This window comes from Amblyomma mixtum, chromosome 2 (genome assembly GCF_055824585.1).
Source record: "Amblyomma mixtum isolate Tamu chromosome 2, ASM5582458v1, whole genome shotgun sequence".
Taxonomy (NCBI): domain Eukaryota; kingdom Metazoa; phylum Arthropoda; class Arachnida; order Ixodida; family Ixodidae; genus Amblyomma; species Amblyomma mixtum.
In genome coordinates, this window is record NC_143013.1 from 224,623,485 (window position 1) to 224,695,573 (window position 72,089).

The following is a 72,089-nucleotide window of genomic DNA, read 5'->3' on the forward strand; positions in this document are numbered from 1 at the left end:
CTTCATTGTGTGTATGAAAAGCTGAAAGAAAATTTTAGTCATTGGTTATACAATTATCTGACAGAAATGTCAATGTCTAGGTAATTATCGTACTGAATAACCCTTTATGGCTACAACTTGTGGCACGGACATACATTAATATGTTGACACCGTTGTTAAGTACGCTAATTATGAAGGTTCCTGCTTCGCTTTTGCAAAAATAGAATGAAATATATGCCTGCTTTTGGATCTGTGTGGCGACACAATCATGATCATTTGTAGACCATACTGTTTCAGGAGCCAAAGAAGCGGCATAGCGATGACATCAAGACTAAAAACTATGGAAGATAGTGCGGGTGCATAGGGTGTCTCGCAGTGCCATTACAATAAAAAAACTTGTGTAGGGCTTGTTTTCCAGCTTCGTTGAATGCAACAGTCAATAATCTTAGCCACCAAAGTTTGTTAGAAATGATATCAAGTAAATATACAGAGAGAGCAATTTCTGTAAGCGCTCTGTCTCTCTCGCTACCTCTTTCTCTAGCTATTTTCAGCTCGTATTCTTATAATAGCTTATAAATAACACAGTTTATTGAAGTTAAAAGCAGCAATCAGTACTCGTAATAAAGAAAGGTTCAGTATGCGAAGGGAGAGCGAGAAGTATCAACGTCAAAAAACATTTTGTACTTGCCTAACGTGCCCGTTGAACGGACAGAAAAAGAGGGAAGGGTGCCGTATTCTGCCAAAAAGCGTGTTCGTGTGCAGCTCTGATGCAGAGGTGCACGTGAGAGATTTTACTAGACCAGAAAAAAGCGCAGAAAGTTGTAAACAGTGGCGTGTAACGTCCTGAAGAGACATAAGGACTGTTATGGACGCCGTAGTGAAGGGTTCGGGATTAGTTTCGACCACATGGGATTTTTAAACACGTGCTGACTTCGCAAATCACACAGCGCCTTTCGCGCTTCGCGTATGTGCAGACCACCGCGGCTGGGTCTGGACCCGGGTCGTCCAGCTCAGCAGCGGACAGCTCTAACCACTAAGCCACCGCGGCGTATGTAGAAAAAGTGCCGAAAGTCATCCGAAGATATGCGTGATATATGTTTTTTACTGACGTAGCCACTCTGCTGTAAAGAGCGCAGCAGTGCGATCGTACGTGATTCTAGGCTATGGTTGCTGACAGTCCAGATATTGAGCTCCTGATGGCGCTAGAAGAAATAAATATTCAGTCCAATGTATATCAGAGACAGCCGCACGCTATGAGTAAAAAGAGGCGAAATAATTAGGTAGTGAATTAAGAATAATAAGCTAGCGCGAACAGGCGACGCACGCCGAAACTCTCTTACTTGTATACCTCTTTTTGGCCTCTTATTCAAATACTAAAAGTTTAACGCGGATATAATAATGCGCGAAAAGCACCCGACCTTTTTTAAGACTTCATTCGCGCGTATTAACACATTAAGAGTCGAATTCAAGCTTGACAGAGAGGAAGTTAAAGCAGAATGCTTTACACGGGCATTTCGCCGAACGACCCGGAAGTCGTAGTAGCCAGCATGCCTGGCGGCTCGTTCGGACTGGACCCCAGCTATAGGGGATATTCAAAATTCCGCAAGTGCGCTTTCCCGCATAACAATGTTGCCCCCAACAAGATGGCGGACCATGCGTTTCCAGCTGAAACAAAGCAAGAAAGACTGGTTTTTTGTTTGATTCCTCTAAAATACGTTTCTTGCATTCTATCCACACCTTTAGCGCCTGTTCTGAAGTCTATGTAGTTCCTTTATAGCGAAGTCGGCCATCTTGTTAGGGGCAACATTGTTATGCGGGAAAGCGCACTTGCGGAATTGTGAATATCCCCTATTGCGTATCAGCTGCACTAGCTGTTCGGTTTTCTCTTCGGTTTCGGCATGGGGTCCAAGCTGTGTTTTCAAGGTCGAGCAGGCAAAATCGGTGGGCTGGGGCCATCGTAATAGCCCACTAAAATGGGAGGAGCACTTTTTCCGCCTTAAGTGTATGACCCAATATGACTAATGGGTTAATGGCGCCCGCAGTACAAAAGCAGTTTGTGTCGGAAAAACATAATTAAACTCATATGTCTTCAAGAATAAGGTATTTCTGCCACTTGTATTTGCTAAGGTTATGTATATCTATATTTTTATTTTGTAGGAAATTCAAATATGTAGGCATGTGGTACTGCAGCATGTGCCGACCCTGATTAGTGCGGGAAGAAGGTATAGACCAGTGTTCTCTGTTTCTGAATATGTAGGGCACTTCTAAAGGTCGATGTAAATTACATAAGTTGAGGAAAGCTTCGTTGTTAGTTTGAATACTGTGTTTGTACTTCATAACGAGGTTAAGTTTATGTATGTGGTGTATGGGGAGTACATTAAACGAAGCAAAAAGTTCTCTTGTATGGGCGTGATATGAGGCATTTGCTACATGACGAATTGCTTTCTTTTGTAATAGCATCAATTTGGTAAGGTTGGATTGAGTTGTGTCTGTCCATACAAGACTGCAGTAGTTAATATGGGGAGCGAAAATTGAATTATAAAGGATTAACTTAATTTTAGTCGGAAGCATCGTTCTAAACTTACACAGTACGCCACAAGCTCTTGCCAGGTTTCCCGCCACGCGTTCCACGTGGGCATTCCAGTTTAGATGTTGATTGAACGTCACACCCAATGTTTTTATTTCTTTAACGACTTTAATTTGTTCGGAACCGAGTTTTATGTCGATATCCCGACTGATAACCTTCTGTGCAGGAGTAAATAATATGGCTCTTGTTTTAGCAACGTTAATTTGTAAACTATTTATTTGAGTCCATTGAGAGAATTTTTCAAGTGTAACATTTGCGAAATCAGTGAGTTCTTCAATACTGGCTGACTGGAAAAAAATGCTTGTGTCGTCTGCATAAATGATGTAAGATGCAAGTGTGCTGGTGTTTACTATATCATTTATGTAAATATTAAATAAAACCGGTCCGAGTATACTGCCTTGCGGCACACCTGAAGTGAAATTTAATAGGGAAGAGTGAGCTTTGTTAATCACGACGCATTGTTTACGGTGGTTTAAATATGACTTGAGAATGTTACCAGAAACTCCTCGGAATCCATAATGCTCTAACTTTGTAGATAAAATTTTGTGGTCAATTCTGTCGAATGCTTTCGAGAAATCGATCAGAATACCTAGGGTCATTTTGTTATTTTCAAACCCTCTAAGTATTAATTCCTTCTGCGTCAACAAAGCTAATTCAGTGGACATACCTCGACGGAACCCGAATTGCTGTGGAGATAAAAGCTTGTGCTTATCACAGAAACCGGTGATTCGCTTGCATATTATTTTTTCTAGACCTTTGGAAAAAACGGGTAACACTGAGATTGGTCGATAATTTGAAAAGTTATTTTGATCGCCTGATTTATATATCACTCCTACTCTTGTACACTGCATAATATCTGGAAAGGTACCAGTATGTAAACACGTATTGTAAATGTGACAAAGAGCTGGAGTCAGCAGGTCTAAGACGTATTTAACGGGTTTAATTTCAAGATCATCAATGTCCCGGGCTTTACTATTCTTTAAGGACATAAAGGTAGAGTAAATTTCTTCATCAGTAGTCGGTTCAAAAAAGGCAGATTTAGGATTGGGTGCACCTAAATATTTTTTAATTTCAGCGCTGTCTTGTATAAGTGTTCCCGAGGAAAGATTTGTAAAGTATTTGTTAAACTCGTCCGCTAGGTCCTTCCCTTCTAGTGTTTTAGCATTTACTGTTAGTTGAAGTACTTGATTGTTACGTGTGCCAGTATTCAATAGTTTGTTAAGTTCGCGCCATAGAACATCAGTCTGACTAGTTGAATTGTTAAATAAGTTTTCAAAATATGCATTTTTTGTTTTACGCAAAGTGGTTGTGACAGAATTTCTGTATTTTTTGAAAGCTGAGAGGTCATCTAAGCTCCTTGTCTTCACGAACTTTGCGTATAGTTGTTCCTTTCTCTTAATCATTTTAAAGCACTCATCTGTCATCCAAGGCTTGCGTAACTTTTTAGATTTGTTTACAGTTTTCAGCCTAAACATGTGTGATAGCATGACTTAAATAATGAGAGAAATATTTCATATGCTTGCTGAGCAGTTTTGCACGCAAAAATCGGACTCCAGTTTAAACTGCTTATTTCATTCCTAAACACCTCTAGGGTCCTGGAACTTATATCTCTGACAGTGTACGAATCGGAGTGGCTAATCTTTCTCTTAAGAAATGTATTACATTTGTAGATCATGTATATAGGAAAGTGATCACTTAGTCCCGTAATTATTCGGCCCGACTTAACACAGTCACTCATATTATTAGTCACAAATACATCTAAAAGGCTCTCTGAATGATCGGTGATTCGTGTTGGCTCTTTTATAACATTGCCACAAGATAAAGAAGTAAGCAAAATTTGAAATTCACGCGAGGCAGCAGTGTTACCCAACAGATTAATGTTAAAGTCACCACCTATAATGATTTGCAGCTTATTTGTAATTGTGAAATTCAAGAGCGATTCTAAAAACTTAAAAAAGCGGTTTATGTTCCCATTAGGTGGTCGGTAAATGACAGCAAACAACTTATTTTCACTTTGAGTCGTTATAACCTCGTAATCAGCATTAATTTCAGAAAAGTCTGGCTGTACAGCACATGCAAACTGTTTTGATACCAGCTGTAGTACACCGCCACCACGTCGGTGGGACCTATTCAGAAAAAAACTCTCGTATCCTGGGAGATTCAAAACATCAGCTGTAGAAGAATACCACGTTTCGGTAACCATAATAACTTGAAACTTGAAACGGAATTCGGCAAGAAACATAACCAGTTCGTCGTTTTTCTTTCGCGCACTTTGGGCGTTGCAATGCAGAACACTGATATAACTGTTGCCAGAAGGACAGGTAACATCGTTAGGAGCAGCCATCAAAAATAATCAGACAAGTACAAAAGAGCAGGCCGTAGGCACTCAGGGAGAGGCGGTTGCATTGGGAGAGGGGGTTGCGCTGCGCATCTTATCCAGGTCGGACTCACAATCAATTCGGATAACTCGGGACGTTTCCGTTTTCCGTGCGTAAACCCTGCCGTTCTTTACCCATGCGTAACGCCAGCCCACCTCCCGTTTCCTGCCAATTGTCATCCCAAGCAACTTTTTCATTTTTGGGCACAGATGCTCATTAACAAAGACAGACTGTTTCTCTGAGAAACCTAGTTCATCTGCACCGAACCGAATTCTCCGTGCTTTCTGAAGAATGGCATCGCGCTTAGCGCGGTTGTTGAATGCTACTACAATGTTGCTGTTTCTATTCGTGTTTTGCTGCGGCCTTTCTTCGACAGTATCGTCGTCGCCGTCTTTCTGGTCAGCGGCAGTGTTTCGCACAGGCACCCGGTGGCAGATTTCAACATCTTCTTGCGTTATAGATTCGCCAAGTGCGTCACCAAGCCTGCCAAGAACATCAACCAAATTTTCGTTTTCGTCCTCAGGAATGCCTTTAATCTCAAGGTTTTTTTTCCTCGAGTACTGATCCTGTGCGGTGATCCGCACAGAGTTTTCATTTGCCATCTTTTTTAGTTGTTCAAGTTCTTTGATCAGCTCCTCATTTTTCACTTTGAGAGCGGCATTCTCTTTTTTCAGATCAGCACAGTCTCTACGAAAGTCCTCGACATCTTTGTTCATGTGCTCTAGACTAGCCTTCAGTTCCCTTATTTCTTTGCGCATTTCACGCTTGAAATCAGCTATCTCAGTTCCCATGGTGAACAACAAACACGTTTACACTGGTCGTAGGTAATAGCAACTGGCAATAGCAACTGGCAGCAGAAGCAACGGGAAAGACTTAGAAATAGTAATGCAACAATGTTGCGAGAATTCCAACCTGCGAAACAAGCAGAAAATGAGCGTGTGCTCGGTCCGTTGCGTCCGCTGCCAAGTGTCTCTCGAAGCCGCTGCGTCGTCCTTTTCACAGCCTCGGGTGAAGACGATGGTCACGTGGTCAGACGTAGGGGGCGTCTCCGGCGTCCAGCACAGTCGCACCAGTTCGTCAGTATCAGCTGTTTTGTTTCCCGCTGGCTTGCACTTGATATGAGGCGTATGTGTTCACGTGCGCCTGCGAAACAAGCAGAAAATGAGCGTGTGCTCGGTCCGTTGCGTCCGCTGCCAAGTGTCTCTCGAAGCCGCTGCGTCGTCCTTTTCACAGCCTCGGGTGAAGACGATGGTCACGTGGTCAGACGTAGGGGGCGTCTCCGGCGTCCAGCACAGTCGCACCAGTTCGTCAGTATCAGCTGTTTTGTTTCCCGCTGGCTTGCACTTGATATGAGGCGTATGTGTTCACGTGCGCCTGCGAAACAAGCAGAAAATGAGCGTGTGCTCGGTCCGTTGCGTCCGCTGCCTTTCTTTGGTGACTTTCTACTCTACATTCATAGATCCCTGGGTCTCCTTATATAACTCCTGGCGCAATGGTACAGCGGTTAAACGAGGCGTCACTAGCCTGCGATTGGTGTGCTGCCATCGGCGGGACTTCTGAGACCCATGTTTATCTTCCCTATAGTAGCTACGTCTCGCGACCAATCATTCATTGAATGAATAATGACTGCCACCTCTCACGGTGAGCAGTTTGCTCACAGGCTGCTGGGCAGGTTGTCGACACACCAGAGGGTGACGTGATCTAGGTAGATCACTTGCCACCCAGGCGGCTGACGCTCACTCAGCTCTTCGAGGTCGCAGAGGGAGAGCACAAACAACAGCGAAATCGGCGAGGGGGAGCTCTAGTGCAAGCGCGCTAAGGAACTTTAAAGAAAAGGATGACACTTTGGCCTACGTAAAGCGGAAGGTTGGGTTTAAAAAGGAATCGGTTCAATAAATAAGCGTAGTTGGTTCGTAATGGCAACTATATTCCCTTCGGCTTTGATTTAAGAAATACGGTGCATAAAAATTTCAATTTCAATATAATTAAAAGTTATTGCATAGTGCGATCTGTGATCGTGATCCGCAAGCGTGTGGGCGTCAGACGGGGGAACGTTAAGTCAGCGACACAAAATGCTCCATTCTTAATGCTGTAGAGCGCGCACAGCCAACTATTACATTTTACAATGAATTTTCCAGAAACAGTCCCCCACGGGGGGCGGAAAGATTTCCCACTTCTTGCTTGCGAACTCAAGACGTTGCAGTGTATCTGTTGTTTGTACGTAGTTGGGCAATGTACGTGGGGACGTAGTTCACACATTCGTTCAGTAAAGCAATTATTGTAAAGCTTGTAGGCAATGGTGCAAAGATAAGCGCTTTCCAAAAAAAAAACTTGGTGGAGGGCTGCCTAGTCACCCTACATCGGCTAATCACTGTTTTTGATCGTGGAAGAACTGCGGTATATTTGTGATTGAAAGGTCATGATCATTTCACATGATATTTTGAAGACCTTCCTTAAAATTCGCCTCTGCGTTTGTGGAGCGAATGACTCAATTCGGGCTTTGCAAATGGCTTTGTTAAGGCAGTTGTAGATAACGTAGGGCGGACACGTTTTGTGTGAAATGATAGGCGGACCTTAAAGTTCTTTCATACACCCATGAAACTGTAATTAGTGATGACACCCGGCCAACATTTATCGACATGCTCTTTTGCGACTCGATTACCTCTTAACCTTGCACATTTTGCCAATACCTACAATTGTCGATACGATGTTTGCTAAGAGGGTTCTCCTAACGATAGGGTGGCTTTTATGATTGAGTTTGAGTGATATTGAAGACCTGCAACATAAAAATATCAATTTTAAATACTGTGAGGGGTATAAGACGGGCAAGTGTACTAATTAGGTTCACCCATATTGAGAGCATTCAGGCAGGCAGGCACGTTTGTGCGCGCATAAATGTTCCTCCAAATTACGAAAGTCTAATGTCACCGACGCATATATATAGTACAGACGAAAATTAAACGATTAAAATATTTAGTGGCTCATTTTTGTTACATTCAGAGGATGCCAATTCTAAAAGAATAAATTTTTGTGACCACACAGTTGCAGACACGAAGAACATGAAGGAATCAATCTTGATCAATTGTTTGTGTTGAAGCTTCTCGCTAGTAAAGCGCGCTGAGCCTGGTTGCCAAATGCGCTGCGTCGGTCAACGTCTACGTAGTGCCCCAATGCCCCAAAAATTATTTTAGGTGCGCGAAGAGTTCCTTGAAGATTGTCTGCAGAAATGTAGGCCCCAACGCTGAAGGCGCTATTCTGAATATTACTATATTCTCACGTAGTGGTAGACTACGAAGTGATCATTGGTGCGGGTGGGAGCGCTCATGCCAGACCGTCCACCATTAAATCATGTCATAGCCATCTGTCATGTCGTACTGTAGTGTGAGGTGCGGGGAATAACTGCCATCCTGGTCCTGGAGCTTCCGCGTGTCTGCTGTCGTCGTCAGCTGTGTGTTCCTGGTCTGCACCGCCTGGCCTTGCCCCAGCACTCCTTAATATAACCGACCTCGCCGTTCGCTCCAGCCCCGACCCCCGCCAAAACCAGAAGAGACAACGAAGCGATGATGCCGCAATGGACAGTCCCTACGACCCTACCGATCCGGAGCATATGAGCACAAGCCCCTGCTCATGTCATTTGGTGCGTTCATGGACCTCAATCGTCGGTGGTTCCAGGTAACCTGTGGCTCGAACGCTTCGTGGGCCAGGGCTCATCCAATCATCTTCTCATCTATTGTGGCGGCGAGCCCTTCATCTTTTTCTCTTCTCTGTTCATCCCTTCCGCCATGCCCATCGTCACGTATTGCATTTCATCGTCAGTGCCATTCTTCTAGTTCGCGCGATCGGAACTTTCGCTTGGTGACTTCGGGTTGTGTGACGGACTGGAAGACGACAAAGTGGGCAGTGGCGATGGCGGGAGCGCTCGTGCCACACTGTCAGCCATTAAATTATGGTACAACCATATGTCATGTATTACTGTATGCATCGGCTTGCCGTCACGTAACAATATGTTTAATCGTGTTCGATGTAGTCTGCTTGAACGGGTTGAGCCTCCAATCAACTAAGGTTTTACTGTCCAGCGATGCCTGTGGTCGAACACGCCCAACCATTCTTATTCTTACACGTACTCTCCGTCGCATAAAGTTTTGGGACGTTATGGGCATTTAAACCTTCGCCATTTTCGGGTAGCAGTCACCTCAGTAATAATTCTGCGTGAAGTGGCGTTTGCCTCTAGTTCGTGATTGCGCGGTAAAGATACGGTTGGTAAAACCGGCGGTAAAACCTGAGGGTAGGATCTGCAGGGAGAACAGAGTGCAGACGACCATATGTGTTTGCCACTCCGAAGAGAAAACTCCACATGTGAATGAAGTACATTAGCACTGCATTTAACCTGCTGGTAATCAAGAAGAGCTTACCGCAGCAACTGAAGTCAAGGAAATCGCAATAAAACTGTGATGACGGGAATCTTTACATCGCTAGCAGTGTTTCTATGAGGAATGCCGTTTTCAAAGTGCAGGTTAAATCATGGATACACAAACTTGTTTTTTAATACCTACCAGCAACAATAAAGCGGGCCCCAAATTGTACGACCGCACCTGCCATGCCCAACAAATCTGGACAAAAGCATTTTAGAGCGGGAAATCTTATGTGAAGTAAATGTTTTCAATAATGGAAAATTTTACTATAACAATGAACATATCCGCAGACCACACGATAGCAATCTAGAAATTTGTTTTTCTATTAACGTCTTTGCTATTGTTACGTAAATGTAGGCACACAAGAAGTAGTCACTGAGGGATGCTGACAGCAGCTCACAGCAGCTCAATCGAACCACTGCCGGCCAACGGCGCACAGATCACACTTCGTCCTCTTCGCGCTCATTGCACGAGCACAGCACTGTCTTCTTCGTTGTCCACTGACACAACTCCCGGCGGCGAAAGCATCGTCCCGATGCTGAGTGGAAGACGGAGCAGGTGCACGGTATGGCTTGAGGCGAACCACGTGAACAACGTCAGTGGTAGGGGGGGTGGATGACGACGGAGGGTCGAGGGGGGCAATCTCATAAGTCACGTCGGTCACCTGACGGAGCACGCGATAAGGGCCCTTATACTGATGTAGGAGTTTTTCTGAAAGGCCGACACGGCGAGAGGGATACCAAACGAAGACGAGTGATCCTGGGGTGTAGTGGACTGGGCGATGTCGGCGGTCGTAAACTGATTTCTGGTAGGCCTGGGAGGCGGTGAGACGGTCGCGGGCGATTTCGCGGGCCGAGGTTGCTTGAGCGATGGCGTCACGTGCGTACTCCGTGGTCGAGGCCGAAGAAAGAGGCAGGAGTGTATCCAGTGGCTACGCAGGATGCCGGCCATGCCGTCATGCCGCGATGAATTGTAAGCAAATGTTACATAGGGCAAGGCAATGTCCCAATCACGGTGGTCGGGTGCGACGTACATGGATAGCATGTCAGTGAGGGTCCTATTCAGGCGCTCGGTAAGCCCGTTCGTTTGAGGATGGTACGCTGTAGTGAGTTTATGCTGCGTGGAACAGGACCGGAGTATGTCGTCAACTACCCGGGACAAAAAGTAGCGGCCGCGGTCCGTCAGCAATTGGCGTGGGGCACCGTGATGAAGGATGACATTTTGCAACAGGAAATCGGCGACATCGGTGGCGCAACTGGTTGGTAAGGCACGTGTGATAGCGTACCGAGTGGCGTAGTCAGTCGCGACGGCGATCCAACGGTTGCCGGAACTGGACGTAGGAAAAGGTCCGAGGAGGTCTAGTCCGACACGATGAAAGGGTTCCAGAGGTACGTCGATAGGCTGCAGAAGGCCGGCAGGCAAAGTGGAGGGCCGCTTCCTTCGTTGACAGAGGTCACAGCTGGCAACGTATCGGCGAACACTACGGTAAAGGCCGGGCCAAAAGAAGCGGCGTCGGACCCAATCGTACGTGCGGGAGACACCGAGGTGTCCCGCGGTGGGCAGGTCGTGTAGTTCCGCGAGGACAGACGAGCGGAGACGCTGAGGAACGACGAGCAGGAGCGGAGGGCCGTCAGGGCGAAGGTTGCGGCGGTAGAGGATGTCATCCTGAAGGACAAAGAGTTGGAGCGAAGGATCGAGGTTGGCACAGGTGAGGCGGTCAATAAGGGGACGCAAGGAGGAATCTTGCCGTTGCTCGGCCGCGATGTTAAGCAGATCAGAGATAGCGAATAAGCACGGGCCGAGGTCATTGTCTCCAGGATCTGGCGGCTCCACAGGGGGACGAGACAGGCAGTCAGCGTCTTGATGTAGGCGCCCGGACTTGTAAACAACGGTGTAAGAGTACTCTTGCAGGCGCAATGACCAACGACCAAGCCGGCCTGTGGGTTCCTTCAGCGAAGAAAGCCAGCAAAGAGCGTGGTGGTCCGTCACAACTGAGAAAAGGCGGCCAAACAGGTAGGGTCGAAATTTAGCGACCGCCCAAACAAGGGCGAGGCACTCGCGCTCTGTTATGGAGTAATTGCGCTCGGCGGTGGAAAGAAGACGGCTGGCGTACGCAATGACACGGTCTTGAGCTTGGTGACGTTGGGCGAGCACAGCGCCGATACCATATCCGCTGGCGTCTGTGCGAACTTCAGTTGGTGCCGACGGGTCGAAATGGGCCAATATAGGAGGGGAAGTGAGCAATTGGATTAAGGAAGAAAAGGCCTCTCCTTGGGCAGGGCCCCAGGTAAAAGGGCTGTCTTTCTTAAGGAGGTCGGTGAGGGGACGTGCGATGCCAGGAAAATTTTTGATGAAACGTCGGAAATAAGAGCACAGGCCTACAAACCTGCGTACGTCCCTGGACGATTGCGGAAGAGGGAAGTCTTTGACAGCTTGAACTTTAGCAGGGTCCGGGCGGACACCCGAGGCATCGACCAGATGTCCAAGGATGGTCAGTTGGCGACGAGCGAATTGGCATTTCGACGAGTTGAGCTGCAGCCCGGCTTTACGGAAAACAGAAAGAATGCTCGTCAGTCGTTCGAGGTGCGTGGAAAATGAGGGCGAAAAAACCACGACGTCGTCTAGGTAACACAGGCATGTAACCCATTTAAATCCTCGAAGCAAGGAGTCCATCATTCTCTCGAAGGTAGCTGGCGCATTGCAGAGACCGAACGGCATAACTTTGAACTGATATAAGCCGTCTGGTGTGACGAATGCAGTCTTTTCACGGTCTTGGTCATCCACAGCAATTTGCCAATAGCCGGATCGAAGGTCGATGGAAGAGAAAAATTTGGCTCCGTGAAGGCAGTCCAAGGCGTCGTCAATTCTGGGGAGAGGATACACGTCCTTTTTCGTGATGCGGTTAAGGTGCCGGTAATCAACGCAAAAGCGCCAGCTCCCGTCTTTCTTTTTAACTAGGACAACTGGTGAGGCCCAAGGACTCGACGAGGGCTCTATAATGTCTTTGGTAAGCATTTTGTCCACCTCCTGCTGAATGATGTTCCGTTCTGTATTGGAGACCCTATACGGACGTCTGTGGATAGGAGCGGCGTCACCGGTATTAATGCGATGGGTAACCACAGAGGTCCGAGCCAAAGGGCGGTTGTCGAAGTCAAAGATGTCGTGAAATGAGGAAAGAAGACACCTGAGGTCGTGAGTTTGTGCTGGTAAGAGGTCAGGGGCAATCATTTTTGCGTATTGGTCAGATGGTAGGACATCGGACTCGGGGCATTTCGGCAAGGGAGGTACACAGCCGGTGACAGCTGATACAACGCAGTCGGAAGCAGGGCACAGCGTGGCGAGCGACATGCCTTGGGGAAGCGGCTGAACGTGCGATGAAAAGTTGAGGATCGGAAGGGACGCTCGATTGGCAAACATAGTGACCACTGTATGTGCAAGGGCAACACTCCGTGTGAGAGGCACATCAAGGGCTGGAGTAGGAGGAGGAGGATATAGAAGAGGAAAGGCAGGGAGGTTAACCGAAATAATAATCGGTTTGCTACCCTACACGGGGGGAAGGGGGTGAGGGGATAAAAAAAAAGAGAAAGGAGAGTAACAGAAAATTGAAGTCACTATAAAACGTCACTGTTCGTTAAAGTCACAGCCTATCGTGCAGGCCAGAAGTTCTCAAGAAGCGGAGCAGTGCCTTGCAGGCCTTCTCCGCCGACGACCGCCGCGGCCAGGGGCCGAGAATCTTCATTTCCGTGAAAGGGCGTGTATCTAGGCGCTCCAGCGCACGGCTGAGAGACTGCCTTTCGGTGGTGTAGGCAGGGCAGTCACAAAGAATGTGGGTTATGGTCTCGTCTTGCCCGCAGATGGAACATGCAGGACTATCAGCCATACCGATTAAGAATGAGTAGTGATTGGTGAACGCTACACCAAGCCAGAGGCGACACAGCAAAGTTTCTTCTCGTCGTGGTAGGCCTGATGGTAGCCGGAGCTTCAGGTCTGGGTCCAAGGATTGTAAACGGGAATTGCAAAATTGGCCGGAATTCCACGCGGCAAGCGTGATGTCCCGCGCAAGTGCGCGAAGCCTGCTCGCTGCATCCGATCTCGAAATGGGGATCGATACAAAATCGCCGTCGTCGTGCGCAGTTCGCGCGACCTCATCCGCGCGGTGATTACCTGCTATGCCGCTGTGCCCCGGTATCCATTGGTAGATAATGTCATGCCCTTTGTTGATGGCAGAGTGATGTAGCTGTCGAATTTCTGCGACCAGTTGTTCATGGGCTCCACGGCGAAGAGCAGCTTGTAAGGCTTGGAGGGCAGCTTTCGAATCGGTGAAAATAGACCACCGCTGAGGGCGCTGCTGACTGATGCATTCAATGGCGACACGAAGAGCGGTGAGTTCTGCACCCGTCGAAGAAGTGCGGTGACCTGTCCTAACTCTAATTTCTGTAGTGCTTGCGGGTATGACGACGGAGCCAGAAGAAGATATAGGGTTCACTGAGCCGTCGGTGTAAACGTGCACCCGGTTTGCATGGTGCTCATGTAAATATTCAAGGGTGACTTGTTGTAGTTCTGTCGGCGATAAGTCCATCTTTTTCCTGATGCCATGTATCGAAAGAAGCACACGGGGATTATGCAAGCTCCAAAGTGGCGAGGACGGTCTAGAGGCAGGTGTAAACTGGGACGGCAGAATGGCGGGATGTGCGTCAATGACGTCTGTAAACGATGTGCGCGGCCTGGTAATAGGAAGACTGGCAAGATGGTGAGAGGGAACCCGGGAAATGTGCCGGAAATGTGCCCTCAGTGCGTCAACTGTTAAGTAGGTAGGGATTGGATGCTCCTGGGCGATAAGTACAGATGCGGCCGTAGAGGCACATTTTGGCAATCCTAGGCAAGTCCGGAGAGCTTGAGCTTGAGCGCTCTGCAGACTTCGTATGTTTGTTTTTCGAATATTTCCAAGTACAGGCAGGCTGTAGCGAAGAAATCCCATGAATAAGGCGTTGTAGAGCTGCATCATCGACCGCACCGACGCTCCCCACGACTTTCCCCCAAGAAAGGCGAGAACGTGAGAAATCGCTGTCAGTCTCTTTTTCATGTATGAGATATGAGGGGTCCATGATAGATTTCGGTCGATGATTACTCCCAGAAACCGATGGCTCTTTACGTAGGGTATTGCTGTGCCGTTTATGCATACGGTATAAGGAGACATGTTCTTTCGTGTAAAGGCAACCAGCGAGCACTTTTCGGTTGAAATCTGTAGGCCTTGCTGGCGAAGGTAGGCAGCAAGAATACTTGACGCCTTTTGAAGTCTCGCTCGAACTTGTGGGCGCGTAACTCCAGATGCCCAGATACAGATGTCATCCGCATATATTGAGAGTTGCGCCGACTGTGGTAGTATATCGACAAGCCCGACAAGTGTAAGGTTGAACAGCGTTGGGCTGAGCACTCCACCCTGCGGGACTCCACGGGAAGTGAAATGAGAAGATGTTGGGCCTTCCTCTGTCTGCACAAAGAGAGATCTGTTGGATAAATAACTACGTATCCAGCAGAATACGCGGCCACCAAGCTCGGCAGTTTCCAGAGCGTCCAAAATAGCCTGGTGGGTTACATTGTCGTATGCGCCCTTTACATCCAGGAACAACGCCGCGGTCAAGCGCTTCAAATGTTTTTGGCGCTGGACGGATGACACTAGGTCGACCACGCTGTCGATTGAAGAGCGTCCACGTCGAAACCCGGACATTATATCCGGATATATGCGGTAGCGCTCCAGGTACCACTCAATGCGTGTAAGTACCATCCTTTCCAGTACTTTGCCAACACAACTAGCCAGCGCAATTGGACGGTATGATGTCAGGTCAAGAGGCGATTTCCCTGGTTTCAGGAGCGGAACTAGACGACTGGACTTCCAATCGTCTGGGACTGTGCCCTCATTCCAAGATTTGTTGTAATGCTCCAGAAGGACACGCCTAGCTTCTTGTCCAAGGTTTGCAAGTGCAGTGTATGGCACACCGTCGGGTCCCGGCGATGATGATCGTCTGCAACAAGCCAGCGCAGAATCAAGTTCCTCCACGGAGAAGGGAAGGTCCATCCGAGAATCCCGAGAAGCAGGAACATGTATTGGCCATCGGGAACTGGTGGGACGGAAGAGAATGATACGTAAGTGACGGCTTCGGGGTTCAGGCGGAGAAAATCCACGGTACATAGGCGATGGACAACTGGAGCCGGTGGCTCCTCGTTAAAAGGTAGGGCGAGCTGAACGACACTTGTGGCGCAATCAATGAGGGCAGAATGTTCGGAAAGAAAGTCAAGGCCAAGGATGAGGTCATGAGGGCAGTGTTCGAGGACAGTGAAGAGAACCGAAGTATGGCGGCCGGCGATTGACACACGGGCTGTGCACATTCCAACGACAGCGGAAGTACCGCCATCGGCGAGACGAACAACAGCGGAGTGGGCAGGAGTGAGCACTTTCCTTAGGCGACGGCGTAGAGAGGCATTCATAACGGAGACGTGCGCTCCCGTGTCGATGAGAGCGGTAACAGGGATCCCGTCCACGTCTACGCTAAGTATATTCCGTCGGGCTTGTAGAGTCAGAGGAGGATTTCCAAGGTCGGTCGTCGGAGCAGCATCACCACCAGACGCTGCAGCCATCAGTTTTCCGAACGGGATCGAGCATACGGGCCAGGAGATGATGGGCGTCGAGTTTGGGGCGACGGAGATCGACGACGGTAAGGAGACGACGAGCGGTTAGTTGGAGGGGCCTGAGCGTCGGAGCTTGCGAGCTGTGGTTCATGGGGCGACGACGACCGGCGGGGATAGAAAGAATCAGGATAGCGGCGGTAGGTCGATGACGGATGGCTTCGGCAGTGTCGAGAGATGTGACCAACTCGGGAGCAGTTAAAACAGATGGGCCTGTCGTCAGGTGTTCTCCACTCATCCGGGTTGCGGCTGCTGCGGCGAGTGTGGTACGGATGTCGGGCACCGAGCACGGGAGACACATTGCGAGCATCTGGGCAACTAATGGAGCATACAGGTCGGATCCCGAGATTAGCGAATTCTTGTCGGACAACAGCCTGTATAAGGGATACTGCAGGGGCGCTGTCCGGTACCGATAATTGGGAAATTGTGGGAGACACTGCCTCTAGTTCTCGGCGTACAAGTCGTGTCAGGCTGTCGGATGTTGGCAGGGAGCACGGTTGGGATGAGTCTACGCAGGACGACGTTGCCGCCGTGTTCGGCAACCGCGTGAACTGAGGGGAAATACGGCGGCTTTTCGCTTGTTCAAAGCGGCGGCATTCTTTTAAGATGGCGTCAACCGTTCCACAGTACCAGCAAGTTGAAGGCGTCGTCTGCAATTCCTTTGAGAACGTGACCTACTTTGTCACTCTCTGACATGGCGGAATCAACTTTCATGCAGAGGGCTAAAATGTCCTGAATATAAGACACATATGACTCTGTTGAGGATTGTGCGCGGCATGCAAGCTCCTTCTTCGCAGCCAGGTGACGTCCGAATGGCTTACCGAACAATTCGGTAAGCTTCTGCTTGCACAGGTCCCTACTGGTCAGTTCTTCTTCGTGTGTCTCGAACCAGACCCTTGCAGTGCCCGTCAAGTAGAAAATGACGTTGGCCAACTTCATCGTGGGGTCCCACCGGTTGTGTGGGCTCACACGCTCGTACAGCGAGAGCCAGTCTTCGACGTCCACGCCATCGGTACCGCAGAATGTGCCCGGGTCTCGAGGGTGGGCTAGGACGACAGTTGGCGTGGCAGGCGCGTCGGTAGCTATCTCGACGGATCCGCTCGTCGGCTCGTCGGCTCGTCGGGTCAGCGGCATGGCGGCTCGTACCCAGCACCTCCACCAAGAGATGTTACGTAAATGTAGGCACACAAGAAGTAGTCACTGAGGGATGCCGACAGCAGCTCACAGCAGCTCAATCGAACCACTGCCGGCCAACGGCGCACAGATCACACTTCGTCCTCTCCGCGCTCAATGCACGAGCACAGCACTGTCTTCTTCGTTGTCCACTGACACTATCGTTACCTCTGGGAGGCTTAACTGTTCGATTGCGATGGATGGAAACACTTTATGAGCCTCAAACTCAGTGATGTAATAGAAGCTTGTGAAAAGCACATTAGAAGAGAGTCTTCAGTGCTGCTGGGTTAGATAACATCGCAGGTACCTCGTTAGGACTCTTTATCTGAAGGTTTTGCAGATTATCATTTTGCGAACCATAGACGGTTCGTTCGGACCGTAGTTTAATTTTAAGCGCTCAGTGTCAGCCGAAATTGCAAAAAATTTTTTTTTATTTTGGCAACCTGCTAAATTTTGTTGGTGGAGAAACAAAAAAAAAACTCTAAATGGGCTATGTTTTGGTTTCTGCGACCACAGGTGTAAATATGCGTCACAATGCACGGATAGTATAATCCCTCTCCTGTGCTCTTAGTTAGGACATGTCTTGTGAACGTGAAAAAAAAAGCAAATTGCAAGTCCACCTTTGTTGATGCAGATCGCCCATGCAAGATTGTCCACATTGCGCCTTTTGTAATTGTTACACTCGGTTTTAACGGTATAAGCATGCCAGAGCGTGTGAGAATGATATTTTCTCTTTGAAAGGGTTATGACGACTGCATTATGGTTTAAAAAATGTGCTGGCACGGACTTTGGAACATGGTTTCAGCACGTTTACGGGCCGCGTCCCGAAGGCTTTTGTCCTTTCTCCGGCCCGAGGAGAGTGGCACTGGTCTGCCATATACTTGCAGCGTTCAAAGCACGGCGCTCTGCCTCGGCTGCATTTAATGGCCTCAGTAACTGGCCTAAGCTTTGTCATAACTATAGCGGCACCTATTGCGCAAGCGTGCAGGATGTAACGAAAGAAAATACGGTGCTTTATTTCCTTTGCAAAGAAATAGTGCATGTTTCAGTAATTAATCGAAGTTTCAGATGCAGCACCAGTGGGAACCGACACAATAAGGAAGACTACATGAAAACCATATAGGTGCACATTGATGTCACATCCGCCTTCTCTTGGGCGCCGCCTATGCACTACGTTCCACGCAGTCGACCCTTCTGCAGGGTTCGGCACATGGTTAGGCCTGATGTCGATATCATTCCTGCGGTGATTTCGGAGTTGTTCTCAACAAATAACATGAAACATAGGACTAGCGAAACGCATGGAGGGCATTTTCGTCAAACCTATTCGCCGCGTTCTTCGAACGCCGCTCTCGGATGTCGAAAACATCAATTGACTCTGTTCACAATTCGCTCAAATTTGGTTTTCTATGTTGTACAGTGCACTGATAATGGCATCAGTAAAAGGAGATCAAGGCTCCAAAATAGCACTTGAGTGCTTCGCAGGAGCGCGTAATGTTAAGGCGGGGAATAATGTTGACACAATCTGCTTAATAGAACACACGATGGGTTGCTATATATTGTGTATAAAAGTCTTTGTTGTTACGCTGGTAGTAGGTAATGTAGCAGCGACGTGAAGCCGGCTTAACCTTTATGAATTACACAGAACGTACGTGTTAGAAGCAACTCTGCAAGAACTAGTCATCGTGTAACGGTATGATCGAAGATAAGTTTAAAATTTAACGAGCTTTGAGACCATTGAATTTAAGGAGTGACATAAGTAATACACCAAGGATGCGATAGTTCAGTGATCCAGCTTTATCTCGAACGCTTACGCATAATTGGAATCAGGGTTTCACGTACCCTAGCAGCGAACAAATGAGGAAGTTGCTGTTCTACTAAAATCAACGCGTTCGAGTAAAGTTGCGCTTTTAAGGCGAAAAGAAGCGTAATGTTTCTGTTCGCATGAGTGATCTTGAAATAGTGGTCGTTCGCGATAAAATAACTTGAGCAGAGATTTTAACTGAATCATATGTGGTACCAGCGAAGTCTATGAGGATCCGAGAATGAGAGCATGAGGGGCTCTATAGGAGTCACGCCTGTTGTTCCGGATAGTGCTTTCTCACACAGGGGTTTGCGTTAAAGTGACAAGGATGGTGCTGCTCACCGCTGCTAAGATGACTACTTCTTTGACGCAGTACACCGGGTCGACGATGGCGTAGCTTTCCTGCCAGCGGTGCTTATATAACGCGCCCTAAGGGGTCTTCCAATGGCCTGTTGGTAGTCCGCGGTAACTACAAAAAAAAAAAAGTTGCAAGAAACTAGCAAATCACACTCGTTTTCCTCTAAGCCAACAGCTCTTTGTAGCCGGTGCCGCCGTCGAAAGCAAACGTGCGAAAGATGACGAACTGTTAGGCCCCACAATCACAGCTGCGCGCAAACAAACATTTCTTTCCTCACAGCCTGCAAGGCCATCACGAGACCCATCAGGCTCGTCTGTGATTAACTGCGCCTCCGCATGTGTGATGTAATTTGTTTTTACCTGTGCTGCTCACGCATATTGGGCGCAGTCTCTTCCATGCCTCATCTCCAATTGGCTAATTTCCTAGGAAGTTTTGTAAAAACATTTTTCATAGAACTCACTGCGAAGAAGACGTCTGTTACGCGCACAATATTCTCGAGTAAGTAATGCTTCGGCACCTACGTTTTCCGCCGCTAATTTTAGGTACCGCTTTTTGAACACTTATCTATATTTTATTTCGTTATTTGTCACTACATATCACAAAATAACGATATTTTCGTGAAATAGGCCGTGTACATTAATTTTGGTTCTTGCATTAGTGCTTAGTAGGTTTTTTTAACTTACTTTATTAAGCCTACTAAGCTTTTGAGCTTAATAAGGAATAGGAAACTTTTGAACAAACACGACCTTATTTTTGCTGCCTCTGATGAAATGGCACATATCTAATTAGCTCTTTTTCTTTGTCAAATAATGCTGCAGCGTTCAAAATTGAGAAGTGGAGGTACCGCCACACAAGCCTACGCTTGAGTCCCGTGTCACCCGTTACCAGCCATTCTATTTACTACAATGGGATTTTCACTTCTCTCTGCAGAAGCCTAATACAGCACACTGCCGTATCGAAAAAGACAAGGAAATATTGTTCAGAACAGGTTTTGTTTGAATACATTTATACATATTTAGAGACATCAACTTGCAGTAAGAACAAAATTTTCTGCTGTACTTCCGTGATGAATGTTCTTGCGGCAGTTCTAGAGAGAAAAGCTACAAAAAAGAACTGAAGTATTACGGAAAAATTGAACAAATACTACACAAAAACCTCTTACGACAGGGCAAGGTATTTTGTCATACTTTGGGCTCTATGTCTTCTTCGTCTTTGACAGGGTGTATAAAACTCATTAGACGCACAAAAAGAAACTTTACAAAACGAGGCTGGGTTGATTCTTCAAAACAGACTCTGAAAAAATATGCCGTGCCTAATTGTGGAACGACAACCGTGCAGTAAAAAGGTTCCCAACCTCATTAAACGTGATGCACTGCAAGGCGCAACTGTGGATGACCTTTGAACAATTTTTGTGTTTTTTTAGCGGCATAATAACACTTCGACCACTTTTTGACAGTAGGCAGTTTGACAGAATGTTTAACGATGGCCTCGAATATGGCAGCATTGATGCCATAAGTATCATAAGAGGGTTCTCCCACAGTTTCCGCCCTCACCGTTCGACCACACTCCTGTGTGGCACTCCCGATAACACAGGATGTACTACATCCGTCGCTATGGACGAGAGAAGCGCTCGTGAACACTCTAAAGGTTCAGTTACACTAGACATCAATAGCATCCGAAAGCAGGAAATTAGACAGCCGTCGAGATAGCTCAGTTAATAGAGCACTGATACAGGAAATAAAAAAAGTAATAACAACAATAGTACTAACAATAATAATTAAAAATTAGCGCATATCCTGCTCCGTTCTTATGTTTGTCTCGGTTTTGCACTGCTGTTTTCTGTCCCAAATACTATGCACCATCTTCCCAAATTAACGTTGTTTGGTAGAGCAGCGGATGCGAAATTCTGAGGTCGTGAATTCGGATCCCACCGGCGGCATGTAGTTGTTTCTTCTTCTGCTTTTATTAGTCTCCCACTGATGAAAAATATAGCTAAAAAATGATCCCAAATGTTCCATGGTTTCAGTGACTTTTGGCTTCTGTCATGTACGTCATAACGAGCCCTCTTTCCATTCCCTTGCATGCTGAAAGTTTAACGAGGGCATTAAATCAGCATTCTTGATGCCGTAGGTATCATAAGGGGGCTCTCGCACAGTTTCCGCCCTCTGCATTCGACCACGTTCCAGCGTGGCAGTCGCGGAAACTCAGGACGTATTACGTCAGCCGTATTGACGAGGATGGTGCGGGTGGACACTCTCAGGGTTTGGTTACACTTGACATAAATACCCCTCAAAAGCAGAACAGTGAACAGCAGTCGCCGTACCTGGGTTGATAAAGCAGCGGCAGCGAAATTTCGAGTTCGTGGGTTCGGATCCCACCGGCGGCATGTGGCTTTTTCTTCTGCTGTCATCATCTGCCATCGATGGAAACTGCAAATTAAAAAAGACATCCCACAATGCACCACGGTTTCGGTGACTGTCGGCTTACGTCACGAAACCTTATTTGTAACACTTTTATGTTCTGAGAGTAGGGCTGCCTTGTTCGGGGAACGTTTGCATTTTACCCAAAGCCAATCTCGGTTAGATATTGCTAGCATAATATTAGAATGATTCGAAATATAGCTTTTTCTGGAAGTTTTCTTTCTGATAAATGTGCACGACCATTGGAACTGAGCCAGACGCTCACAAAAGCTTTCATACAATTGGTGCGGGGGTCCGCTGTGAAAGAGCACCATGGAATCATGAAATCAAAATTTTTGCTTGCATGTTGCGTTCAAACAAGTGACACGCTTGGGGCTACACTGCAAACGAAAAACTAATGAAGAGTTAATCTTCGAGAAATAGCGAATGATGATGCGCTCGAATTAGTATATAATCGGAGCAGGTCGTTACTAAACGGACGTTCAAAATTTCATCTGTTGTAGGGGCAACGACGGTTGTGATAAAACCAGAAGACGCCAAATCAGACAAATAATCTGATGCGACTGCATTTGTTGGGCATAGGTTTTCGGTTTTTAGTAGTTTAACGTCCCAACGCGACTCAGGGTACGAGGGACGCCGTAGTAAAGGGCTCCGGAAATTTCTACCACCTGGGCTTCTTTAACGTGCACTGACATCGCACAGTACACGAGCCTCTAGAATTTTTCGTCCATCAAAATTTGGTCTCCGTGGCTAGGATCGAACCCGCGTCTTTAGGGCCATAAGCCGAGCGCCATAACCACTCAGCCACCGCGGTGGCTTGTTGGATGTACACTGCAAACCGGAAAACTCCCAAAAAGGAGTAAATGGCTCATCGCGTACACTGCAAACCGAAAAACACCCGGATAGGAGTAAATGGCTCATCGCGTAGCGCACTCCCGAAAAGGGGTTTTTATACTCCTCAGAATAGGAGTATATCGTCTACTCCTCTGCTTGAAGGGATACTTTCGGAGTGCTAGAAGGAGTAAAGTGTTACCGCTCTGCAGACGGGAGTTTATTTAGGAGTAAAGTTGTGATCACAAAGAAGTTAGCATGGCAATTAATAGAAGTATTATATTCTCCTTTGCAGCTACTTTTATAGTACATTTCAGGAGTACGTGCCTGTTCCTTTTAAGTAGTTTTGACAGGAAATTTTTGGAGAAATTTTTCTTACTATGGGGTTACATTTATGATTCCCAGATCAGTATATTACTTCACTTGATGCGGAAGCCGATTTGAAATAAAGTATTCGTATGGAAGGCTCATTTTAGAGCTTGATATTCCAGGATAAATGCGTCGATGAACTTACAGTGATTTATTTCAAACAATATTTTATTGGGTACAAAACATTTGAGACATGTGTTCGGCAGCTTGCTTTCGACGGTTACAGAGAACCAACGTCTTGGCCCCTGTAGAAAAGAAGAGTGCCTTAACCCACGCTCTTTGGGTACATAATTTAAATACCCAAAGGAATGAAAATAGAGATGCCACACTTGAAAGCAAGGAGGGAACCTTGAAATGCTTCGCTGTCAACATACAGGCTCCTTCTGAAAGAAAGATTAGAAAAACAAATGCATCAGTGGAATTGCACCTCTAAGCTTGAAGTATGACGTGCTTCAAGTGTAGACGTCAACCGTTCAGGGTGCACTTTTCAATAAAGTAGGTATTATTGAAGTTTAAACGTTTTTCATGACAAAAGATTAGCTAGCAGAACATAGTAGGTAATCAACTAGCTAATACATACCTGTACCCTGTCGGATGACAGCGGCTAAACGCGGTTTTCAGGGAATCACAAATTCCAGAGAGCCGCTTTCGTAAACGTTAAGGCAATAAGGCGAATGGGAAGCAGCATCGATAGGGAACATTTTTTCCGCAAAGCATAAAACTGAAAAAAAAATAAAATGGTCTTACTGAGGCACTTGCACATTCGCCCTGCCTTTGGCTGCGTTCCTGCACCGAAAGAGGCCTCGAGATATAATTTTTTTTTACTTGTCAGAGGTTCCTCGTGCTTTTCAGGCACCATATCAGAACCAATTACTGAAATCAAAACATGCAAACAAAAGACAGCGCTTTGCATACACGCAGCGGAAGCTTACATGCAATTTCCTTGATGGGAGAGCCCGCAGCTACGCATTTTCAGGACGTCCTCATTCTGTGTATAGGCCAAAGGCAGGGCAAGGGTGACTGACATAGCAGGCATTGTTAGGAATAGAAAGCTACCACCAGACCCACCCTCCCGCCGCCACCTGTCTTCTGTTAAGCTTTGCCCTCACATTCGTGGCCAGGGTTCAAAAGAAAACATTCTACACAGGTCTATGGCTGGGAAAGGAATATACTTTCGGGAAAGAACGCCAACCAGAAAAAAAAACATGTTTGGGAATCTTCTTGGTTCTTTCAGCAGGTGTGACTGCGAGTGAGTCACAGCTTGCCTTTTTTAAGCCCTCGGTTAGTTATCCGCCGGGTCACTGATCGTAGACAGTTGATGCAAGGCTAGTTCCCTCGAAGTCAGTCTTGTCAACCCGCGCTTCCTTCCTTGTTCATTTGTTTGGCATCCGCTTTGTGCTGCTTCAGTTTTTCTGGGAAATGCTTGCTTTCGCCAATGTACTACGTCCAGCACGAGCAGGGGATCTCGTACACTGGCGTAAGCTTTATTCTTTTTCTTTCGCTGCCTTCCTGGGATCAGCAGTCTGAACCGGAACGCTTGCCTCCACGAGTTTCACATAATGGAATGTGTTCGGAAACTGCACGTGAAGTGGAAACTTCTTTTAACATTTTTCAAATGCGAAGAGCTTACAAGATACCACATTTTGGAACTAGACGTCTAACCATCCAGAAAAGGCAGCGTTCAGTATGGCTAAAACCTCATGTCCGCTGCCGAAAATCGCTGCAACGTTAAGATGCCACCAATTCGGAAAATGTAAAAGTTTAGCTAATCTCCGTGAGCGCTAAGGCGTCGCCATGTCCTGTGCTATGACTGAAAAGAATAAAATCGCTTGCATTGCTTGCATAACAAGGCCCTCTTAAAACACAGGAAAGGAAGCAACCGATTAGGGCACGGTTCTCAGCACTGTTCGTAATAACGTGGCAAAAATTCACAGACCCCAAGGCTGTGCATTTTCACCTGTCATTGCCTGTACAGCTTTTCCATATTCATGGGGCGTGAACGCATGAAGAAAATTTGGTCCCCAGAAGAACTGACCGTACTTCCAGCTGTACGTGTTAGCGTAACAGCCACGACTGCAGTGCCACACTCTTTTTTTCAGCCGCATGCAACAACAAATTTCTCAGATACTTACTTCATGCCTGCTGTGTGAGTTGGCTCCACCGGACCACAATGAAGCCTTTGCTGTTTGCTGTTCTCGTTAAGCCTTTCATCTCGGCGCACCCGTGGTTCACAGCAAGTCTACGCACACTGAAAAGGGAGCGGCGTTAAGTGCATGCGCGTCTATGGCATCAAAGGAGAGTTTAATACTGCTTACCAGAACACACGACAATGATAATCCGGTCTTTAGTATTCTTGCAATACAGCGAAAGAACGAGGGGCCGACGATGTCGAGAAAACTGGTGCGTCACACACACATCGCCATGTCGGCGCGGCGAAACGGCAGCAGCCAACACTTGTATGCTGCGTAGACAATGAATGACTAGCCGCTGCTTCTGCACATATTGCTGGCTTGAGTGAGACGTTCATTGCAGCACGTTGCTGCTAAGGTCGATGATGTCCAGTCTTACGTCACAAGAGCGCGCAAAGGAGCGGGTGGCAAACTGGCGGCTTCGGGGAGGTCGACGCGTCACACACCGCCATGTTGGCTCGGCTGAGCTCGGCTGGCTAAGCCTCTCGCAGACTGCCGTCGAAGGCGATGCAACACCAAGCGTTCTCCGAATACACTGGGGGCTTCACAGGCACTGTCTGTGGCGCACCTTGGTGCGCGAGGTTGCGGCGATCCGGTGTCTTGTAACATGACAAACGTGCGTGAAGCAGCAAAAGCACAGGCGAGCAGGCAGCGACGACAGAGCCGGCGTCGTCACCTGCAAGTGCAGCGAACCGGCAGCTGCCACTAGGCAGCGGGCAGACACTAAGGAGTGCATAAAGGGCCTGAAGGAGTATTGAAGCCGACATACTCCTTCTTGGAAAAGTAGTAAAATCATGTAAATGCTTTATTTTACTCCTCGATTTCGCGACGGAAGTAAAAAAGGAGGATTTCCTCTTTTTTACTACTTAAAGTCGATTGCGCAATTTTCAATAAGGAGTTTAAAAGCGGACACTAGCCATTTATATTCCTATTTGGGCTTATTTGTGTTTACAGTGTAGCGCACTCCCGAAAAGGGGTTTTGATGCTCCTCAGAATAGGAGTATATCGTCTACTCCTCTGTTTGAAGGGGTACTTTCGGAGTGCTGGAAGGAGTGAAGTGTTACCACTCTCTAGACGGGAGTTTATTTAGGAGTAAATTTGCGATCACAAAGGAGTTAGCATGACAATTAACAGAAGTATTATGTACTCCTTTGCAGCTACTTTTATAGTACATTTCAGGAGTACGTGCCTGTTCCTGTTAAGTAGTTTTGACAGGAAATTTTTTTAGCAATTTCCCTTACTATAAGGTAACATTCATGATGCCCAGACGAGTTTATTATTTCACTTGATGAGGAAGCCCATTTGAAATGAAGTATTCCTATGGAAGGCTCATTTTAAAGCCTTCCCAGGAAAAATGCGTCGATGAAATTGCAGTGATTTATTTCAAACAATATTTTATTGTGTACAAAACATTTGAACCAAGTGTTCGGCAGCTTGCTTTCGATGGTTACAGAGAACCAATGTCTTGGCCCCTGTAGAAAAGAAGAAGAGTGCCTTAACCCGCGCTGCGCTGTCTTTGGGTGCAGAGTTGAAATATCCCAAAGGAGTAAAAATAGAGATGCCACACTTGAAAGCAAGGAGGGAACCTTGAAATGCTTTGCTGTCAACATACGGGCATGTCATGCTATCGCTGGTTAAAAGGCACGACGTCAAAGGAGGCTCCTTCTGAAAGAAAGATTAGAAAAAAAAGTGCATCAGAGGAATTACACCTCTAAGCTTGAAGTATGATGTGCTTCAAGTGTAGAAGTCAAGTTCCCAAAGCAGTTCAGAGTGCACTTTTCAATAAAGTAGGTGTTGTTGAAGTTTAAACGTTTCTCGTGACAAAAGATTAGCTAGTAGAACATAGTAGGTAATCAACTAGCTATAATACGTATCTGTACCCTGTCGCATGACAGCGGCTAAACGCGTTTTTCAGGGAATCAAAAATTCCAGAGAGCCGCTTTCGTAAACGTTAAGGCAATACGGCGAATGGGAAGCAGCGTCGATGGGGAACATTTTTCCCGTAAAGAATAAAACTAAAAATATAAAATGGTCTTACTGAGGCACTTGCGCATTCGCGCTGCCTTTGTCTGCGTTCCGGCACTGCAAGAAGCATTGCGATATAATTTTCTTTTTCACTTGTCAGAAGGTTCCCCACACGTTCCAGGCACCATATCAGGACTAATTATTGAAATCAGAACATGCAAACAAAAGACTGCATGTGAGCTTCCACTGCGTGTATGCAAAGCGCTATTTCCTTGATGGGAGAACCCGCAGCCGTGCATTTTGAGGGCGTCGTCATTCTGTGTACAGGCACGGCCGCTTGATACAAAGCGCAAAGCTTGGTACAGGTCAAAGGCAGGGCAAGGGTGAATAACGTAGCAGGCACTGTTAGGAATAGAAAGCTACCACCAGACCCACCCTTCGCCGCCACCTGTCGTCTGTTATGCTTTGCTCTCACATTCGTTGCCAGGATTCAAAAGAAAACATTCTACACAGGTCTATCTGGCTGGGAAAGGAATTTAAGTAGGAAAGAACGCCAACCAAAAAAAAAGCGAAAAAAAACACGACGGAACCTTCTTGGTTCTTACCAGGTGTGACTGCGAGCGAGTCACAACGCGTTTTTTAAGCCTTCGATTAGTCATCCGCCGGGTCACTGCTCGTAGACAGTTGATGCAAGAGGGGGATAGGGTTTCTAGGGAGAGTATAAGATTTCCTTGCGTCTGCTGAATGCGCCGTGACTCAAGTAAGAGCGTCCTGCGCGGGTGCGGCTCAGTGTCCAGCACAAGAGTTCCCTTGAAGTCAGTCTTGTCAACCCGCGCTTCGTTCCTTCATTTGTTTGACATCCGCTTTGTGCTGCTTCAATTTTTCGGGGAAGTGCTTGGTTTCGCCAATGTACTATGTCCAGCTCGAGCAGGGGATCTTGTATTCTAGCGTATGCTTTATTTTTTTTTCTTTCGCTACCTTCCCGGGATCAGCAGTCCGAACCGGAACGCTTGCCTCCACGAGTTTCACATAATGGAATGTGTTCGGAAACTGCACGCGAAGAGGAAACTTTTCACATTTTTCAAATGCGAAGAGCTTACGAGATACCACATTTTGGAACTAGACGCCTAATGATCCAGAAAGGCAACGCTCAGTATGGTTGCCACCTCATGTCCGCTGCCGACAATCGCTGCTACGGTAAGACGCCACCAACTCGGAAAATGTAACAATTTAGGCAATCTGCTTGAGCGCTAAGGCTTCGCCGTGTCCTGTGCTATGACTGAAAAGAAAAAAAATCGCTTGCATTCTTTGCATAACAAGGCCCTCTTAAAACACAGGAAAGGAAGCAACACATTAGGGCAGGCAATGCTTTGTTCTCAGCACTGTTCGTAATAACGTGACAAAAATTTCCGGACCCCAAGGCTGTGCATTTTCACCTGCTCATTGCCTGTACAGCTTTTCCATATTCATGGGGCGTGAACGCATGGAGAAAATTTGGTCCCTAGAAGAATTGACCCTACTTCCAGTCGTACATATTAAAGACGTAAACAGCCACGACTGCAGTGCCACACTCTTTTTCAGCCGCATGCAACAACAAATTTCAAGATGCTTACTTAATGACCTCTGTGTGAGCTGGCGCCTCCGGACGACGATGAAGCCTTTCGTCTCCGTGCACCCGGGGTTCACAGCAAGCCTTCGCACACTGAAAAGGGAGCGGCATTAAGTGCATGCGCGTATGTGGCATCAAAGGAGAGTTTAATACTGCTTACCGCTATACACGACGATGATAATCCGGTCTTTTGTATTCTTGCTGTAATACAGCGAAATAACGAGGGGCCGTCGGTGTCGAGAAAACTGATGCGTCACACACACACCGCCATGTCGGTGCGGCGAAACGGCAGCAGACAACACTTGTACGCTGCGTAGACAATGAACGACCAGCCGCAGCTTCTGCACATATTGCTGGCTTGAGTGAGACGTTCATTGCAGCATCTTGCTGCTAAGGTCGATGATGTCCAGTCTCTTATGTCCCGACAAGCGCGCGAAAAGGAGCGGGCGGCAAGCTGGCGGCACCATGCTGGCGGCTGCGGGCTGGTCGACGCGTCACACACCGCCATGTTGGTTCGACTGAGCTAAGCTGGCTAAGCCTCTCGCGGACTGCGTCGTAGGCGATGCAACACCAAGCGTCCTCCGAACACACTGCAGACTTCACGGGCACTGTCTGTGCAGAGCACACTGCTGCGCAAGGCTGCGACGATCCGGTGTCTTGTAACATGACAAACGGGCTTGAAGCAGAAAAAGCAGAAGCGAGCAGGCAGCGACGAGCGAGCAGGCGTCGTCACCTGCAAGTGCAGCGAACCGGCAGCTGCCACTAGGCGGCGGGCAGACACTAAGGAGTGCATAAAGGGTCTGAAGGAGTATTGAAGCCGATATACTCCTGCTTGGAAAAGTAGTAAAATCATGTGAATACTTTATTATACTCCTCCATTTCGCGACAGCGGTAAAAAAGGAGGATTTCCTCATTTTTACTACTTAAAGTCGATTGCGCAATTTTCAATAAGGAGTTTAAAAGCGGACACAAGCTATTTATACTCCTATTTGGGCTTATTTGAGTTTGCAGTGTAGTTGACATTGAAATCTCCTACCAGGCAAACTTGTTGCGCTCTTGACCAGGATTTCAACACGTCATACAGTTCCAAGAAAAAGCGAGCAGCACTGTTGCCTGGTGGTGAATACGCAGCTATTAACAACTGCGCATAATTTATGAAATTTGTTTTGATAATAATAATATTATTAATTTCATTGCCAGTTTCCATGACACACTTTCAGTTGCAAGCCTGTAAAAGCCAAAAATGGCTTCAGGGACGAGGCCTAGCAAAACTGGTGAAAGTACATAAAGAAAACAGGGCGGAAGAATTTAATCCAGCAAGTGGATTGGAATGAAACATAAACTGGGAAAAATAGAAAACTGATAGACATGAATCTGGTCGTAAAAAAAATGAAGAAAAGATGAAAAACTAAAAACAAGGTTGCAGTAGAACAATGCAGTCATTGAACGTACCTGAAGTATCTTACGCACAATAGGCAGACGAAAGAATAATAGACAGGAAAATATTCGCACACAATGCACCTAAATTAAATTACTAACTTTTTCAGCTTATATTTAGTATATTCAACGGCCGAAATGCTACTGCAAATTTTTTGCTTGTAGAAACATCTCCTCGCCTGGCCAGACGTGGTATAGCTGCGCAGTTCAACGTAGAGTTTTGTGTTGCGTAGCAGTTTGGGAGCCGCGTATCTCGTTTTAAATTCTGAATTCTAAGAATGTCTTAAGGTTTGCTGAACATCATTTCGAAAGACAGTAAACATAAGGACGAAAATAAATTCTCACTAAGGGCTATAGAGTAACTATATGCAATGCTGTTTACCTTTTTATTATCCTGCCAAAGTGCAGGGCAGTGCGCGAAGAAAGGAATTCCATACCGCAGAAAACTGTAGGCTAGAGGATGCGCGATATTTTTTTCATACCTGCAGTGCAGTTAAGGATTCGACGTTAAATATAACCCCAGCCACACTTGTTAGTCGGCCCCAAAGGTAAGCTAAATAATATTTCCAGGTCAGACCACTGTCATAGAATACAAATGTATGTTATTATATCTACATACTCGACGCCAATGCACTGACACGCGGAAGAAAGACTGTTATGTAAGCTTAGCGGAATATTAGTTATTACATTTTTTCGGGGGTTTCTAAAGAGTGCAAAACTGGGCGAGTTGGTACGGATCCATGTTAGCGAGGCACCACAAGGACGGGGATGGAGACGTAGAAAGACAGAACAGGTGCTCACTATCAAATAACAAAAATTTATTGGGACATTCACGGTGTCTCTCACAGTCTTAAGAAGGTGGCTCGTCATTATGACGTGAGTATGGTGTTTACGGCATGAAACAAACTCGGCCGAATCTGTGGGGCCATTGAGAGGTACGACACACCGTATGAGAGGAGGAACGGGTGTGGTGTGAGTCAGTCTGATCCGTTAGTAGATTGTGTTTGCTGGGTGGTTTATACCATCCCTTTATCTTGTGGCCTGCATTATACCGGTCAGACAGAGCGCTGTCTAAACGTGCGCCTTCGTGAAGATGCAAGGTCACCTGATGGCGGTTCAGGGCCATTATTGACCATGCACGTTAAGAGTCACAAGTGCACTCCACTCTTTGAGTGCACTTGTGACTCTTAACGTGCATGGTCAATAGTGACCAGCACGTTCTAGGCCCGGGAGGTTACGGAGGCTTTTAGATTGAGAAAGTCAGGCGATACATTTGTGAGTGCTGCTGTTACTTGATTTAGAGTTTGAGTATCTGTAGAATGCACTCTTCTGGTCACACTGTTTGAATCACAGTCTTGCATCCCGTGCTCTTTTTCTGGCTGAATTTTGTAATCATGAACTGGACTGTGCATGTCATGTGCTTTTCTTTTCTTTTTTTCTTGTTTTCCGTTTCGTATATCTCGCGTGTCTAAATAAATTTTTGTCAGTTGTTAGTGAGCACCTGTTCTGTCTTTCTACGTATGCGTCCTAGTCCTTGTGAAATTCTAAAGGGATCACTAAAGCATATCATTTTAGTATTTTTTGCCTGTGTAGTCAAGCAGTCAAGCAAATTATTTAACTGGGGAGCATGTGTTTGCATGCAATAAATTTACTGCGGCCTTGTAGCACATGTGTTTTGTCAGTGAAACGGGGTCACCAGTCATTTGGAAGACCCGGCACTTTGTCGCAATTGAGGGGAAGTCATTCATGTACAAACGCTAAAAGGAAGAGAATGAGTCGAATCTTGTGGCACACCTGCCTTTTGATACAACTTATTACTTTTGCTATGTCACTGTCTATATCCTCTAGGTCTGCCCTAAGGGTGAGACAATTCTTCAGGAGAAAAATAAATTGGAAATAATAACAATTTTTAGTTACTCGTTAATGACAGGCAAGGAAGCGTCTGCTGCTTCTTAGGGCCACAACGGGGTTTTGACATTTCGCTGTTCGGTTCTTGCTCCATATTTGTCTGAAATCTTGACGCGCGGCGTGCATCTGTCCGAATTTGTACGAATGCACATTTTAGCAAGAGCCTCGCTGTACGGAAAGAAGTGCGACTACACAACTTCCCTAGCGCTTTAGCGTTGCTTGTGGTTTTCAACGTACGCAGACAGGCATTTCAATGCCAAAGATCACCCTGGGATTCCTATGTGTCTAAATACAGTTGCGCGTCACCTCACAGCTATGCGCGTCAGCTGTGAAGCGTTCCCTCTGCAGGTGCGGTGTATTTGCTGGCTTGGCTGTGAGAGGTTGGATGCACACTTAGTTGCCCATACCGTGCTTATTAAGTTGTGCTTTTTTTTTTTCTGGCGGATACTGCCAGCTTCAAGTGCAAATGTTAACGACACTGCGGCAAAAATACTTTCACGCACAGTACACCAAATCAAGTCCAGAGTAGGCAGTGGTCGCAGGTTGCGAGTGGGAAATCGTTGGCCAAGACGCACCACGGCAAACCGTTCAACGAAACCAGGTAGTACGTTTAATATGTATATGTTACATTCTGACAGGCTTAATATGGAACGGGGCTCGAACGTGCAACTAGAATATGTGCAAGTGTCCTATGTGAAACGGTATCCTGTCTGAAAGTAATTATTGTTATCAAAACGACAGAGCGTTCGGCGCGGATAGAAGAATTGGACGTGGTTAGGAATTTGCGTCGACTTCTGTGGAGTATTTTTTTTTCTTGTATTAAGCCTAGGTAAGTAAATAGTTGGGGCTATATGTGGAGTCTTTGAACTCTTATTCTGAGAAACTAAATGACAATGGGAAGCTCCTGGTAAGCAAAACAACGCAAGGCGGTAATCTGCACAACAAGGGGTGCATTACGTAGAGCCCTCATCAAAACTTTTTAACTCAAGTGTCTTGTTTCTGGGTCATATTTTGTGGCTGCTTATGCATCGTCAGCTTTTGCAATTTTATGAAGATGACAGCAACTTCCTCACATAGCCGAAAGTTGGGATTTCTACAGACGCTGAAAAAGCTGCACAATTGACTTAAAAGCAAATATTTAGTCTCCTTACTCTCGCAGAAAGTTGTGCCTTCTTTTTAACTCCTTTGATGAGCACCCAGTAAAAAGGAAATGGCCATCCTAGATCAGCATTACTACGCTGGCTGTAAGACAACACAATTTTCAATTTTATAACGCTGCTGGCGACGGCCTTGTAGTTCTCGTCAGCGCAAAGAGAGACACGCGTCACAGAAAACAAGCGCACATAACGCGTCCTTTTGGGGCCTTGTGGTTGAGGATGAAAATTAACTGTGTACTTTTAGCAACCACCATCGTTTAGCTGTGCAAGGAGTTCTTAGCTATAGGTATAGAAAATTCAACTCGTGAAGTAGCGGAGTATCTCGACGGCTCGAAAGAAATGTCACCACATTTTTTTTACATTGTGAGTTATGCTCCACTCAGGTTTTATTCAATACCAGAGAGAAAAACACGCTTAAACGGGAAAATGTTTTTTTCTTTGAAAAGGTGTGCAGCTCGCTATTAAAGCATTTTTGTGCTAGCCCAGCTTTACACAGAACATTTGAAAACAGTGGCTTTTAGAAAAAAAGGACTAAATCCAGCACGCAGAATGGGCATTTACTTGGAGAGGCCGTGTCTTTGCGGGACTTTCCTCTTATATTTTGTTTTTCTGGAGGCGGAATTAAGTGCTCGAGCACACCGAGTCACGCATGCAATATTTTACTTCGAAGGAACGCTTCATTATTGCGCGGTTTTCCCATTCGATGATGTGATTGGCTCTGCGTGGGCTCCCTTGGTTGAACGCAGTTTTGTCTTCCACCACTGCTGAATTTATTCTGAAGGTCAACTTAGCATAAGCATTCTAATCAGTGATGCAGTTGAATAATGCGGGGTAGTTTCTTAATTTGCGATATTCTCGTGTATTTGGATATTCGTGTTTTTTAGAAATGCCTTAGCCTCCTTTTTATGTACTATAACTATATTCAGTGATCTTCTTTTTATTATGGCTGCAGTTGAAACGACTTTCCCGACTTGACGTCTTTCCTGTCCACGGGCGCCCACGACCACTGTGCCACTCCCCACAGAAAAGCCGCAAATATGCCTGTGGTAGTTCTTCAAGACCGTTGCTGGACAATCCCATTCCTGGCAGCTTTTTCCGTATTTTTCATCATGTTCACTTCGTCAAGCTACGGACTTCTCTATATCCTCTTCATGGCGGAGTTCAACGTGAGCCACGAACAGGCAGCTTGGCCTCAGTCCATGTATGCGCCTGCATCACATGTCGTAGGTGAGAGGTGCGCAGTTTCTTTTCGAGAGAAACCACACCAAACCAATTTTTCCTAGCAGAGGGGTTAATCATAACTGCGGAGGTCAGAAGCCGTGAATAGCAGGTGAAGTTTGGTGTAAATTGAAAGAAACTACCAGATGGGCTTGAAGTGCGATTTCTATATAAAAAAAACTGCCACACTTTGGCAGAATGTCTGCTAGTTTGAAAAACAAGCTTGAAAACTGTGTCAGTTGTTGAAAAATAGTTGCCCAGGGTGGTTTTCAACTAGATGCAGTTCGCAGAACATTCATAAACGTGTTATACACGTAACAATGTTGACATCTGTAATTTATCGATGAAGTTGCATTCGAATAATTCTGGTCCGAGACGAGCCGAAACAGACAGGGTAACACCGGAATAGATATGCTGTTTTGTTTATTGTCATGGTCTCATGGTGGACGGATATTACGTACTCTGGTGGGGAAATACATGCGCCTTCGTATGAGAGGAAGTTAAAGTATTACTCAAGCTTCTTCATTTCCTTACGATGGTTTGGTGTCAGAAGAGGCTAGCATGAACATCGCTTTCATGGCCAGTCACTCACAAAACTCCAGTGCTACCATTCGGTGGGATGTAGGCCGAGTGGGTGATGGCTGAGTTCGCTTGTCCATAGCTGTGCGCCAAAAACTTGTTAGGCGCTTAATGAATGACTGCATGTGGTAATGCTAGAGCACAGAGCCACATTGTAGGATCTTCTACGTCGGGCCACTCCGAAGCACGCGACGAACCTGCCATCAGCGCATGCCTGTGGCGGACTTCTCAGGCTTACACCGACATGTTCAGCCCCGTCTGTGCACAACCAAGCGTATGTACCGAGTGACGGCGCGCCTGCCCAGGTATTCTGCGTTGCCAGGTGCAATCCCGGTGCTGACCTCGACACGTTGAGTGTAACGCCACGTCCGAGCCAGTCAATGCTCTTGCGCAGTTGCTCTTCCAGCGCAATGCTCTTCCTAAACACCACTTGCCTGTACCACCAATGGCCAGAGGTTTCGCAAGACGAACTTGGACTTTTGACGCCACAGCCGGTCTCGTAGGACTTGTGAAATCAAGGTTTGTCTTCCCGAGCTCTTCTCGCACGCCATCTGCCACGAGCGAATGTTGGAGGCTTTACACAGATGAGCCTGGTCGGTGACGTCACCCCCCTCCAGTCAACTGTGACATGGCTTTTTTTGGGACAGCACTCCATGTCGGGTGACGTCACTCATTGCATCCAGTGGAATTCATCGGCTGTGTTGACGCCATGAAAACGTCTCTGTCTGTCAGCCAAAATCGGCTGCCCGCCAGTGTGACGACGTAGGTTGCCGGGTTTCGCTCTAATGATGCTGCAATGCTATCTCGTAAAATATCGAGGCAGGCGATATTACAAGATGCACGGGACGATCGTTTCATCGATAAGACAAGCAATGTCGGCGGACGGCGAATTACGGCGAATGAAAACGCTGTGCAACCGAAACTACGCGCATGAAACGGCACAGCCGTACATTGTTAAGCTATTATAAAGCAGATAGCATTACATGCTTTATGGTTAGAAAACCTGGTGCAGGCGTGATGAATGATGCAAAGGAGTGATGCGCGAAAGTAGAAAAGTGCAAGGACCACAAAAGCGAAGACAAAAAGCTCAAAAGAGGAGTGAGGTCAAGGGTGTCCGTTCTCTGGAGGCAGGCGATGCGAGGGCGTGCGTAAAAGAACCGGAGTGGAGAAGGAGGAAATACGAGAGGGAGGAGCAAAATAGAAAGATGACGCAGTCGCCGGGCTTGGAGTGTGTGTCTTGCGCGGTGGGATAGGAATATTAGAGTAGCTCAGACGCAATCTTGACTAAGAAGGAGGCAATGCGGGGAGGCTGAAGGGGCAACGAGAGCGGCGCGTGGACTCTCGTCGCACTCTAAACATGTGGTGCAATGTTGTGTAAGGTTGTGAAGGAATCTGTGAGATCTTCAGCAGTGTGATAGAAGCGGAGTGGGTGAGGGGTACACGGACGCGTGGTGCCGACAACGTGTTGGCTGCCGTTCCTTCAAGGACCAGAATAAGATCCAGTGAAGAAACGAATTCAGGGAAAGCGGACAGATGTGTTAAAACCAGAAAGGGACCAGAAGAAGGAAGCCGTAACAATAATAATTTGTGGTTTAATAAAATGTGCGAAAGTAAGTGAAACGAAAGTCTGATAGTTGATTGCAAAGCGTAACCTAAGCTGCGGATGGTCAGCGATCATGGAAGCTATTCATGCTCTCACAATCCTGTTATATAGGCCATCGATCGCCATGTAATTTTTTCCCTAGGCGCGGTTCAAATTTTCCTGACAATCGGGGCACGCACAAGAGCATCGTTATGGCCTTGTCGACATTGGGGATATTGGCTGAGGGCGCCGCACCTAAAGTAGAGCGCATAACTTGCACTCGCCTACTAATAGTACGGAGAAATAACCTCGAATACAAGTGCGGATCGATGCGAAATGCAAAGCCATGTGTTTATATTTGGAACGCCTCGAGTATTGTGGGGTTCTTCGTCCCAAGTATGCGTTAGCACCTCTCCCAAAACTGCACTCTCCAAGTAGACTTCACAATGTTCCTCCTATCCTTCGCTCTGTAATGTTCTTAGTGTTTTTCCTGGCTGTAGTGGTTGGTTTGGTCTGGTTTATTGGGGTTTAACGTCCCAAAGCGACTCAGGCTATGAGGGATACCGTTGTGAAGGGATCCGGAAATTTCGACCGCCTGGGGTTCTCTAGCAAGCGCTGACATCGCACAGTACACGGGCCTCTAGAATTTCACCTCCATCGAAATTCGACCGCCGCGGCCCCCGTGTTTTTCGGAGCAGCAGAGAGCCATAACCACCGCGGCCGGGGGGCTGAGCTGTTTCAGTGCTTTCGCATAGGTTTTATTTTGGCCTTAGTAGAAGCATAGTCTTTCAATGCTATTATGGTCATGAAACTTTTCCGTAACGGTTTGGGAGAGCTTCATCTGCAGACCGCTCCTTCCACTAGGCGGCGCTAAATGTCCTGTGGGGTCAACGACTCGAGCAAGCGAGCGTCTGTATGGCCGCGAGACTACTGGCGGAATGGGACGCCGGTGGTGTGACAGCAGCTATTTTCTCTTCTGATTTTGCCTTCGTTCGCAAATAAGTACAGTGCACATGGCGCGCAAGCCTGCAATGCCGAATTCTTGCGGCGTGACGGGTTGGCGCTCAGGTTACAGGTAGGCAGGAAGAGGCCTCGCTGTTCTGCCTGCCGAGCGACGCCGAGCAGCGTAGAATATTGAAGCGAATGATACGCCGAGAGGAAAGCGATGGATATGGTTTCGACTGCATGCATGCCCGCATCAGCGAGAGGTGTTTGGTTCCACGGATTTTATTCGGCCTCACGAGTTTGTGGTCAAAGGAGCAGCAGTGTCGCTGCAAGGCGATAAGCTGGAACTCAGGCCCGGCGCCTTCCCACAGACATTCCAAGATCTACTAGCGTACTTGAACAAGAATCTATGATGATGTTGCATTTTATAAAGCTGTACTCTTCAATGTGCTTATGGCTTTTAATGCGAAAGCACTACTTAACGGGGTCAAACTCAGCCAAGAATCTTGTGGTATCCTTGATTTTGAGGGTGCAGAAATGAAATAAATATTGCCGCGACAGGGATTCGAACCTACGGCGGCACGAACAGATCAGCTTCGCTGGCCAATGCGTGAGAGTACTATTCTATCTCACTACACATCGTCGTCTTCATCAACTTCTACCTGAGGAACGGAGAGATTAGATGAGCTCAACCTCGATCAGAGCTTAAGCTGAGTCTTATATGGTCGCCAGACGTATCGATGACCTAGCAAAGCAAAACCGTGAGCCAACCAGGCTAAACACATGCGTTCGCACACGTCAACTCGGTTTACCTACGTTAAACCCCGATAGCTTTTTATTTTGTACATGTTGTTTCGTGCTTCCTATCATTGCTCATTTTTGGTTTATTGCGTTACCGCTCACAGCTTGTATCTTAATTTGGTAGCGCGAAGCCGGCACACGAGCAATGCGCAAAAATTTTAAAATTTCCTTGCACTCGTGTAGCGCCTCAGTCGTTACAGTGTGAATAAGTGCAAAAAAATGGTTGATGTAGCAAGTGTTCAGCAGCTGGCTTTGCCATCTCTGAAAGGGTCAGAAAAAAAAAACAGTTCAGATAGCACTATCAAACATCCGGTGCGCATTCGTCATGTGATCGTTTTTGTTCTTAATATGCCGCCATAACGTTTGGTTTTCAGCATTAGTGAGATTGCAGCATTTCTACAATGGTAAGCGCCAGCCGCAAGCAGTCTTATGCACTTCCACGAAAGCGAGGACTCGGCCTAGACAGCCGTAACCCAGACACATAAAAATATGTACTGACCGCTACTGTAGGTCTTCTAGAGTCACATTACAGGAAAGGTGCGGTGAAAATGAATGCGCAGACTAGACCAATGTACAAAAATCATTCATTTATAAAAAGCAACGAGAGAAAGTAAGCACGTTAATTGTTGGTCGGAAAACAGCCGCTAGCGAGATTTACTAGCGGCCGCCATTGATCGCACAGGCTTTTTAGTGTCTCGATGTTGCAGCCAAGCATTCAGGTAATAAAAGTAGCGTCCATGCTAAGATCAAATACTTATCCTCAGAAAGCACAAATACCAAGCGAATGTGAGCCTGTTCGCCGGTAAAACAGCCGCTGAGAACAGGGCTCGCATAGCCATTCGTGCCTCCTCTCCGACAGCAGCGCCACTAGCGGCGCGCGCTGTCCCTTTATGAAACTTTGGCTGGAGTTTCGTGACCAGAAAAAGCATTGAAGGACTATGGTAGAAGCAATCTTTAGGAGGCTGGACAAAGACCCCGCAATCCTCGAAGAACCTCCCAGGAGTAGTGGTCGCGTTTAAACAGCGCAGAAAAGGAGAGAGAACCAGGGAGATACACAATACCATGTTACTGTGGTGCGTCTCTCTGTCGTGTCCTTGTCCTGTGAGCGCTGTACTTTCCAGTCAAAACATGCATTACCGTCTAGTCGAGGCAACCCCGCATGCAAGGCGGATATCCAGTAACTACTTGCGCGATGTGCAAAGTAGTTGAGAAGGTGCATTTGTGCGATTGCAGGCATTGAGTAGGCGAAATCCAAATTTGCTGCGGAGACAGATGAAATTGTAATAAATAGGTATCAAATACAGCGCACAGCCGTAGTCTACTGCAGTACGTTTGGCGGACATTTTAGTCTAGTCGCTGATTTTTTAATGTATTCGGAGCTTTCAACAGCAGAATTTGAGCAACTCCTTCTGAATTGAGAAGATCTTCGTTAGTCCTGCTAGCCTGTCGCCAGTGCGCTTATGCCTTAATCGTACGAAATGCTTTTATAAACTATAATCAAGATTCATTCTTCTGAATTGACACCTTTCTATGCCTTGATATACAATGTTAGTATGGGAAGAAATGATAGGCTTGTTATCAAGGCACACCGCCTGTTATTACCTATATGGGCACATTATGGAGACGTTGGGTGTTGTTAAGGATTGTACTATGCACAACAGTAACCACGCTTCTTTGCGCAGGCCTGTTCACGGCTGTTCTGCAGCAGAAGATTTCCGTCTACCATATGGCCATTTTCGGCGCTCTCCTGGCTTGTGTCAGCATTGTTGCATCGGCGTTTTCTCCAAACATTGTGTGGATGAGCGTACTTATCGGCGGCACATACGGTAAGTGGTACTGTAAGCCCTTACGGTTGGTCGTAATTATATTCGGCTGCTTCATAGTTCCGAGTCGCTGAAGAACTCCTATTCCTGCAAGCGTGAGTTCTTTCACAAAAATTTCTCTCACAAAATTGTCTTCCTCCTTAACGACAAATACTGCGAACGTTTGAGGCCACCACTTCAGTAACCGAAGGCCGTCTTATAAGCTTGAAACTTCATCTAGGCAAAAGGCCTGTTTTTTGTATGCAAAGCTGATGCTCAGATTAAAACTTTTATATTCATTTAATATCTACAGCGCGATAAAGAGGACAAGATGAGAAGAAACAGGTAAAGGCAAACACAGCGCTGTACAAGTATTTACTTGTTTCCTCTCATCTTGTATCCTTTATCGCGCTGTAGATATGGAACATTGTAACAAACTCTCCCAACAACATACCGTGTATGTTTGTTATGACCATCTCTTTCTGCCCTTAAATACTGGGTTGCAAAATAGGTACATAACAAGCTCACATCGCCTGTTTGAGGGCAGCCCGGCAGCAAATTATCAAAAATCGTTTTTTTATTGAGGTGCAAAGATTACGGCACAGTAATGACAAATGCAGCAAACGCCAATGAACGACTGAATTTTGGTAGTTAGTGCGCTGCTTCAGTTATATCACATATTTAACTTTTAAACTGTTTCATGTAGGTGCTAGCTCTGATGAGAGATATATTTTTACAACCGTAACGTTGCAACTGAGACGTCTCAGCCAGTCCGACTGGCCAGGAACACACGGCGAGCTGGAAGCAACCCAGGTGCCGCAAGACAAAGGGCAAGAACGGGGCCAACACACTTCAACCTCCTCGTCCTTGCGTCCGCTTTTTTGCCCGTCATGGGAGTTCCACAAGACTGTAACAATATTATTAAGTAGTATTAACTTGCATATCAGTTTTTAAAGTTTTTAATGCTTTGAACGTCCGGCGCGTCATTCGAAATAGCGCGGATTTGAGGCGCACACACTCATACCCAGCAGCGCATTTACCGTGATGGCGAACGCGGCATATGCAACGTTTCTTGCCCCGTCTTTGCCACGGACCCTGCTCACCTTACGCTGCTGCAACTCTCGGAACCGACGAGGGGGGGGGGGGGGGCTGCAGCGCTTCTCTGAGAGACGTTTACCTGCGTGCGAGACAAACGCGATTCTCAGGCGTGCGTGGGTAGCCGAAATTTTTTGCCCTATGACAGAGATTCAGCTCTGGCAAAATTTCGAATTAAAAAATAGTCAGCGCTCCAACACATAAAGATGAAGAAAAAATGTGTTGGGCGTCAATAACAGCAAAACACACAAATATAATTCATAGCAGGCGCGTAACTGAGCGAATAAAAAGTTAATTATTGGTTCACCAGCGGCGATTTTACTATGAGCCGGCTGCTTTCTGATGCCGCCACCATTGGTAGTATTAAATCAAATCAAATCAAATCAAATCAAATGACGCAGATGCCCTCCGTATACCTAAAATATCCTAGATTTAAAGATTAGGGAAAGGCCTCACACAAGCCCTATACATGAGTGCAGTACAGCTAATAGTTTTCTGTTTGGCCGCTCAACGTGCACTACTACATGTTCCTTTTCCTTCTTTCAGGCGCAGGAGCCGGGATCATGCTGCTTACCTTTTCCATCTATACGCTGACCTACTTTGAGAAATATCGCGCCACAGCGACCGCTTTCAAGTACATCGGATGGTCGGCGGCGGGTGTCGTGGGCCCAAGTTTATTTGCCTACGCTTCCGAAAATTATGGTACCCTCCCCGGCCTCCTCGTTGTCGGCGCTATTGGAGGGAACGCAATCCCACTCGTGATGATGCTCAAGAATCCGCGTCCGGTGACATTTAGGTTTCCATGGAGGAACAAATCGTCCCCTGCAAGTGGGGAGCATCCAAGGTCTTCAAATGTTCGTGACTGCCCTAAAGCAGTATTTTCTTCTCAAAGCGTTTTGCATGATGAGACTGCCACTGGAATAGATGTGAAGCACGACACTGCGGTATTACAGCAGACAAAAAGTCCTCTTAAGCCAGAAAGTTCCAAGACTGAGGACATGAATAGCCCGCGTGCTGAAGGAGTGCAAGCTCAAGTGCAGGACGTACCAGATAAGTGCGTGCAAAGTAACCTGTCTTTGGCGGAGACAAATCCAAAGCAGTGCGCCGACGACTGTCATCGAACTAAGTACTTGGTGGTTAAAGCACCCGACATGCTGAAGCAATGCGTCACACTCTTTCGCTCAGCGCATCTGTATGCGCTTGTTGTGTGCTACGTGGCTATAGACTATTCCAGCTCCATGCATGAGGGAACCATCGTGGCATACGGAATGGACAAAAAGGCTGGCACGTTGAGCCAGTGCAACCAGCTGCAAACTTTCGCCGCTGCGGGTCAGTTGGTGGGTCGCCTAGTGGTGCCATTTGTCTCCGACAAGATACCGTTCAGCAGATGCCCCCTATCCGCAGGAAGCCTGGCTCTTTCGGCGGCTAGCCTCGTTCTCATGTCCTTTGTCAGTGATTACGTAGCGCTTTCGGCACTCACTACAGTGCTGGGAGTGTGCCGAGGATTCTTGATATGCATCAAGGCCGTCATGTACGGCGAATACCTTGGCGTTGAATGCCTGGGCCTCGCCTGTGGCATTCAGGGAGTGGTCATGGTGCCGGTTCTCTTAAGCGGCCCAGCAGCGATAGGTAAGTTTAAATGTTGAATTTGTATTACTGCTCGATGAGCGTGATTAATTTTATCACGCGCGTTCTTGAGCGCAGTATGGACACTGAAGCTCCTTAGGATATAGCGAGTATACACACTTTAATAAAATACATATAGCCAAAGAAGAATGATAAATGTGTTTAAAAGCTTGTGAGAAAAATAAAATGAAAGTTCTAATGAAGCGTTTTGCATAGAAGCATTTTGCATAAACGAGTAGAGTAACAATGTTAAAGTTGAAACCATTCACTATGAATAAGTTTTGTTGAATGTCTGATGTTTATATCCAGAACACATTACTCAAACACGATTAGATTTTTTAGATTTTATTGCTTATTGCAAAGGCACCCATACATAAGTCTAATGCGCTACAACGGCGTTCTCTGCTCTGGATATGTCCGGTGCCTGGCAGGTTTGATGCATATTATGGACACATATCAAGTTAAACAAAGTATATGGGAATGTGAATGCACAATAACATGGTGTTTACAATCGCAGGCCGCTTCTAAATGACGCCGTGCGCTAGTCGTACGCCCTAGCCAGTTTCGTGTGCGTGTGTGATGTCAAGTTGCAACCAAGACAGGGCGAAGGATCAACGTACTTACCAGTTATTTAAGGTCTTGGTACTGTACATTCTTCTTCTAAGCAGTGCGTAGTGAATATCTACTACATGCCAGCGAACCTAACCTAAAGTGGATCACGTACTCTCTAACCACCCAGCGGGCTGCATACCGTCCGCTGCGGACGCGTTCAAGCTATGGCGAAACGCGAGGTGCCAATGAACGTTGACAACCAGCGATGTTCGAAATTATTCCGGAGTACTAATCTTCTGCGCCTTTTTTTGGCTGCCTCTTTCATTTTTTTCCTTTATTCCTTCCATCACAGCGGGGTTCAGGTGTTGTTCTAGAAATGAGACAGTGTGTCTTTAATTGCATGAAAACCGTTTTTCTCAGAGGACGGTCCGGGTATTCATTGAAAGAGTGGGGAGATTTCCGTGTGCTTTTCTTCCTTGAAAGTCAATTTTCATTTTTGAAGCGCCCCAGTTCCGTGATCTTTTTGCCGATTTTCACTCGCTTGGGTTGGTAGAACCACTGCTTAAAAATAAACCCTATTTGACCATTGCCCAATACATTTCATAGGAGGACGACATACCAGTAATATTGATTCTGAGATGTATGAGGTTCTTAGTACAGATATGCATTCTCAGCCTTCGGCTCCTGCATTCTGAGTTTGCAGAAGCCGTAGAAATTTGTTTTTTTGCCATTTGTCGACTTTACTAAGATTCCTTTAAGCTTCTTCGCACTGTCTTTTACAAGGCACCGATAAGATCGGAAAGCGGAAAAGCCTCCAGTCTGTGTCCTTTTCTGCCTTGAATCATTTGTATATTCAATGAAAAATTCAAATGAGAGTGCCTACGATTCATATGTTTTTGCTGTTTTCGCCAATGTTTTATTTTGCAGGTTTGTTCAGGGACAAGCTGGGTTCCTTCGACCAGTTGTACTGGGTGCTCGCAGCCATGAACCTTGTGGCAGCCTGCATCGTATCCAGCATCGCGCTCACCGACAGGCAACGCAGGAAATTGTGGACTCTAAAATGAAACGAGAATAAGCAAAATGATGGGTATCTATAGGCCTTTGCATTAACGAAAACATATATTGGCTCAGTGGCCGGTGTACCAGCTCCTTATGCATCCGCTTATCAGTTTCGTTCTTATACTCCTTTGTTAACACTTGACACAACCGACTCATAAGAGGGTCGTGTAGGATTCACAGTTGCCCGCATAACGGAAGGATCTTATGCAACCTGAAATAAAAGTAAGGCTGCCTACGTTCCGCGATTTCGCGCCTTCTCGCAGTAACCTGCAGCATACGGGCATAACTGGAAGGAAAAGTGCGTTTCCTGATATTGGAGTATCAATAGCACTTCGCAATGTGTTTTCTAATGAGAGAAATTTTCAAAAGGAATATAACGTACTGTGGCGAAAGTGCATTAACAGTGCGTATATTTTTTCGTCGAGTAAACAAACTGTCTGCTGTTTGGACACAGGAGACTAAAAGAGGGTAAGCCACTGGCTCATTAGCCTAAACAGTGCTTACTTCCAGTAATATTAAGTTATTTTTCTCACTAAACGCCGGCGGTAAATAGATGCCAAATATGTACATGCGTCCGCAAACTTCAATGTCTGTTCGCCCAGAAAGCGCTGTCAGGTAGTCCATCAACAAACGTCCATCAAGATGCCAAGACACTCTTCAGAGGAACGGTGCTTGGCCATTTCAGTACCCCCTTGGAGTTCACCCAGCAAGGAATGCGTGACCTTGAGACTAGAAGGGTCCCTGGCCACATTACTACATCGCATACGCAAGGGCTGTGCTCGTACCTCTGCGTGGATGTATAAGACGAGCCTGCCACCGTCTCCGCTGTCTTCGACATGTGGTGTGTACGGTTATATAGAATATTATCTGATGCTCTATCCAGTGTAAAAGGCGGAAATGTGCGCGTTGTTCGCTTCCGTCAAGAATACAGGAGCAACTCACAACTTCCTTCCGGACATTGCCCACCCGCGCGGAAAACAGTCATGTAGAAAGTAGGCTTGACGCCTTGTTTTAAAGTTCCTCCAGTACTCTGATTTGGACTCGAGATGGTAACAGCAGGACTTCTCGGTGATGGTGTTTAGAGCCATGTAGATCAGTTAGGTCTAAGGTATGTGCCTGATGTGTGGACCTTATTTAAGATTTAAGTGTCACGACGTTAGAGCAATTGTGGGCAGAATCCGCAAGGCTATCCCAACCACTCACATGCAACAACCTCCACCTAAGTGTCTGCGTCTTCTTCATGGCTCTTTAAAAAGTGGTATCGTGCCGTCAAAGTCAATCATGAGCGCTGGCAAACTTAAGGTAATAGAGTTCTTTACTCCAATATACAAGGCTAAAAAACAATATTCCCAATAGCCCATTAAAGTTAATAAAGGCGCGCAGACGTTCTTAATGTTCAGGTAGTAAGAGGATACTCAGCAAAGACGCTCACATCAAATGCTCAGGAAGTAACGACGCATTTTGGGTAGAAACTTCATGATACAAAAAGTGAAAGCATTCTTCAAGGCCAAGATAGGGGCTATCTGCTCTGTTTCAGAGCTAGCACAAATTATTGCATTAAAAGAAAACAGTGTTTTGTTAATGGCACAGCGCATTTCGGAACCAGCAGTGTTTCGGAGAGCCATGAATGCGCTGAACACAAGCGCGCAAAGATATCAATGACTAGCGCTTCAAACCAGGGTTCCTGCAATTTTCTCGCTTCTTATTTAAATGTTAGCAATAGTCGGGAGGCCATCCAACAAGCGCAAGCAAATACGCGCCAGTCTGAAAGGATGCAGCGATGAGAATCACTCATATGCTTCAAACACAGCGCAGAACAAATATAGTTACAAATCTCGCACATCCCAACAACACTCACGGCTCGAATATCCAACACTCAGCGAACAGATGGGCATGTAAGAAGCTGTTGCATCTCGTCGTATAGCCAGAAGAGCAGCACACATTTCTTTCGATGCCATAATAATTACACAGGACGTACGTAAACTGAGCATGTTAACGTAACAGCATTCATAATTCGGCAATTGTTAGAGCGATTTGCTTTTAAGCATTCCTGGTTTACACCGCGATCAACCCAAACAGGTGGTGTCGAGAAAAATCAGGTCGGGTCACCAAGTTTTTCATGTTTAAATGTGCTCTATATTGCAACATAAAACTCAGGAAGTCCGATAGATTATTCCTCGGCAACACTACCGGCTTTTTTCATGCGAGCGAAGATGGCTGCGTTGTCTACAAAATCACAAATGAAATTTCCAGAAACCTTTAACATTCAAACTACCCGCGAATCATGAGGACTGTCCTGTCATTATTAAGATGGATGTATTTCCAATGATCTCTTACGATCAGAGGCCCCATTGCCAAAGATAAGGAACGCTGCTGCAAACTTGTACTAGCCCACCGGTCGAGATAGCCGCCTCATCGTGTGGAGCTCTGCAGAGCAATTTTATGTTCTTCTTAATCAGTTACTTAAGGAAGACAATTCATGCAATGAATGACATTTAGTTTAAAGTCAAGTGCGTTTTGTGAAATTGCATAGGGGGTTAAGTAACAACCGATCTAGGTTTCTGTGTACAAGTGTTGCCTACTTGGTTCAGTTTCCTTGCATTTATTGAAAGCCCACGGAGGGTGAAGAAAAAAGATTGGCAGAGACACTTAAGACTATCTACGTGTGGGAATGCGAAATCATTGCTGTTCCTGGGTGCAGTGTTTAGGCGTAATACCTGTACATGCATTGTACATGCAACAAAAAAAAAACACACATGCGACTTCATGTATTTGGGCACTTGTTGTGCATCAGACTGCAACCCTGTCGCTGGACGACGATGCTATTGACCGTGTTTCCAAGTCGTGGACGGAAGCTGTAGACGTTTCCGTCCACTCATATGAATGCGAAGAATGATATTGCCCTCTTGCTCCAACACACAGACACACTGACACGAACAGATACACATGACACCACGCGGAACGAAATACGATGATCGGTTTCGTCACAATTTTGATACAAAAGTCTGGGTTGGCACATATTTGAATGTGCATATGCCATCGGTTTCAATCTCTGTGGCTAACACATGCAAGCTACATGCAACGGAAAGCTGTACGAGAAACGGTTTGGTCACAAGTTTGGCACGAATGTTGTGGAAACTGGCGACACAAGTAGGTTGGCCAGTGGAGAGTATATATCGACGAACGACTGCGTAGGAATGTGCGGTTTATGAGGTTTTGACGTCCCAGAGCGGCTGAGGCTATGATGGACGCTGTAGTTCTGAAGGGCTCCGGAAATGACGGCCACCTAGGGTTTTTTACCGAGCCCTGACATCGGGCAGCAGACAGGCCTATTGAATTTTGTCTCCAACGAAATTCGACCGCCGCGGCCGAGATCGAACCAGCGTCTTTCGGGTCAACAGCCGAGTGCCATAACCACTGAGCTACCGCGGCGGCTGCATAGGAAAGTTGAAGTGGCGGTGCTCGGTTTGCTGTTGGCGTTATACGGCCGCTTGATGACCTTACACTACTATTTCCTTATCCCAGGGATTTTCTGTATCTTCTGCGAGTACACGCACGCACGCATGCGCATGCGCATGCGCATGCGCACGCGCACGCACACGCACACACGGCCCCGCTGTGGTGGCTGAGCGGTTCCCTTAGCGAAAAAGAGGATGTGCTAAAAATGCATTTCAAACGTATTGTATTAATTTCATATTTATTTCGCATTTTTTTGTCCCTATGCTTAAACTGCAATACGAATGCTTTCTAAGTATACTAGGAATAATATTTTAAACGTTCTTAAAAATACGTGAAAAGTACATTTTTGCCCGCTTAGCATATTTATAATGCATTAAAAATATAATAAAAATATACATTAGAAATATACTAAAAATATACATTTAATACATTAAAAATGTGTTTACTCGGGCTTAAAAAAAATCTACTGGGCGGCTCCATGGAATGACACGGGTTAATTCATCAACTGGAGAACAAATCGTACACACGGGTATTTATTTATCATTAATCAACAGGAGTCTGATATTATAAGGTCACGTGATTGAATGGGAACGGCAGATACCTACATACAGCACACCAAGACGACAGAGACACAGCAAAGAACAAATCCTACGACAAGCGCTATACTTGGCTTGCCGTATATATACCCAGCGAAAGCGACGCACTATTTTGCACGGTGATGCCTTTTTTTGCGCAAATACTGTGGGCTTCCAAATTATCGCAGAAGTACCCTACTGGTCGCGTTCGAATCTGGGATTAATTGAGAACGGAATTGCTAGTTGAAACTTGCGTCAGGCACAGGTCAGGAGTCGAACTGTCAACCAACAGATACATGGGCGTGTAAGGGAGCCGGTCTGCCCTGCCACACGGGGTCCTTTCCGCTGGCTTATTCGGACCCAGAAGTACCCAAGGCGCTTTTGCTGGTATAATGCTATCACGTTCTCACACGGAAATGTTCGAATGACATTGAGTGGAATGGCATTCGAGAGTAGGAATGACATTCGGACTCGATGGACTGCCGCGGTGCTGCACGACACTTTCGAAACGCATTCGAAAGCCTCAGCTCGTTTTCAGTGTACAGCGACGACGACGACGGCGGTCACACTAGTCCGACAACGACAGTATATATCACGCTGAACAACAGCATGTAATTATAGTGAAATATCTAGTTTACTATAATATGATTCTAGAGGGACACGTTTTTCAGGCCAACGACACCGACGAATCCGGTCGGCGGACGGTCAGCCTTGTCGGCGGCTGAGCGAGAGCACGGTGATGAGGCGGCGGTGTGTGTATGCTCGCGCTTCTAAATGAGCGAAACGAACGGCTATATTTCACGTGTGCATACCTGAACACTCACCAGCGATAAGCGCTTGCCAAATCAGTTTCAATCGACGACGGCTCTGTTCCCTTCCGCGACGACTAGGCCCAGCGAGTTCGCAGGGTTGGATCTGTGATTTCGGCGGTTGTGAAGAGCGAATCACAAGCTTTAGCGAATGCAAATGGTCACCAGGTGTAGTTTTGGCGACAGTGACCTGAAATCAACTATTGCTTACATCGCAGGGCACGCGTTCGATGAACGGGAATCGCCGGTGTGACCCAGACTGCCGAGCCGTGCTTTACGGCCAGCAGCAGTCGTCGCCGTCGCTAGCTTGTGGATAACAAGTTAGGCCGTTTCAGTTAAAGCGAACAGTCGCCATACATACTTCTGGATAAAGTAGTTTAAAAAAAAGTACTGGTCACGTCGGAGAAAGCCGGGACAAGAAGCGAGAAGCGCCAGTCCTGCGCGATGCCAACAACCCGGCTTTCTCAGGCGTGCAATCGCATCATCGCTTCCCACACATTGTAGCACTGCGTAAACAATCACGAGTACAACCAGTAAAAAAGAAAACAGATTGTTTATTAGAACCAAAGCGCAGATTGCGTTTTATGTTATGTAAACAAGCGATGTAAACAACAGTATGAGTGCAGTCGTCCTCATCGGCGCACTCCCGGGGAAATTTCATGCTGACGCGGTTAATATTCATTGGCGTAATATTATCTTCAAGCACTCCCTTAGACAGAACACGTGTAGCATCGTTAGATGACATTCGGCTGGAAGGCATTCGAAGCGCCCGTGTAGCAGCGGTATACCGTATTTTCCGGTGTATAAGACGCACCCTTGTATAAGACGCACTTGCCATATATGCAAGCTGTCACTGGAAAAGTTCGTATATAAGACGCACCCGTGTATAAGACGCACCCCAGTTTACCCAGTTAGGCCAGTGAGGCTTAATTAAATACGCTTGCGCGACTATCGCGAAATGCACCGTACCTGTGAGCAATTCTTAAGCAACGCTAAGTGATCGAAAAAGGCAACACTCATGCCATACTCGTCCACGTTCTAGCAAAAAAGAACGGAAAAACGATACAGCTCCCCATATGTCCATAACATTTTATTCTACTTGAAACCTTCGAAGTCTTCATCTTCAGATGCGCTATCAAAAGGTTCACCCATTTCTGGAAGCAACTCGGCTGAAACATGCACTACGTACACGGAGCAAAAAAAAGTTGCAAAGGGTGACTAAAAAAGAACGCCGGCTTGTCTTGACAATGGCGAGAAGCGCGATTGTCACCATCTTTTGGCGCTTCTCATTACTTTTGCTTGGGGCCTCCGAAACAGCCGCGCGTTTGTGATCCCGGAAGTCGTCATCCCCGCCGTTTCATAATATAGATCACCTAGAATGTCGCGCACGGCGGTCCCGGTATTGAAGTATTAACCGTGTTACAACCGCGTTATTGGTAGTGATATTTTTTAGGTGAAAAAAGCTTGAGCATGAACTGGAGTAATCGATGAACGCGCAAAAAAAGATGAAAAATTCGCATATAAGACGCACCCTTGTATAAGACGCACCAGCAAAATTTTCGAAAAAAAGCCGCGTCTTATACACCGGAAAATACGGTAAGTGGTGATCACCTTCCTGCTAGAAGTTACCATAAACGAAAGGATGACAAGAAAGGGAAAGTTTTCACTCTTCGCTGAAACGTCATTTCGAGCCCTAGATTGTTCCACGGTAGCTTGAAGTGTAATGCAAATATGTTTACGCTGACAACCCATTTGTTAGAATTTAAATATACTTCAGACGGATTAATTGCGTATTTACGAAAGTACACTTTAAATAGATGGCCAGCACCAAAATGCGATGTCCCGAAACTCGATTTTGAGCATTAGATTGTTCAACGACAGCTTGTAGTTCGCTGCAAATATGCTAATGCGGACTGCCAATTTGCTAGAATTTCAGTGTTCTTTGGACGAATTAATTACGTATTTACGGAAGTACACTTCAAATACATTGACGACACGCAAATGCTATTTCCCGAAACACGATTTCGAGCACTCGACTGTTCATGGCAGCTAGAAGTGTGCAAAGACGTTTAAAAGGACTGCCCGTTTGTTAGGATTGAAATATATTTCGGATGAATTAATTTCATATTTACGAAAGTTCACTTTTAATACATTGACAAGATGCTAAAACTGCATACATATACGTTTACAAGGGCTGCCCATTTTCTAGAATTGAAGTACACTTTCGATGAATTAATTTCATATTTCCGAAAATACACTTTTAATACACTAACAAGATGCTCAAACTGCATGCATATTTTTTCATGTATTTGAAAAGTGCTCGAAGTATGCTTTAAGTGAGGTATTTTTGGCACATTTTAAAAAATATATTTCGAATACCAAGCATGAAATTTCAGAAACGTATTTCCTACATATTTTTAGTGCATTCATGAATACAAAATATGTTTAAAATACATTTTAAATAGACCTCCGTATATTCCAAACGTATTAGTTTTTGCTAAGGGTTACGGCGCTCGGCTGCTGATCCGAAAGACGCGGGTTCGATCCCGGCCGCGGCGGCTGAATTTCTTGAAGGCGAAATTCTAGAGGCCCGTGTGCTGTGCGATGTCAGTGCACGTTAAAGAACCCCATGTGGTCGAAATTACCGGAGCCCTTCACTACGGCGTCCCTCATAGCCTCAGTCGCTTTGGGACGTTAAACCTCAACAAAACCAAAACCAAACACACACACACGCACGCACACACGCACGCACACACGCACACACGCACGCACGCACACACACACACACACGCACACACACACACACACACACACACACACACACACACACACACACACACACACACACACACACACAGACACACGCACGCGCACGCACACGCACACACACACACACACACACACACTGCTTTTCGCGTAATTTTGTCACATTAAAAAAATAAGCGGAATTAAGCTTCCCGCGTCTGTGGTTTGTTCCTCATTTTAGGACTAATTATAAACTCCAAACACTGCAACACAATCTTCCGCATATACTCAACAAATATAAACATACCACAAATTTCAGATTCAAACAATTGCGACGGTATTTTGTTGTTGTGTAATGCATTTTTTTACATTCATTACTTCTGATTCTCTTGGTGCACTATGATATACAGAGACAATTTTGCGCATTTCTCTAAAATTTTGATCATTTCATGCAATTTGATGGGTATATTCTGCTTTAATGTATGTATATTTCATTGTAAGTGTATTTAATTGTTTGCATACTATGGTGTGTACTTTTGTTCTCCTTTTGTTGTATCTTTCTTACGTTTATTTCCGTCACCTTATATGTCGAAGCCACTGTATCTAACGGTTTTCCGGGCCCAGTCAAGCTGCGAAAGCAGCTTTTTCCCTGGAAATCCTTCCAGTTGTTGTGGAGAAATAAATTCAATTCAATTCAGCTAAAGCTAGTTGGAATTTGTGGCCTTTCCGGCAGGTAAGGTTGGTCTGGCGCATGCATGCAACGAGAATTGTAGCGCATGCGCAAGCATATTTATGGACATTGTATGCATGCCAGTTTGACACAAAAATGACCACATATCTAGCTACTTGGTTTCGCCTCTATTGTCGATCTTGTTTAGCTACTTGTCTTTGGTGAGTTTGCTAGGGTGTGCGAAAAGGGATTTTCATGTGGGTTGAAGAGCGCTGTCATCGGTGTGGAAAACCGGCTCGAAACGGACATTTTGCTGTCGCCTCTTGCGCTAGGGCAGGATTAGCTCTATTCAAAACGTTGTTGCTTCAAAGATTTTACGCCGTGGCGGGGATAGAAAGCATCGGCCTCTGATCATCGTCACTGATCGCATGGAATGTCAGGTAAGTCAGGTAATCGAAATGCTGCGTCCTGTCCTGGTGCAAGCCGTCCTACACACTCACATTATCATGAAGGTATGTACAGTGTCAAACTGTCGCATGTTGGATTAGTAACTTCTTTGAAGCTCGATGGTGCGAACGATGGATGGCTCTCATGTATTCGATGCCTAAACTATCTAGAAAACCTTAGGATATAAAACTGTAAAACTTACTGATAAGAGCAGGCTGTTCAGTTGATAAACTTTTAGGAGGACTTGTGGTAAAGGTTTTTAGCTAGAACTAATTGTTTTCTTTTCAGAAAGGAATTACTGGGCGCTTTAGCTGCGCTTTTTCATGTTGGAGGCGAAATCATTTAGTGCTTATTTTCTAAATCTTTTGCTTCATTCTTGCAACCTTCTGTAATATATATTTCACGTGTCATGTGTGTTGTGCATGTAGCTTGGTTCGGATTTCTGTCCTCGTTAAGCTGAACCTGTATACCCTGTATTTCTTCCAGTTAGCATTGTAATAGATTGATAATTACTCTCCTAACAGTCTGCAATAACCACGGCGTGTGAATATAGTATATATAAACATAATAAAAGAATTTTTTACTTAACATGGGGTTTAGGTGAGCGCTTAGGTAAATGGTAGCATTGGCGAAACGTTCGTGGTTGGTCAGCCGTAGCAGGCTCTCGCTCTGCGCGTTGGCAGTGCGGCTGAGCTAATGGCTACCTTCGTCACAATGACCCCGGGGAGAAAAGTAGCCATCGCGGTGACTTAACCCTTTCAGGCGCTTCGTACACAATTGCGCAAGCGGCAAACTTACAGCTTTTTCTCAGAAACTGGAGCACTTAACAGTGATTTCATTATTTCAATCGAATTGAGCACCCTTCTTGTTGCAAATGAGGTGCTTTTTTGTACCATGTAGCAAATGCAGTAAATAATATTTCACACAAGAGTGAGCTAGGTAGCACTTTGTCCGCCGTTTCTGTGCAGACATTTTGCCGCGAGTAAAAACATCGATTATTTTCGCTCAGTTTCGAGCGTAATGTGAATCTTCGAAACACAAAGAGATTCCACCATCCCTAGTGTGTTTACCTGACACACGAGAACATTTCGAAGTTACTATTTCTAACAAATCTGACATTTTGTACGGAATTCTCCACATCGTTGTAAGAACTTACTCGCTGGTCTTTCACGCTCGAAAACTAACAAATTCCCTTTCTTGAGGCCTGAATATACTACTTAGGTGAAAAAATAATTGATTTCAGTGAAAACAAAAAATGGCGCCTGAAAGGGTTAAAGGGACACTGAGGAGATATTGAAATTGCCTTGTATCGATAAATTACCAACACCTGATTACAAAAACGCCACTCATACTGACAACAAAGCTCTTGTAACGATGAAAAGAGCAAGAACCAAAATACAGGTATCACTGCCACAGGCCAAACTCGCAAGTACAAGCGTGATGACGTCATAGGACTAGAGAGTGTTGCTAGAACCAATGGTTCTGGCACCACTGGGACACGAGAAGCCACGAATCACTGAGGCTGACAAACGAAGGTTGCGCGGTTGAATACCGAAGTAAGGTTGTCTTGAAATCAATAGTGCGCTTTTATCGCACAAGGAAGACTGACAAAAGACAACCAGAATGTCATAAGCAAAGAAGATCAATACTTAGCGGCGCCACAGACGGCTAAATGAGTTTCGGTAATCATGGCGCTTCGCGTCTATGCGCAGTGCATGCCCGCGTGGTTTCATTTTTGACGTGCCTCGATTTACAAGCTGTAGCATCGGGACCAATCAGCGCCTGTTCACCGGGGGTAGGAGGGATCCCTGTACTCCGCTAACGGTAACACAGAACACGGTATGCTAAAGGTGTCTATTTACGAGAACTTCGTTGACGACTTCGGGAACGGGATCCGTCGTAACGCTGGCAAAACGCTGGTGCAAACGTAAACAAAGCGATGGTAGCGATGGCCGCAATGCCGATAGATTCCTTCAACGTGCGGCCGGCGGTAGCTATCGGATTTTGCTAACTATCGGATTTTGCTATAAAAATATTAATAGAGCTCTAATCACTGTTCCTTTAAGGTGCCGGCTACACAACCGGGTCGCAGCTCTGCTTGAGGCGTTGGAAATGCACAGTCTCGCGGCCACGTTGGCGGAGATCGGCAGACGGCTGAGCGGCTCAGTATTGCAGCTGACTTGAGATGTGCCCTCCAGGGCTATTAAGAGGTATGCCATATGCAAAAGAAAAGTCTTGGAGAGGCCAGGAGTAGCGAGGGGAATCCACAGACACACGACTTAACCGAATAGGAGAGTCCGAGTATCTGTTGTGAGCGACCGTGTGATCTGGGGGCAGTATTGTGCGTATTGAACAGCTTCAGCAGTAGATGTATACTCAGATCAGGCAGGGCGGTAGGGGAAAGCCGTATCGTTGGGAGGGGACGGATGTCGGCCGTAAAGCAGAAAAAACGGGGAGAGACCTGTCATGGACTGGGCTGCATTGTTTGTTGGCGTACGCAATATAGGGTAGAAGGAGAACCTAGTGTAAGGGATCGTTAGTGTACGCGGGGTCATCGGAACGCGGCTGGGGGTGCTCAAAGCGAAGCGTCTCCTTTCTTGGAACGCGGCCGCTCGCGAACGCGCCGGCAAGTACGGGTGTCCCCCCACCCCGCGGTACCGATTCGCACATGTGCTGGCACGGATGTGTATTTGTGTTTGTTTTATTTTTATTTTGTGGTGAAGGGAATGTTCTCTGCACGTACTGGCACGACCGTGCGTTTGTGTTTGTGGAAAGGGCGTTTTGCCCTACAGAAGCCGGAAGGCTGGCCATGGCCTTGAAGAGCCAATAATGTTAAGAGGGCAACATGATTGGAAGCGACCAAATGTGGGCCGGGCCTTTAGGGCTTTAAAACCGGGCCCCGGAGCTTGAAGCGGGGTTCTGAGCTAAGGTGAGATGCTACGCATCTTCGGCTACGCCGAGTAGGGGCCTCCCCTAGTATTAGCCAGTTCCACCCTTTTTGTTGTTTGTCTCTTTGCCGTTGTATCTAACTTGTATATTCTGTAAATATTTGTGTATAAATCTTCAGTTATTGCCTTTTTTATCCCTGCATCTCAACTGATCACAAGACCGTCTCTGACGGGTCACCCCTGGTGCGAAGAAATAAGCTTCAGTCCAAGTTAAGCAAACCGTCTCTGGCGGGGCACCTCTGGTGCAAAGAAGAAGAAGAAGAACCTGATCTTTACTGGCGCAGTCGACAGGATCCTGTGGCCATCGGAAGACGGCGCAGGAAGAAGATTGCAGGCAGGGAGAAAGGCGACGACAAGGTAACAGGTCAGCGTTCGAGAACGGACCTGCGGAGAGACGGCGGCAAGGATGCAAGGACCACGGCAGTAGCCCAGTGACGCGGGACTGCATACGGTCCAGAAAAGCAGCGCGTCGATAACTCGACAGTCACCGGCGTCGCGAAGCAAGGCGACAGCAGCGGGCACAGGACCAGCGGCGTCCGACAGCTCATCGTAGCGTGCGGTGAAAGTGGAGGCGGACTCCGACGCCAAGGAGCTGGCAATGCGGATCGACGCATCGAAACCGTGAGTTTCCTTGGTCGCATTGTTCACGTCCCTGTGTTCGAGCCTGTAGGACAGCTGAGGGGTACGGAAGGCGGTATGGAAAGCTATCAGAGCCGGCCCTCACTTGATGTGATGTACCGAGTAGAACTGGCGAAGGCGCGCTTGGCTTATTTTCAGGCAGAGCTTGCAAAAGTGAATGAAGGAAAGGCGCCGCTATGCGAGGAAAAACCTCCGGATTTGCAGTAGTTAGAAGCAAGACGCCAGCAGCTAGAGCTCGAGCTGGCTAAGCTCAAAGAGTCTAGGAGAGCTAGTCAACTAGCCAGGGAGAACTGCTCCGAATCCCGAGCGGAGAGGCCGCCAATGCTGGAAGGCAAAGGCATCTGCCTGTCAAGCACAGGTCAAGAAAACAGCCAGGCAGAAGTGAAAAGTGAGCCAGATTTCTTCGAAGCTGGAATCGCAGTTGAAGAAAGTATCGTGACGGAACGCAGCGTCGCGGTATTAGAGGCGGTGAACGCGCACTCCGACGATCCAGCTACACAGGTTAGCTCTACCCCAAATGACACCAGGGACGCGGACGGGAGTTCAGGATTGTTGGAAGTCACTCTGACAACTCCAGAAACGCGGTCTCAAGCAACCTGCGAAAAAGAGCATTTCGTTGAGCAGGAAACGGTCAGTGAAGACAGACGCCAGAACGGCGAGCGAGTGAAAGGAGGAAGTCCTGCTTTGCCGCAGCGGCACACCGTGTCGGACATAGGGCATAAAGTGTCCCGTAGCGCTATTGATGCCAGGAACCTTCCATCCCAGGCAAAGAACGAAGGTTGGCCTGATGGGCCGACGGGACCGAGCGCCGCGCAGTTGAACGCACCGGGCGGGTGTCCCACCAGGTCCTTCGAGGACAAGGAGATGCGTGGCGACTTGCCACAAGGCAAATTAGGGTCAAGCGACTGTCAGGGAGCTCATGCAGCCTCAGACTATACCACGAAGCCGGCAAGCGCCGATCAAGCACGGAACGGCAATTTGAAGGTTTGCCCGTGCAGTAAAGGTACAAATGGCTCCAAGCGAGGAAGAGTAGCTGGAGGCAGGTGCGTGGCCTTCACGTTGAAAGTCAGCGCGTGGAGCAGTACGTTCCGTGCTGCAGTACGCCAAATCCCGTGTGGCAAAAGCGGCCGCACTGATATGATTACACTGGACAGGAGCTATGCTCCTTACGCAGCAAGCGTCTAGTATAGGTGCGCCGAAGAGAGCGTGCCCTCAAGGGCCTCGCGTGATCAGGGATTTGGACCCATCGAGTACCACAACATTTTCGATCCTGGAGGGCAGCAACTTTTTAGTTATCGCCCCGCTGTGGCACCAGCCTAATGAGCCGAGTGGCAGTTAGGCGTTAATCGTGTTGATAGAGACGCGTAGTGGCTCGAACACACACAGGAACGCTCGGTGCGACTAAGGAGGCTCACGTGGCCACTTACGGACGTCGTGCGAGTGCTACTGAACGCTCCAGTTGCGAGTGTCTTTGTGTGTGTGTGCGCTCGTTCGCGAGCAGGACGAGGGTGTGTACTTGGAGGTGGTGAACTGGGTGCAACCCACCAACTTGGACGCCGTGTTACGGCGCACAGCAGGCATGCCACTGTGTGTATTTAAGTGTGCATTTTGCGTAATGTTGTGTTGGTGCCCGTGTGCATTTGTAAGCATGAAATGCTTTTAGCTCCCGTTGTCGGCAGTGTGGTGACGTCACGCCGAGACCGAGAGCCATCATCCGGGCACTGAAATCCACTCATCCGGGCACCAAATTCCAGTCATCCGGGCACTGAATTCCAGTCATCCGGGCACTGAACTCCACTCATCCGGGCACTGAAATCCACTCATCCGGGCACTGAATTCCAGTCATCCGGGCTCTGAAACGAGAACATCCGGGCACCGTACGAGACTTAACGAGATTTAACGAGACTCTGCAAGCCCTCCTACGCGACCGGCATGCAAGCGCCGGTTGGTCTCCAAACGAGACAAAAAATAACTGCTGCCAGTGCCTTCTCAATGTTTATCAAGATATCAGTGGAGCTGTGGGTTTGATAATGCACGGAATTATAATTTCCGATTTCTAATAACGCGTGAAAAAAGCACATAAATGTCACGTTACACTTCGTTGTCATACGTGATCTCTTAGGGGCTTCGCGCATCGAAGCAAAGCCGCGCAGGCGCACAGGGGCCCGGGGGAGAAGCGCTGCGTTCAAAGGGCAAGGCATCGCGCCGAACGGGTGGTGGCGTTCCTCCCTTCCTTTACGGTGCGGTTCGGGTGTCCACCGAGATGGCAGATAATTGCTGCGCCATTTCCTTTCCTCAAAAAACCTTGCGTTCAAATGGCAAGGCATCGTGCTGAACGAGTGGTGGCGTTCCTCCCTTCCTGTACGGTGCGGATGTCCACCGAGATGACATTAGGCCCGTAAACATTTCATGCTTACTCTACTCTCGGTTACGGGAGTGGCAGACATTTTTTTTGTTTTTGGTTTTGTTGCTGCCAGTGCTGGTGTAGCTGCGGCATGTCACCCACAGGGTGGTTTTGTGACCCGTACCGATCCCTTTGTTTTAATTCTAAAAGTGGCATTTGAGCCCTTTGTAGAATCTTGGGAAGGGCGTTAGTGTAAGGGATCGTTAGTGTACGCGGGGTCATCGGAACGCGGCTGGGGGTGCTCAAAGCGAAGCGTCTCCTTTCTTGGAACGCGGCCGCTCGCGAACGCGCCGGCAAGTACGGGTGTCCCCCCACCCCGCGGTACCGATTCGCACATGTGCTGGCACGGATGTGTATTTCTGTTTGTTTTATTTTTATTTTGTGGTGAAGGGAATGTTCTCTGCACGTACTGGCACGACCGTGCGTTTGTGTTTGTGGAAAGCGCGTTTTGCCCTACAGAAGCTGGAGGGCTGGCCATGCCCTTGAAGAGCCAATCATGTTAAGAGGGCAACATGATTGGAAGCGACCAAATGTGGGCCGGGCCTTTAGGGCTTTAAAACCGGGCCCCGGAGCTTGAAGCGGGGTTCTGAGCTAAGGTGAGATGCAACGCATCTTCGGCTACGCCGAGTAGGGGCCTCCCCTAGTATTAGCCAGTTCCGCCTTTTTGTTGTTTGTTCTTTGTGCCGTTTAATTTGTCTCTAGTGCCTCAACTGGATCTATTGTAAATTACTGTACATAAACTGCACATAAGTATTCCCTTTGTCCATGCATCTCTACTCATCGAGAGACCGTCTCTGACGGGGCACCCCTGGTGCGAAGAAAGAAGCTTCAGTCTTCCAGTTGGAACAAACCGTCTCTGGCGGGCACCTCTGGTGCGAGGAAGATAGAGAACCTGTGGAAATTTACTCCTAGTTTGTGTGGTTGGCAGCAAAGTGCATTTCCAGCATGTCACCCGTGGAGCGAATAAATTGTTCGGTTAGACCATTTGTTTACAGATGGTAGGCTGTACAAGTGCGATTAATTATACTGCACTCGGCGAGCAGCGTTTTAGTGACGTCAGGAAATAGGACGCACCTCCTCTGTCGCTGAAAAGTTCACGAGGCGCACCCTGTCGAAGAATGAAGCGCCAACAAATGTAGGACGCCACATCAAAAACTGTAGCATCCGAGACCGCGGCGGTTTCAGCCTACCAGGTCAGGTGATTAGTGGCAACAATGACCCGCGGTCGCCAGCAGTGGTGTATTGCAGAGGGCTGTATAAATTGATTTAAACCAGGTAGAAGGCGCGAGGCGGACAACGTAGTGGCTGAAACTCGCCAGCGGCGCGATTATGCACTGCTTACGGCGTTGGCAGGCCAGGAACGAGCAGACGTACTTGAGATGAAGTTGTACATGCCGCAGCAGTAGTACGTGAGCCGTGCGCGAGTTTACGTTTTTAATACTTCACCGTGACTGTACTACGGTTCAGCGTGGAAACAGGTGCCGAGTTCGGACCGTAGATGTCGTGGAATGACGAAAAGCCATTTCCATTCATCAGAGTCTAATTAAGCCGATAAATGAGATTATCGCGAATTGCAAGATGTTATGCATGGCGGCGAGGGGCACGGAATACTGGAACCGCAGATGGGCCATAGAGAAAGTCCAGAAGAGAGACAATCCATAGATCTTTATGCTGCTCAAAAGCCATGTCGCTGGTGTTGAGCCAAGGAGCAGCGGACTCGAGCGTCTATACACTGGCAGTTTCGGCTGGTAGCAGGTAGCGGGACAGTGCATCAGCGTCCTGATTCTTGCGGTCCAATCGGTAGACGGTTCGTTTGTTATATTATTGTAGACGGAGAGCGGATCGAGCCAGGTTACCTGAGATATGTTTTAACGAAGGAAGCTAACAAAGGGCATGGTGATCCGTGACCACATCAGAAGGACGGCCATAGAGTTAAAGGCAAAACATGTCAAGGGCACAGGCCCTTGACATAACCTGAAATAGTGTGACCTGCTTTTCGGTAATAATCAATCAATTTATCAGTTCACATGCAGTAGAAGGATCCCGTAGTGTGACGTAGACCTAAAGGGCAAAAAATATCATACATTTATTTCAAATTTAAGCGATTTTCCACCTAACCACAGAGAATTCATTGCCTAGCTTGTGAAACACAAGTCTGGTAAACTTTGGCACATATATGTCAACGTACTGGGCGCCTGTATTATGTTTTCATAAATGAAATAGGAAAAAATATCCAGAAGTCCTGGATAACAAGGATTAAAAATAACGCGCCTGTATCAAAATCTCGCAGATAAATATTGACATCTTCAACGATTAACAGTGCTATAACATACATTAGTCAAATGTTAACGGAATGAGTAATTACTTCATTACTGTATTACATATTCAAGAAATTTTTAAAATAAGTTTTTACTGTAGGACTCTTGCGTACAACTACCGAAAGGGTTCTGACGGACTTCAAAATGTTGCACTCAAAGCGCTGATTTATGATACACGACACCTTTATATGCCAAAATTTAGGTAGTTTTTTGGAGAGAAGATGAGGAGTAGGTGTACGCAACTGCTACTTGCTTACCTTTTCTTCACATAATTGTGGACATCTGCATTCTGGTAATTGTACAAAATCACAACGCTCGGCGAATAAAGTTTCCTCTGATCATCTAGCCTAACTATGCCCACAGTAGAACTATGCCTCTCTAAGATCCCTCGAATTGACCCTGTCCTCGGATGTCTATGGCCCCGGTATCCCCAGAAACATCCTCATCTCATCCACTGTCTTACTTTCTGCCACCTCCTTGACAAACTTGCCTTGTCTTGAAGTCGATAACTTTGACCTTAACGACCGTCAGTTACCGTGCCTTCACACTTCACTCAGCATAGAGCTTCATCTTGATTTCGGCAAGGGTGTAATTTGCTCGTATTTTTGCCTTTCGCAAGCTCCCCTCTTCATGTCTTTTAAATTTACTCCTACCCATTTACTCTCGCAGCTCACTGCGTAGTCCTAAATTTACGTTCAACCCTTTTGGTTAGTCTGCAAGCTTCCGCTTCATATATGAATCAAGCCTCAGTGAAAACCAAATATTCGAATCCATGGCGTTCTTTTTAGGGGCATTTCCACAAGGTTCTGATCTGGCCATAAGTGGCCACATTTCATATGTCTATATCTCTTATAGGTCGGAGATGCCAGCTTGCCTCAATGGAAGCCTTACCACCATGCAAGAGGAAAGCTTCTACTGATTATACGACAAGGTGGGTAGCCGGCGGTGCTGAGGGCCCAAACTCGCACCTCCCGCATGCTATTCCCCAAAGGAGCTCTTTTTTCAATGCCGCCAGGATTCCAAGGAAGTATATTTTGTATTCTGATCACTTTTTACATCCTTGTTTTCTATGCTTTTCTTCTTAAGCGACTGGCCACGCTTACAAGAACCAATGTCGCCTTGTTAGTCTTCTCCAAGGCTGAACCAGAGGACAATCTATTAATAATTTCAATATCTGCTTCAGAAACCGACAGACGCGCGAGTTTAGTTGCCAAGACATTATTTGTTTCCAGGAGGGTCTAAGTGACATCAAGAAGCAGCTTAAGGATATCTCTACCACTTGCTGTTTGTAGATAACCGGTTCTTTATTCTGGACCTTGATTCTTCTTCAATCTCTTCCGAAACGGATGGATCAGCATCCTGCTGTTTCGTTTTCAAAGAACAACCTCACAATTTTCGGATGTTCTCTTCATCAACCATTCAGTACAACCCTCAGCGGCCTCTCTCTTCACCAGATAGTCTACGTTCCAATTCATTGCGAATATTTTCGTGAGAATGCGACGCATTTGAGCAATTTTGTTAACAAGCTTCATTTAACGTTCTTCGCCTGCCTTCTTTCTATTCCAGTTACATCGAGTCTAGCTGTTTAGCATGATGGGCAATTTCTTTCTTTGGTAGATTCTGTTTCCATCGCTTAACCAAACAAGACGCATTGTCGGAGAAAGCGTTGACGTGTAAGGCATCTGTTGGCATGAGCCATGGCGAAGACACAGAGATTCCCTTTCACTTTCAGGAAGACGGAGTGAGGGAAGCGAATTGACAGTGGGTGGGAGGGGATGGGTGCCAAGAGGGACACTGCGGTCTCCAATGCGAGGTAAAGGGTGGGGAGAGCGCCGAGGGCGAATGTCACAACCCACGGTGATTTATGAACTGGATCACGCCACCCGCCCGCACGGTCTGGACATGTAAGCGGTAGAAGCTAGTCTGCCCGGGGGGAAACACTGATGCAAACACAGACTCGGCAGCATGTATCGCATTGATTGTCTGTGAATTTCTTGTGCGTGTGTTCAACTGTCCTTGAAGATGCGCTTCTACGGTAATTGTACTACATTCTGAGCAAGGTTAGAAACACATCGGTAAGTTGGTCGTCACAAGCAAGACACGTGTGGTGCTTTTTCGACGATGTATTCGACTGATGTATCCGCCGCGAACAGAGAAGTCAGCAGCAGTGGCTACCGTATATCGTAAATTAAAAAAACTGACTGGAGTCATACAATGTAAGGCACCAATTCAGAGTCAGCAGTACGATTTTATTTTACTCTTTAGAAAAAGTCTTTTAAAGCTCGCCCCATCTGTACGTCTGTGCTACTTAGCGCCCCGCTACGTGCGCTATTGGAAAATTCCTGCTGCTCTATATTTCCGTCGCGCGCTCCTCCGTTTACTGCGATGATGGCGCGGGCGCTAGTTCTTAGCGCTTCGGTTAGAGATGCCCTTTCTAGTTGCATCCCATGTCCTCTTGCAGGCCTTCTCTTCACCCGCATATAGTACTCTCCGGTCTCAGCGTCCAGAATAACAGTTGCTGCTGGAACTTGGGTTATGCTGGTAATGCAGAAAACTGCGTTGCAATAAAGGGACCAGCCTGTAGTGTCTTAAGCGCCGAGTGCAAGACCTAGAGGTGCTGCAGCAACTGCTGAATTTCTCGAGAAGTGAGATCAGAAGCCACGCTGAGTTCAGCATTACACTGTAGTGTAGATATAATTCTGGCAGACCATTCGGGCACTAGCCGAACTGCTTTGTGTCCTGCAATGCCAGCAGGATATATTGGGCAACTGCCAACGGACCTACCAATGCCAGTGGTGCTCAATGCTTGTGTAGTGGCTGCAAAAATCAGCTAGTCGTTTTCTGTGTTCTCAACTGTATTTCAGTTTAGTACAAAGTGACATCAGTTTTGCCAGAGTGAAAATACCTGAAAAGTGCAATGCATACTCACACTTATAACTTGAAGAGGAATTTAATACGTCGCACTTCGAGTGATGCTCTGCCACTGCAGCTGGTGAACCAAGCTGAAGCTTGCAACAGCAGTTCGTAAGTGCACCTGCGACTGTTAATGACCTCTAGCTGGAGGGTTGAGACTTACAGCAGCATAAGCGGTGAGGCTTTATAGCGACGTGCGATCAAATAAGCTTCTAGCGTTTCGATGAAGCAAAAAAGAGCCGATCAACCCTGTTCGTTATGGCTCACCGGTCTCGGTTCTTTTTCATTAATACCGTATGTCGTATTGCACTGCTACTACTGCTGCACTGATGGCAGCAGCAATATTTGGAAATGCAATCTACACACAGTGCGAGACATAAGTGTGGCATTGGCTAGGCTTTATGCAAGAAAACAATATCATCAGCCATGTTTAATGTGGCCGAAAATCTGCGACTGCTATGAATATGTGCGCCCGCAATGCATTTTTCAACGAGAGCCATATCGCCTAGAGGTTGTGAATATGCCACATTAAATGAGACAAGCGAAAATGAAGTAAACAAAGCTTCATTGGTTGTGCGTAGCGCAGTAGAAAATAATGGTGGTGCGTGAATTCGACGATACCTACCTTGCTACCCTGCTTCTGGTCACCGTAAATCGAGGCGCCATTGCTGACTTTTGCGAATATTCATGCGTACGCAATGTCCGAAGATAAGATAACCGTGCTGACATATATTCCTTTATTTTATTGATTACTAAATTTATTCAATGAACAGTGTCGAAGTGACGTGAAGAAAAATCGAAGGCAGAAACTTCCACTGCTGCCTCTAAGTTCTGCGCAGACTGTAAGGGCAGATTCGACATTTTTTTTTTCAGGGTCCACCAAGTTCTGCCGCCGGGATGGTTCAGTCGTTGTGGCTCTCAGCTGCTGACCTGAAGGACGTGGCTTCGATCTCGGCCGCGTCTTATTAGCTCTGCGTTTTCTGCAGGAAAAGTTTTAAGTTCCTTTTTGTCATTTTATATAACTATTGTTTGATGATGTCACCCACGTTTGCCAGTTTAGCAACTGAGCGCTCACGAGAGAGTTTCTTGAGAACATTCAAGAGGTCAAAATAATTTTAGAGCATGGTGTCATCATTTCGCCAAAATAAAGTCTTAGCTTGTTTTCCGCTTTTCCTCTTTAATAGCGCTCTCCATAAATCTAGGAAGCTATTGATAGCAATAATTAAAGCGGAGTGCAAGGAATATCTTGAGATGGGCAGCAAAAAGTGGCCGAAAACTTTGCGACTTGGCCTTAGAAGGACAAATCCGAAGGGGCTGAGCGAAAGGGAGAAAGGTACTTAGCGCCCCCCATTCGTAAGAATAAAAATAGCATTTGCGCCCTGTTGCGGGAGGCTTACCCATCTTGTCGCGTATGTCGACGTAGCGTTTCTTTTTAAAGCGGAAACCGCGGAATGGAGAATAAATGGTGCTGGAAAGGGTTAAAATAAGTGTTTCCGATGAGGTCGTTTAATTTCGATCACAGCAGACGGGTGTATGCTGAAAGCTGTAGCGTCTACACATCCGTTGTAATGAAACAATCTCTCTGTTCGCTGCTAACACGCTGGGGCAAAAAAAAAAAAATATGTCGACTGAGGTGTCTAGTTTAATGTAGTTAGAGCTTATTACTTTGAAAATTTTGTGATAAGCGGCGAAATTATACACAAATAAATAACAGACCCGCTTAACGTGCATATGGTACAGCGGGGTTTGAGTTTCCAGTATAAGTTCACGTTCTTTTTCAGTTGACAAATTTTTCGGTTGCCAATGCTTTCAAACGCTTGTACCTAACTTGAGTACTTGTGTGACTACAGTAATTTTCCTTTTGTGACCAGAAGCATAAAAATTTGTTCAGCTGACCTGTTTCTATTCTGTAGTTTTTCATGACACACATCCGCTGGGGTACTTGTAGTTGAAGCTGCATGTATGCATGCAATGCAGATGGTCTCACCCGATGGAAAGAACTACATGGGCAGCATTTTGCTAGCGGTTTTGGTTGCTTCGTGCTTGCAACGGAAGCAGCCCATGTTCAGCCAGGTCAGAGCTCTCTCACAAGCGCATATGTGACGGAACACAGTTGTTCGTCGAGGCACAGTTATACGTCTGCGCAATGAACAATAGCCACCGCTGGTGAGGCCTAGTCGCTGACATATTTGCGAGAATAGAAGTGCGTACGCTGTCTTCCCTAATATGCTTATAAACATGCTCCTTTTCGTCCACAGCAGCTAATCGCTCTCAAGTGGAAGGTGGAATGTTGTTCGAGCAAAAAGGCTTCCGCATACAGTCCAAGCACGAAGCACGTGGTGACAACCTCGTTCTAGTTAGCCACTCCTGGTGACGTCGGCCTAGGGAAAATTCTACACCCAAAGCAGGTAGTATTTTTCACTTTCATCACTTATGGTGTCTTAACTCTCATGTAGTCGAGACGGCCTCAATACGCTGAATAACATACTATCAGCTTGAGGCGTAATGAGATTACATGTAATGGTGGCTTGCATTCGCCAAGTAGTAAAGCATGATGCACTGTTTCATGGGAAAAATACACCAGCCTATAGCAAGCAACGGGCTCTAGATAATAATTTTGCTTAGTGCAGGAAATGCGAACATGACGTTTGTAGGGAACACTAGACAAATTTAGCGCGTTGCTTACGGTGATCTCGTAACGAAAGGACGACGGTGCCTATCGCCAGCTACTTTTTTTTATTAATATCGCACATGGATAAACAATATACCGCCTTTTCTTGCAAACACTTTTAACAGTCGTGTTAAAGCGCAGTTGTATTTGGTGCGCATTGCATACCTTCTATGTACAGATATGTGAATGTAAGTGAGGGATGAAAACGACAGACAGACGAGGAATGACTGGGAAAAGTAAAAGTACAAGCCTAAGAAGAACACAATACAGCTTCACACGATATCATCTGCCATGCACATTAAGCAACTGGCCGAAATTTTCCCTCTTATATATGGGACTGCTGGTCATGTGTAAAACAAAAAAAAAGCACAAATACCTACTTACGGAAATATTTTTTTTATGAATCGTGTGTTGAACGAAGAGATTATTTCCGTAAACATGTTACACTGATGATTTTGGCGGAAGCAGCAGAAAAGGCCACCACATGCAGCGCTTGGAGCAAAAATTTACGAACAGTGCCGCGTGCAATGCAATACCAACATTAGCTGCAGCAGCAATTCATATTCCGGTTTGAAATGAAATTACATTACTGGTTGTGTACCGTTAAGATATTCAGCAGAGCTACTCGCGAACGGAGTTGCGGGCGGACGGGGACAGCACTTTTGCGAGTATCTGCCACAGATAACAATTAGGAGTATAATTGATATCTGCCGCCGCGGTGGCTCAGTAGCTATGGTGCTCGGCTGCTGTCCAGAAAGACGCGGGTTCGATCCCGGCCGCGGCGGCTCAATTTCTTTGGAGGAGAAATTCGAGCCTCCGTGTACTGTGCGATGTCAGTGCACGTTAAAGAACCCCAGGTGATCGAAATTTCCGGAGCCCTCCACTACGGCGTCTCTCATAGCCTTAGTCGCTTTGGGACGTTAAACCCCATAAACCAACCATAAACCAATCTATAATTGATATCTTGATATATTAAGCATCGGAAAATTTAAGGAAACAATCCTATGGTAGGTTAGTTTTAAAGCCTAATAGATGAACGAAACTAAATCCATTTGAATATGTTTAAGAATAAATATGCTGCTTAAATTTCTTACAGAATGCTCTACAGTCATGAAAGATATCAGAATGAAAATTGGTAGCGAATTAACAAAGAGTCCATCACTGCAAGCAGAACGCTGTTTTATATACTAGCCTGCTCTCTACACACATCCGAAAAACTTTTTGTTGAATGACGCAGCTTTCACTCGACAGCTGCAGAGGAAATAAACCCTGTTTTGAAGTTGGCGTATCTAATAAAGTTGGATTAGTAGAAGTTGTTGGGACGTCACACATACAGTTGTGTAATTGAGAGCGCATGAAATATTAGATAAGTTATGTCCATAAGGCCTCAACGTAACTTTAAATGCAATTATATTATGTGAATAATCGCACGAATAAAAAAGCTACGGTGAATAGATTCAAATAAATCTCGTGGAACTTGGGCACGACAAAAACACGCTTTCCCATGAGCATATTTTTAGCATAGATTAGAAGAAATCTGTTTATCTTGTCTGGCATCATTCGTATCTGCGAAATGATATGCAAAGAGGACTACAGGCCGTTGGGTGGTCCCATTAAAACTATCGTGTAGTGCCCTTAGGGGGCACGCGGGTTTCGGAGGTGAAATTGTTTTAATTTTTGTCTAGAACTATAAAATTCGGCATGCGCATTAGAAAGTCTGCTGAGTGCTAAAATAAGAAACCTATCTCAAATATCTTCAGCAGTTTTGATATTATAAATTTTTATATTCTTCATTAATGTGCCAAACTTCCAGAAGGCCTGATTTGATTACAAGACACAGGAAGAGTTTTAGTTTAGTTTTACCCATAATAATGGTCGATTAAGTGATATTCGTACAAAAAGATAAAGTATACAAGTAAAACTGGAAACGTAAGTGACAGAGATCTTAACAGCGGGCAACACAAGAAACAGCCAGTAAGATCATAGCAACGACCTCACGCAGCACGGCCAAGCTTCGTCCTTTCACTCTTAATCTGCCAAGGTAGCTTCAGGCGCGTATGTTATGGGTGTACTTTGGGATGTATTACAAGAAAAAATAACGAAAGAATTTCTATGTCACTCACAAGACATTCGCTACCTAAGTGTAGACAACGAAGACGGGGTGCCATTAAGTTAAATTTGCTGGTGGGTCTCAACTGTATATGGCGCTCCAGAATAGCGGGTTACCACTTAAAAACAGACGCCAGACCTGCGCGAATTTTCTTGCGCGAAAGTAGAAATTCGTTTTTATTAATCTAAGGAAAGGCAGCGGAAATTCTCGGGTGCTGTCAAGAGTAAAGCACGTGTTAAATCTGACCGAATTTTCATTAGACGAAGCCAACCTGTGGCCGGCTGTTCACATCGCCAGATCTACTTTGTGTATATGTTATTGTGTTCTGCGTGATATTTTGGTTTTTCCTTGTTGATATATGTATTGTTTGTTGTTGTGAAATGTCGTGCTATGCTGATAGGCGGTAATAAAGAAAACGTGGTTCTCCACAATCGCTGCGAGAATGGAGAGGAACCACTTTGGCGACCCAAGGCGAGAGCAAGATGAGTTGGCCGTAGTAGATGTTGAGATGGCTGACGTAGACAGTTTCACGACTGCGGCGACGCGATTTCGAAGAGGGTGCCAGCGGCTCCGCGATGTAATTTACAGGGAACGTTTCGTCGATGATACGAAAAGGGTCGTGATATTCGATGCAAAATTTCGAAGACAATCTCGGTGTAGTGGATGGGACCCAGAGACAAACTAGAGCTGTAGTGGTGAAAAGAGGTTGCGCCTCTTTTTAATTGTCGACGCTTTCGGTGGCATTGGGATTCTGAGTAATACTTATTGGGGGGTAGTTGGTGCATGTTTCCAGAAAAGGGTTGTAGCGCCGAAACAGACAACACACAGAAAGCTGTCCCGCCAGAAAGATGCGCCTGTAACGTCTAGCTTTCTGTGTGTTGTCTGTTTCGGCGCTACAACCCTTTTCTGGAAGCATTGGGATTCAAAGGTGAAAGAAGGGGCTAGCTGGCAATATTCCTGGACATGCTTTGCCACTTCCGAAAGGGGCGTGCACTCGGAAGCGTAGGGACTGTAAGGTAATATTGTGTCCATCGTGGAGCACGGTTCACGCCCATACACAAGGAAAGAGAAAATCTCGTAGACAATAGGGCAGTCATGTTGTATGCGTAGGTCACAAAACGAATATAGCATCCCAGTTCTTTTGATCCGATGTGACGCACGTGGGGAGCACACCTCCGCGAGTGCGATTAAAGCGCTCGGTCCGCCCTTTAGTTCGAGGGTGGTAGGCAGTGGCGGTTCGATGCACGGTGCGATATTCGACAAGTAGTGCTTCGACAACGTGGGAAAGAAATACTCGACCTCTGTCACTTAGCAACTAACGTGGGGAACCGCGGCGAAGGACTAAACTATTGAGGAAGAAAAGAGCATCTTCGCGGGTGGTGGCAGCAAGAAGGACGGCCGTCTCAGCATATCGGGTGAGGTGGTCGACGCTGACTATAATTCAGTGCTCCCCAAAGTCCGTACAGGGGAGCGGCCCTTAGACGTCGACGCCAACAGGGTCGAAAGAATGGGCCGCGCACGGAGGCTGCTGCAAGGCGCCGGTTCAGCGGGGTGCGAGAGACTTGCGCGTCTCAGAGGCGATGCAGGATCGTATTTGTTTGCGAATATAACGGCACTTTCCACGCCAATAATAACGCTAATAAATTCTGTTGAAGGTCTTCAGCGCATCGGCGTGTGTGCTCTGACGGTCGGCGGGAAAAGTGGCACCAACTTCTGATAGTAAATGGCGAGGAATTGCGAGGAGCAATCGCCACCCATCAGGCAGGTAGCTACGGCGCTGGAGGAGGCCGCTCCAGAGAGAGAAATGCTGTGCTTGGCGACGTAGAGTGCACGGGTGCTCAACGGTTGCCGAGGTGGACCAATCGTTGATGATGGGCGGAAACCATGGGTCTTTCCGCTGCTGCGTAGGCTTATCAGTGACACTAAAAGGCAAGGGAACGGCATCTCTCGCCAAGGAACATGCAGCTGCGCTGGGAAGCTGAGAGCAAGGCAGATCATCGGCGTCCATATGTTCGCAACCAGATTCACAGATGACGCGGATGTCGAACTACTGAACGCGGAGAGCCCGTAGGGTGAGGCGCCCGGACGGTTCTTTAAGGGGCTACAGCCAGCAGACTACGTGATGATCACTTAAAACATCGAACTTGCAGTCTTACTGGTAAGGCTGGAATTTCGTTGGAGCTGAGACGATAGCTAAACACTCCTTCTTTGTATCAAAGTAGTTACAATAATTCTAAAACAACGCAAAAGTTACACGGACACCAGGAAGAGACGTACAAACAGGCGCTGACCACACACTGCTTGTAGTTTAAGGTGCAAAGCATCTCTATGAAGGCGGTTAAGCGCCCGCCATTCCGACCTCATAATTTTGTACATCCTGATGCCATGGCCTTGTGATGGTAGGTAGCCTCCTTACAAGCGGCGGAGTTGAGGTGGTAAAACCTTGTTGGGGATGTTGAACCCGAGCGCCCTTGAGTTGTAGGAGGCCGTAGCGATGAGAAGAGCAAGCATAGACGGACGCAAACAGGAATATGCGCTTTTGTGCGCTGTTTTAGAGTGAATAACCACCAACTCACCCAAGCTTGTGCCTTAGCAAAATTTGTTTCTTCTACAAAGGGCTCTTTTCTATATTCCTGTTTGCGTCCGTCTATACTTGTTCCTCTGATCGCTACGGCCGCCTGCAACTCAAGGGCGCTCGGGTCCTACATCCGCAACAAGGTATTAACGCCTGCACTCCGTCGCTTGTTCGGAGGCTGCCTACCATCACAAGGCCATGGCTTCAGGATGTGCAAAATTATGAAGTCGGAATGGCATGAGCTCAACCGCCTGAGAGACGCTTTGCACCTTCAACTACAAGCATTGTGT

The 72,089-nt window shown here is 46.6% G+C and overlaps 2 protein-coding genes and 1 long non-coding RNA gene across 3 annotated transcripts in view; 2 read left to right on the plus strand and 1 right to left on the minus strand.

The window, feature by feature from the left end:
- Window positions 1-26,728: 26,728 nt before the first annotated feature.
- On the minus strand, window positions 26,729-28,967 carry LOC149362767 (uncharacterized). Its single transcript, XR_016288527.1, has 3 exons — window positions 28,916-28,967; window positions 28,760-28,848; window positions 26,729-26,846 (listed from the first exon to the last, which is right to left on the minus strand). It is a non-coding gene; the product is annotated as an uncharacterized LOC149362767 (long non-coding RNA).
- A 3,092-nt stretch (window positions 28,968-32,059) lies between these two features.
- LOC149362768 (monocarboxylate transporter 9-like) lies at window positions 32,060-45,146 on the plus strand. The gene is made up of 5 exons (XM_089569809.1): window positions 32,060-32,701; window positions 34,210-34,484; window positions 40,065-40,208; window positions 41,826-42,908; window positions 44,385-45,146. Exons 2-5 carry the CDS (start codon window positions 34,295-34,297, stop codon window positions 44,519-44,521), a joined length of 1,554 nt encoding a protein of 517 aa, XP_089425935.1. The 5' UTR covers window positions 32,060-32,701; window positions 34,210-34,294; the 3' UTR covers window positions 44,522-45,146.
- Window positions 45,147-65,839: 20,693 nt separating this feature from the next.
- LOC149362769 (monocarboxylate transporter 9-like) overlaps window positions 65,840-72,089 on the plus strand; it is a 23,876-nt gene continuing 17,626 nt past the window's right edge. Inside the window, exon 1 of the mRNA XM_089569810.1 lies at window positions 65,840-66,851. The gene's annotated coding sequence lies outside the window, so the exon portion shown is untranslated. The remainder of the gene's footprint in view (window positions 66,852-72,089) is intronic.

Excerpts from the sequence above, each read along its gene's own strand:
- LOC149362768 (XM_089569809.1), top strand. The coding sequence starts at position 34,295 with ATGCCTGTGGTAGTTCTTCAAGACCGTTGCTGGACAATCCCATTCCTG. Across the intron at positions 34,485-40,064 it reads GCCTGCATCACATGTCGTAG|GCCTGTTCACGGCTGTTCTG; the intron begins GTGAGAGGTGCG and ends TTCTTTGCGCAG. Across the intron at positions 42,909-44,384 it reads AAGCGGCCCAGCAGCGATAG|GTTTGTTCAGGGACAAGCTG; the intron begins GTAAGTTTAAAT and ends TTTATTTTGCAG.